The sequence below is a fragment of the Beta vulgaris genome, chromosome 9 (genome assembly GCF_026745355.1).
Source record: "Beta vulgaris subsp. vulgaris cultivar EL10 chromosome 9, EL10.2, whole genome shotgun sequence".
Lineage (NCBI taxonomy): Eukaryota > Viridiplantae > Streptophyta > Magnoliopsida > Caryophyllales > Amaranthaceae > Beta > Beta vulgaris.
Genome location: NC_079210.1, coordinates 49,334,957 through 49,397,671, shown reverse-complemented (window position 1 = coordinate 49,397,671; position 62,715 = coordinate 49,334,957). Strand labels below are relative to the sequence as shown.

Here is a 62,715-nt window from a genome sequence, read left to right as displayed (position 1 = left end):
AAGAAAAAAATACACACACGTATTATATGGGTATTTGTTAGGTCAATTTCGGTTATAGACTAATCACTCCTTTAACCTTCATTTGATTGGACGTGAAATATTTTTAGTAGAAAATTATATATATTGAAAAGATATTTTTTTTCTAGTGGAAAACATATATATAGTTTCTTTTTTTCGTTGTTAGGTTTTTTGCAAGAAAGTTCGGGAAAAAAGGAAGAAAATATTAAATATCTCTATTATATAAGCCAAGAGAGGAGGTGTGGTGTCCTCTTTTGAAGTGACTAAAATACCCTTAATGATCTAATTAATGGAAAGAAAAAAATTACAAAAACAAATCATTTAAAAATTCTCATTCCAACTTGCCATTTAAAACAAGTTTAAAATGGTATATACATCAAATACTTCAATCAAAAATTAAATGGACAAAATATTTATACCTTATAAAAAAGATGGCATACATAACGTGCACATGAAAAGTCTGAACATTCACTACCTTTGATATTCTTTAATTCAGTTAAACCAACTCATTATTTTTGTTTTTTATGTTCAATATTCATTCACAAAAAATTAATATTAACAATCACTCACAACCTTTTATTTTTTTACATTAGCGAATTAATATATCTAAATTCATCTAACTGTTGAATTTTTCACATTTAAGTTTAATCATAAATAAAGTACGAATGGAGTATCTAATAGAATAACAAATTTTGACATTAACGCACGCATCGCGTGCATATGAAGGCTAGTAGTACATGAGGGAGGATGGATAAGCTAGAAATATGGGAGGAATGTGAATAATAGAAAGGAAAATGTGTTTTCTATCCTTTGAAGAGAAAAATAGTGTCATCTTTGATAAACTATCTTCCACCAATTGAGAAACCAATTTTTACCTTTTACAAACTAAACAAAGATAGGAAAAACTTATCATTTCGGAAAATATTTTACGACCTATTGAAATACTCTAAATGGAAAGGGGAGGAATGGGAGAATGATAAGGCTAAGGATGAAAGGGAAAGGGGATGAGCATGAGATGGGTAAGGGGGTTAATGGTGTATACATGAATGAAATTGAAGAGTATTTAATTTGAATGATATTAGAGATATTTAGGCTCTGTTTTTTTTGGACTAAATTAGTCTGATCTGAATTGAACGAAAACTATGATCTAGACTGATCTGATCTAAATTGAACTGAAATGAATTTGTCTAAACTGAACTGAATTTTTATTAATTCAGTCCAAAAGAACAGAGCTTTAGAAAGAATCTCAGTAAAACCCTTTGAGATAGCCAACGGTTAGAAAGATTCCGTATCTACCTTTTCTCCATAACCTTACTTTAGGAAAAATGTTTCAACATTGTTTATAGTCAAGTTGCTTGAGCAGCTCGAATGAACAAGGAAAAAGAGATCAGAGAAGAAAAGTGCAGAATCTGAAGAATAATGCTTATAAATTGATTTGGTGATCCACTGATCCTGAATCCACTGAATCTTCTTAAGTTTATTTAACACGTATAAAATCCACCTAATTGCATAGTTAGTGAAAAACTGGCGTACGTATGATTCATATACAAGATAAGCTCTAATTTGTATTTTCTTTCTAAATTGTTTTTACATAATTACATGTATGGAAACCAAACTTGTTTGATGGAGGTGGTGGGAAACTCACCTTGTAACTTAAGTTCGAACCCTACTACCTACTTATGCTTGAAAGTAGAGATTCTCTTACATCCTCCCTATTCTCAAGCGTTGACCTGTGTAGCTGGACTAGCTGACATGAGCGAGGTGCTGGTCCAATAGGGTTCTTCTTCTTATCAGCGGATCTCCAGTGAAAAACCAAAAAAAAATTTGTATGGACCATGGAATCTCATTATAAACTATTTTTACTATAATATTTTACTTAAGTCTTCCATTAAAGTGATAATAAAGTTTATACCTAGTGGAAACAAGATGACCACATTCTTCATTCAAAATCAACGAATAATGATCATTGTGTCAAGTTGAATTTAATCTGAGTGTATCTGTTTATATCACGGGCATTTAAAAGTTATTCATTAACACTTTACAAGCATTTCTTATCTATATGCTCTTTTTATAATCTACAACTCTCTTTCATTCGGTCATTCCCAAGCAACTGGGGAAGGAAGATCGAAGCAGTTAGAAAGTTTTTTTTTTTTGACAGGAAGAAACATAATTTCATTGATAAGGGATAGCTAAACGGCACTTACAATCAATTCCTGAAAAATCGAAAATTCCAACATAGGTATATAACACCTTAGAACTAGATACATCGCAGATTTGATAAAAAATAGCCTTAATAAAAAACTTCATCTGAAGCAATACAATCTGTGAGTTCGCCTTGATTCGGCTTAACTTCCGCTGATGCATAATCGTTTGGGTGAAAATACTTCTGTGGTCTTCTAGATTCTTACAGAGAATAGTGATTGTTAGATCTTCCTTCTTCATTAGACGAACAAAAAAGAAATGGAACATCCAAAAATAAATATCATCTTAATGATGAAATATACTTATTGGAAGCAATTAAAAAGGTTTTTGGGGCTTACCACCGGTACGAACACCTGTGGAAGCCCCTACAAAGATTCACAATTGAGACCAGAAAAAAATGATGAAAAAACAAAGAGAAAGAAGAAAAAATGAAGGAAAAACCTTCAAAAAAGAAGAAAAACCTAGCGACGGAGGCTAGAAAAAACCCTCCCAAAGAGAAACCCTAGAGAGAAAAAACTCTCCCAAGGAGAAACCCTAGAGGGAACCAAGTAAAGCAGTTAGAAAGTTAGTAGAGTATACTATGTGGCAAATGGCAATCAAGGTTGTCGCATTTGAACTTAACACAACTATGAACTCAAATCGTACGGCTAAAAAAACCGGATAGAAATTTTTTTTTTTGTTAAATATCGTCCTAGTTTTTCTTGGTATCGTCTTATATTTTCACTTATAAATTAAATATTAGGTTTTTCTTCTCTTTCACACTTTGAACTTTTCTTTTTTTTCCATTTTTCCCATTCATTCTTCTCACTCTATATCATCTCTTTCCTCTTCTTTCATAATTCCCGATGATTAATGTCGACGTCTTTTTTCAACAACTTTTTCTTCTTCTTCTTCACCTATCGATTGAGAAATCAACTAAGCAATGGTGGATCTTCATTGGGGCAGGCCTGAGCTTGGCCCTTCGTAGGTTTTTTTTTAAAAAAAAATTAAGCCTTGTAGTTTAGAGCCCAAAATCCAGCATACAAAAATAAGTTATATGGCATCATAATATGTTATTTTGGAAAAATCTGGCCCTCTATAGCAAATCTTTCAAGATCCGACACTGCAACTAAGCATATAATTGCACCATAGGACGCTTAGACCTGTGGAGAGGCGTCTGTCACAGGCGACATACCACAGGTGTGAGGAGTCCTTGAGGTCACTGAAAAATGTGAACTTGACGCTAGATTTTTTGAGGTTGTTGTCTATTGTTGCTTATTGTCGGAGAATTTATATAAATAAGCGTCGGGAAAGGGTTGAGAGAGGGTGAGAGATGATAGGGAATGAAAGTGGTGATCGAGAAATATGGGGGACGACTTATATGTATTTAGGACGTTGGTAAATAATAACTAGCGCAGTGTGTTTAGTTATTCATTAGAATAATGGACTCAACTCTAGTGACTAATAACCTACTCGTATTTGAATATGGGGTGAAATTGATGATCCATAACCAACTCGTAGTTGACCCGAGATTAATGATAAACTAATTTGACATAATATTCTACGACTTGAATCCGATCAATGACTCGTCTAGATGAGCTTAAGTAATCTTGAAATTCTACTAGTTGAACTCAAGATTTAAATTGAGTACTCAAGAAAACTCCAACCCATTAACAACTCGACACAACTCATTATTGACAACACATAACCCCATTTTACATGACCCTTTGTTCACTCGACAAGTTTATTGTCTCGATTCGCTGTTCGTCAAACCTGTTAATTGACTCGACACATTGCTCAGTCGACCTAATAATTGCCTTAACCCGTGATAGATCTCATAATTTAATTTTAGCCACCATCCCACTCGTTCTTTTCTCACCTATACACTCTTGCATGATTACTAACAAGTATTGTGTGTCTTCCTTCTATTTTCATCTTTTCCTTTAACTTCTCTCCAACTTTTCGTTTAAGAAAATAGATAAAGGAAAATATATATTACAATTGCATATTCCATTTATTTTTTCCATAAACCAAAGAGAGTCTTGGACAAAAATTCTAATGTTAAAAATACTAATTCATATTCACAATATGCATATATTAGTTACTATTTTCTTGAAAATTTCCTAAAACGACACCCATTTATTTTCCTAGAAACTCACAAAAAATTCTATCAGTTTCTCCTATTTTTATAAAAAAAAACAATTATTATACGAAGAATCCAAATCAACATCTCTAATTGTCTCTAGAGATGGCTAACAGTGCGGGACAATCCAGCCCATCCAGCCAAGCCCGCCTCTTGGGCTGTTTGAGTTAAGCCTAGTCCAGCCCAACTCGAACCATGGAATTGGTGGTTGGACCGTGGGCTAGATTTTTTGAGCCCAACCCTCGAAAGCTTGCTACTAAAATCTCCCAACCCGGTCGACGAAACCGATCCGTGCCCAGCCCAAGTAATTATTTAACCAAACTGTGTATATATTAATCAAAATGTATATATTTTAATCAAATTGCATATATTATAATTCAATCAAATTCAAAAACAATGAAATTATTCATTAATATTAATACTTATGCTTCCTCCGTTTCAAAATAGATGCTACATTGTTGACTTTTTCACTATTCATGAATGAGGTTTGACCATGCATTATTTACTATTAGGTAAAATCAAATGTTATAATGTAATATGTTGTTGGTTTGCTTAATGTATATTTCAGAAAATCAAAATTTTATACTTTACTCTAATACATAATTAAAGATATTAGTAGTCAAAGTAGTGCCTCGACAATCGTTTTAGTCAACAATGTACCATCTATTTTGAAACGGAGGAAGTATATATTTTAGTTAATTTTCATAATTTTATGTAACTATAATAAATGATTATATAACTTTGAAAAAAAAAATCATGTCGTCCCGCTGGTCCCACGAACCGTCAGAACCGTTTTCTGAACCGTGAAAATGGTAACACACTGGTGTGGGCCAAGATTTTTCAGCCCATGGACCAGCCCACCCAAACCGTGAATTTCACGTTCCGATCCTGAGCGGTGAAATTCTCATCCCGACCTACTATAATCCATGAACCAGCCCGCCCAACCCGCACCAATAGCCATCTCTAATTGTCTCCTTCCATAGACCATGTAGATGTTCTAAATATTTCGAGTTTTAATCCATGAACCGAATATAACTTAGGATAATCCCCTACATTATTTTCATGTGCACAAGTTGGTGATAGCATTCCCCACCAACCTTGACCATATATGAAAAACACAAAAAGTCCAAATATACACCCTATTATACAACTACGTGTAACTATGTGCCCAAGTGCTGGGCCATAAGATATTTGTGATAGATTTGGATTCACCCAACAAACACTAAACTAATAATCATGCATGAGAGAAGAAAAAAAAAACTGGCTTTTCGAAACCAAAAGAGCCATATTAAAAATTTCATCCTTAGCCACAAAAAAAAAAAACGCCATCTTCACCACATCTACACACCACTATATAAACACACATTTTGTGCATTCATGAACATAAAAACATTTCTGGAAAAAAAACACTCCCTACTCTCAAAAAAGAAAAAAACACCCATAAAAGCGGTTGAACAAGGTCAAAAAGCTACTTAGGAAACGCGGCAACTCGAAGCATACATCAATATTTAGAAAGAAAAAACATACAAAAAATGGGAGGAATGATGCTTAAAGAAGTTGAGATGTGTGTAGGATTAATGAGATTAGGGTTAGAATTTATGGTTGTTTTTGCTGATGCTGTGAAGACTGTTGTACATCGAAATTTAGATGCAGATGATGTGCAATTACCAGCTCAAGAACGTATTAATCTTAATTACAATTACCAAATTCCTTTCCCTTACCCTGGTATTCTTCCTTGATTAATTAATTATACCATTGTATATAATGAGAAGTGTTGTTACTTTGTACAAAAACAAAAGAACACATAAAGATGTTTATGTTGTTCTTCTTTTTGTTTTAGTTTTTTTATTCATACAATTTTGAGTTTTGTTGTTGTTTTGAGGAAATATGATTAGTGTTGTTGATTACTACTTGTGATTTGTTTGATCACAGTTTTGATTAATTGATATTAATTTTCCAGGCTCTTTTGCTTAAACTTTTGTGTTGTTGTTGTCCATAATTAAGTTTTTCTTGTAGTCTTTAATTTCGATATTTTGTTGCACCTTTTGTTTTGTAACACTTCTACAAAAAGAAAACAATCGAGTAGTTTAGATTTAATCAGACTAGGACTAATCTGGATTCAAGAGAAAAACAAGTGTTGTTGCATTTCTAGGACTCAACTCGAGAATTCTAGTTAAGAACTTAAGATTGAACAACCGTCGTACCAATTGATTTAAACAACCATCTTAAGATGGACTCAACTCGAGTACGTTCTTTCTTGTTCGGCCCTAACATATCCACCTACGATCAGTTTGATTAGTAGTCATAAATGACGGTAGCAAGAAGTTATATTGTTAATGATTATGGTAATGAAACTTATCATAAAATATGAATTTTCCTTTATATATTTCCAAACATAATACCACATTTCCAAGTGGTACTGGGTGGTAATAAGATTTTAGGAAGAAATTGGATATTTTGGGATCAAGTAGCTTTACCAAGGTAATGATGCGATATTTCCTTTATAAATTTACACTATAATGCATTACTATTACCATAATTTATGACATCTAACCAAACAGATCATTAGTAGTGGTGATTAACCAATGGATCAACCTATTAATGACAAGTTTAATTACTACTACAAGAAATTGTTTGCAAAAATATACTTTCTCACTTTCATAATAAGTGAAACATATGGGCACAAGATTTAATGAACATCACCTTCAAAAGCCAAAAGTCATAAATACCTTTTTACATTATCAAAAGGATGAGAGAATAAAGCAAATCACACAAGTTTGTGATGAGTACTCTTGTCATTTTGTCACTTTCTTTTTTCCATGTAAGTATGTTTCACTTATTTTGAAACGTTCTAAAATAGTAAATCTTTCACTTATTATGAAAGGGAGGAAGTAGTTTAATTTGTTGCGACCACGGCGGTGGTCGAGACGGTGGTGGCCGGTGGTTGAGGCAGAGGAGGGGGAGGACGTGGCAGGTGGGTCCATTGATTGCCAATCCACAGCTTAAAAAGTGTGTACTTTTTGGTTAGGTGGGACAGTGCAAACTCATGCATCATAAGCTGAGTAGACATGGTAGTGGAATTCTAAATTTTGACGACGACTATTTCGTGGTCTTACCATTGTCTTTAAGAGAAGTTTTGAATATTTTTAGTTGTATTCGGATGCTAATCAATGTGCATTATTCAAATGCCACTAACGTAACGCGTATCTTATCTTAGCTTTACTAATCTAGATTTAGATGAATATATTATACCATGAGAATAATATTTTAAACAACATTATTGCAAACAATAATGTATGTTATTACTTTTTATTGAACAATAATTCTTAACGTTGGTCCCCCTAAAAGTTGATCAATATGTTTATTCTACTGGTTTGATTGAGACACAAAGGAATATTTAAACTATTGAATCAAATTGATTAGTGAGGTCAAAGGTTTATAAAATTATTAGTCTAAAATTGCAACCTCCGTAGCTTTGATGAAAAACGGTAGGACTTAGGGCCGAGCAAAAATTCTGGATTCTTGGACCTAGCCGGGTCTGGACCCGTTTCAATGAGTCCGGGTCTAACAAGGGAGACCCTATTGCATAAGGTTTCAAGTTTGGATAGTATTTTTCGGACCCGATACTTGATGGGTACCTAGTATATCCAGTTTTGGGTCTGGGTATCCGGTGGAACTGCTTTTATGACCAGGTATCCGGTACATTGAATTGGTTTTTGGCATATGTGAGGTGGTCATATGGCCCAAATATAATTAAGTAAAAAGTTAGTAGGCTTTTAGGCCCATTTAATTGTTTTTTGAATTTTATAGCTCAATCGGTTCATTTTATATGATGTTAAATTAACAATCGGGTACACAGTTGTAATTCTGGGTCCAAAAATTTAGTACCCGATTGGACCAGTTCCAATTTCGTATTTTGGGACCCGTCGGTTGAACATCGGGGTCTACGAAATTCCATCAGATACGCGATTATGCTCATACGTATATATATGAAATCTCGAAGTTTAAATAGCAATAGACATCATTCAAATAGTATTAAAGGTCAAAATATTTGAGTCAATATTAAGTTAAATATCTCCTTTTCTCTAAGAATAATTTAGATATGCACCATAATCTATTAACCATATAACCCAATTTCATGAACTTAGATACACAAGTCACAAGCCATCACTAAAGGTCCTAATGAGGGAACTTATCTTTCAGTATCTTAATCACAAAATAATTGAACTAACAGGCCTATATCAACATCATATAAGTATAAACTACACCATTAAGGCAACTTGTCCCTACATTTGTCAAAATGGACATAATTTTTGGCATATGATCTTATTAATTAGTCATTCCTCTTGAAAAGCTCTACAAGCTAAGCTTATGGGTTTCAACAGTGTCTGCTTTAATGTTACAATTAAGGAATCCTTAAATCATTATCAACGTCGTTATGAAATTACACAGGGTGGTCCTTTTTCTCCCTATTTATATGAATGTCTTGTTTCCTGTGTTGGTGATTGCAGAGAACATTCACGAAGGCCTAGCAATCTCACATCAGTTATTTGTTGACGTCTTGACAATATATTTTATAGGGCCACTTCTTGTTTACGCTACTTTTTAAGTAACTTTTTAACTCAAATAGTAACTGCGACTTTTTTTATAAATCAACTAGAGTCCAAATCCCCCCTCGAAAATTAATTTACGCTTTTTGTATCCCTGCCTATTTTAGTTTGACTCTTCATTTCACCTTAAGTATACATGTTGGATACTTGATACTCGGACACGGATGGAACACTTGGACACTTCGTTTTGGGCCCAAAAAATCGAAGAAGTTTCGAAAAATAACCGAGTCGGACACTTAAACAAATACCCATGTTACATATAGGTACCCGAGTCCGAGCAACATAGATCCCTTATATACTTACCGCTAACCTATAACTACTATTTTGTCAGCATTTGGGCAAATTTGACATATTCTAATGAGCTACAGTACTACGCGTAAAGGGAAATGTTCATATTAGCGCGAGGGCAGCCAGCCAGAGTCAGATCTTTAGTTAAGTTTTGCTTTCTCCCAACAAAGAAAACTTAAGTTGTACTACATTCACAAACAATTAGTAAATCTGAATACTTGTGCAAATTTTATTAACAAGACATTGTAAGGAACAATATTGCTGTCCCAATAAACATGAATAAAACATTGTAACTTGTAAACAACAAAATTTTAACTACAATCATGAACAAATAGACTGTATTCTTACTGATTGTTGAACATTCTTCAAGGAAGTTTGACATATTTTCTGCCGAATGTGTTGCAATTCTGAGGAAGGAAACAATCAGGAAAAGTCCCGGGCAATACTCAGCAAATGAGTGAAAAGTTGTATGGGCTGAGATAGCATGACCATGTGATCTGAAGAACTTATTTTGAAAATTCTGTTTGGGGGATTTTTCTCAACAGTCCAATTTACAACATCTTCTGTCAAAATCTTGTCTTCCTCAGCATAAATCAGAACTCTGGCCACTGATCCATATTTTGCTTTCGAAAGGATCAGTCCGTCTACACTGACCAGCCGTCTTGACCTTACCAACATTGTTGCCAGCGCTACATCCTGTCAATAGACAATATGTACACAAATGGCTCAGTATATCAATGCACACATCAGATAGGTGTGTGCTAAATAGGTCAGTTCAGTCCAGTTTCAGGTCGATCAATCTAACTTTTCGAGATGTGTTTTTAGGTACCAACTTTCAACAGCTTTCACAATTTTCTTTTTTTTGAAGGCCAACTGTATGTTAGCCAATTTTAGTATTTGGGTTCAAAGTGAATCTTTGAAATGAATTTCATGGATATGAAGAATTCAAGTCAATATTAGTCGAGTTTTTACTGAGTCGGATTTTCAGACAAGTCCATTTTTGGCAGGCTATATACATGGCAGAAGAAACCGCGCAATTATAGAGATGTTGCTGCATACCTCAGGAGGACTGTATTGGAAAACTACTTGTGAAATGAACTTAGGACCGAATATAAATGTTGTTGGAGGATTGTTGGGACCTTCATCATATGTAAATTTGTTGTCCAGTGCATGAGCCACTCTACCCATCACCTGCATTACATTATTGAAAAAGTTAAAGATTCAGTAATCTAAATTTCATGTCAATCATCATATTTGGATTTCACCACATACAAACCTTTTTAGCAATAACAGAATAATTGAGTGCAGGACCAGGCATTGCAGAACTTAAGAAAACACCGACAGAAACCTTCTCCGGAAAATGTTCCATTGCCTGAGATATGACAGCCCCACCTGAACTATGACCAACTAGAATTACCCTCTGATGTGAGGGAATGGATTCCATTATATCCATCAACGGCTTAGAATAATCTGAGAAAGACCGAACATCAGTAGCATGCAAAAGATTGATGCCAGAAGCAGCTAAATCAATAGGTGTGACCATATGTCCAGCAGATTTTAGTAGTGGTACTAGTTTGTACCAAGACCATGCTCCGAAACAAGACCCATGAACGAGCACAAAATGCTTCGAGACATCTTGGTTATGCTGAGGAGTTTGCTCTGTAGATGCAGAGATAGCAGCAAAGTAGAGAAACAGGATGAGGGTAGCTGCTGAAATTGCATCTAACTTTGTTTTCTCCATGGAATATCTGGAATTTTTTCTCAGGTTGTATTTGGTTAGCCCAACAATCTGGAGGATTATATGTGTAATATTTTTTTGATAAGTGTCTTCTTTGTGGCCAGTAATGTAAATGATTCCTGAGCAGAAAATTAGATTTTTATTTTTGGTTCTCTGGGAGTTTAGTAAACTATATCAACAGCCTCAAACATACGGCTTATACATGAGAACAAAAGAAAAGGTCCTTTTCGTATTAAACACAAAAAACCAATACAGAAATTTGTCAGCATAAACAAACCATGCTAGAATAGTAGAATCTAGATGATGAAGATTACAGACCCAACATCGAAATTCCAGGGAGCATAACATAACACAACAGAATATATTGATTATGAAAAGAGGCCAGATTTATGCATCCTAAATTCCATAACCTTGCATTGCTCTCAAATTCCGTTATGTTTCACAATTTGACTATTTATCTAATGTTACTACTTACCTAATTGACAGTTAAGCCCATTTCGCGGAGTTATACGATCTTCCAGGAGAATCTATGAACAAACTATCACCACAAGGAGAATATATAAACTACATTTTACATTGAAAATATTTTACATCCAACCAAACGGAACCTAAATCACAATTTATTTTCCGGGAGTTCAGAAGTTTTCAGCAAGACTGCTGAAGAACAATAGATCAACAAAGATGTTATTGAAAGTTATTTACTTCTTACTGATATTAGCAACCTCATTATTACAAGTTACTTTCTAGAGGTCTTCTTCAACTATTCTGAAATGAAAAATTTGGATATTTTCAACATCGAGCTTTTTGAAGTCACTGAGCCTTCTTGTAGTATAGAATTTCCCATAGTTATATTCCCTGTACTTAGCAGAGTTCTGCTCGTCAATCAGCTCGTCGAAAGGCTTAACCATAACATAGTGTGACGGATTAAAGAAGAATGGAATTGATAATCTCTCTTTCTCAGAATTCACTTTCACTCTATGTTCCACACTCTCGTACTTGTCATTGCTCCAAACCTGCGTTAAACACATTGCAGCATTACCATTGCATTTTGGAGGACTGAATGTGGAGCAATGAATCACTTCTTAAGTTCTTCTAACTCATTGAATTCGGGTAAGAAGAAAGAACTAACCTGAATTACATCTCCGACATTGATGATATAAGCATCTGGTATGGGTTTTACAAGGATCCATGCTCCATCAGTTTTTCGCTTGACTTCTAGTCCTCCGACATCATCTTGTGCAAGAACAGTTAAGGCACCAGAGTCCTTGTGAGGCCCAACTCCGAGAGCCAGGTCAGGGAAGGGACAAGGTGGATAGTAATTGATACGAACAAAGGACGTGTGGTCCTTGAAACAATCACTGAGACGATCTGCAGGGATGCTTAAGCTCAATGCAATAAGCTCCAACAACTTGAATGATAGTTTCATCATTTCTTGAGTGTATTCTTCACAGGCCTCCCTGGTTGAGTACCCAAATTCAGTAAAAATGCTGACCACTAAATTGAAAGCCAATGCAATATACAGAAGCAAGAAACGAACACAGACCGAAATGCAAACCTGAATAAGATCCAACATGGAAAGTAGCGAAAGAGAATTGATCATACTTAGATTTCAACCATATATATCCTGCTCAATCTCAATATGAGATGATGCTTATCAAATTTATAAAGTTACCAAATCTATCAAGTATCAACCACATAAATCATTGAGCAAAAAGTGCAACAAAGTCATTTTTTCGAGCCTGATACTCAATTTTAGGATATTTAGACATACAAAAATAAGTTCCCATCTCAAATCAATGTCACATAATTCCCTAATCCCCCTGCAAATCACGATCCAAAAAACACAAATCATGGTCGATTTTTTCACCTATTTTTGGCCCATTTTAGGCGAACAGCGAATTGAAAAAGCGGATCATATAGTGAATTATGTTAGACTGTCTCAAACAATCCCAACACATCCTGTCCCCAAAGGATTTCCCATTAGCTTTTCTTCAAAGTCAAAATTTATCAACTTTGAAGGTACAGGTGATTTCTTTTAGATACAAGGAAGAACAGAAATGAAGATACCAGTAAATATTTTTTTCTTTTTTTGAGTTAGGCCAGGTAATTATACTTATTCCAAGGTTTGATTACTTATTCATTATAACAAAAAACAATCTCAAAGTTGGATAGAGAGGTAGAAATTTCTCGAACGAAGTACCTGAAATCAGGAGGACAGTCAGGCCACTGATTCCTGAGTTCCTTAATCTCTTCATCTCCAATCACATGTGAAGCAGGAACCAAAGTTGGATCTTCAACAGTAAAATCAAAAATCTCTTTCCAATCCCTAACATTCTTAGTATGATCAGAATCATAATATCCCAAGGGATTTTCTTCATCTCTCCTCACTTTCTTCTTCTCTTCCAAGGGCAACCCAAAGAATTTCCTCGCCGCCAACTCCACTTTCTCTCTAATCTCCAAAGGCACACCATGATTTACCACTTGGAAAAAACCCCATTTCTCACATGCTTCCTTTATCTCTCCTATCACTGCATCACTTGCAGAAGAGATGTCAATCACTGGGATTTCGTTGGCTTCGACGATAGAGCTGGGATTTGATCTGTATTCACTGGGTTGAATGAAATCTGGATTTACATCCCCCATCACTACCAAAACCTTTAACCTTGTTGATTTTCACTAATTTTGGATGCTTAATACATATATTCTCATTAATAACGATGAGTAACAGTTAAATTTGAATGATTTTGGCTATTTCCCACTTACCCCTGTTTTTGGGTTATGTGGGTGTTTCATGTGCCATGAATTTGGAATTTTCTGGGTGCTGAACTGCTGATGTACCCTGATTCTGTCTGTCTTTAGATGTCAGCAATATTAGGCAGATTTGTCTTGTTTTGCTGCAGTGAAATAGATAAAATTTGGCCTGCAAAAAATGTAACTTTAACAAACAACTTATATTCGGAAAATGACAGCATATTAAACTAGAACGCAATAGTAATAATACTATACAACATTAAACGATCAGTAGAAGAAAAAAACTCAATAAATATGATTTTGTTCAATTTCATTCAGCAGTAAAGGAAACTACTTTTAACAATATATACTGAACCAAAGTTCAATTCATATTATTAAAACCAACTCCATGGATGGGAACTAGACCATACAACCAGCTTATCTTACACTGAGATAGGACAACGTTGCTCGATCACGGGGATAAACATACGAGTTTTTCCGAAAGATACTGCATTGAAGTAAATTCAGAATGCTGTCTTCCACATCCTAACCAACACTAATCAAATCAAATATTTCCAATTGCAAGACATTACATAGAAGTCTTTCAAGCAAACATTTCAGAAATGCACTCAAGAACACAAGTGCTAGCCCTACTTACACACAAAAGAACTACAGCTACTAAAAGAAAAATTAGCGAATCCTCTGATGCAACAGGTCCACTCTTCACAATTCTGAGATAAGAGGGTAATACTGCTATTGCTTGGTCGACATGCTGAACGAAGTCACCTTCATAGGGGTTGCCACCACAAGAGGAGCTTCAGGAGAGTCACTAACTGCAAACTTCTCATGCATGAAGCGACTGTCCACTATAGACTCGTCTTTCAGCACAATCTTGTAGCAATAGCAGCTCTTTAATCCCTGTTGATTACGGTAGCAGTCGTGCCCACTGTTCTTCACTTGCTCGAAGTTCCATATGACACTAAATTTACCAGCTGTTACAACTATGTGGCGTTCTTGTTTCCCTTCCTCTGTAACCTGCAAAGACATATATAATTAACAAGTCAGTAATCATTTTACTCTCTCCCACACCTTCAATAGCATAATAGAAATAAAAGAAGCCAAAAAAGATACCAAATCAGCCCAAACAGACATAACTAAAAAATACCTCAGGCCAGCTATGTATATTTAACTAATATAGGCTTCGTCAATTACATAGATCACGGAAGCTCCACGAAAAAACAAAATACAAGATATATCACAGAAAGAATCAAATTCGATATTAAAAAAAAGCAAAACAAAACAAGAGATTTTTTTTTTTTTTTTGGTGAAAAACAGCATCCCATAATTAATTAGCAGACATAAAAATATTGAAAAAAAAAAAAAAAACCAGAGATTAATACAGTTCATTGGTGAATCCAAATATCTGTCAAATGAACAAACAAGATGATACCCTTGTAACAGCTTCACAGATGAGCAAAAAACCAAAGTTGTATCAAACAGATTTTGATAAAACCATGTCCAGAGATGTTCCTTAATAAATCCATATTTGTCATGGCAGTATATACAGATCTATTAAAATGTGTATTGGTTGTGTGTGTTTTACCCTGCTCTTGTATTGTTTCATCATCTTAACTACTATTGAATAATGCATGCCAAAAGAGGAACGACATAGTACTGATAAACTAAACTCCAAATGTAATCCAAAATGAGCGGCGAGCGGGCATTGTAAGACAAGTGCTGTTTCATTCTGGCTTCTAGCTCATGCACACAGTATTCCATGAACATTGAGTATAGCCAATCATTACATTTGCAGCACATCAACATAAACGTCGTCAAACAAAGAAGCACATAAGAAGAGCATGATAATCATCTTCCTATTCATATAATGAACAACATGATCGATAAAATATAGCTAAGAGCAAAGCAAGCAATTAGAATTATGGCAACTTATCCAATCAGATAACATAACTATAAAGTGTAGAAGCATACAAAAAAAGATGTAATTGCCATCTTACCCATGAAAATTGACCACCATGGAATTTATTGTTTGCCCCAGCCATATGAGCATCCACAGGAGTTAACTTAAGCAGCCTAGGAGCCGAGACTTTATTACCCATACGACCACCAAAACCGGTCTTAGTCCTCCCATCTTTATCAGTAAACAAGGTGCATATGAGAATCAAATACGTATCTGTGGTACCCAACACCCATTTTCCATCATAAGTAACATCCACATGAGTAATTGGTGAACCAAGACCAGGGAATGCAGTTTTCGCCTGTCTCATAGACGTTTTCGAGTACAGTCTAATCTTCCCATCAAGTGATCCAACAACAATTGAACCATCCCCTGTTGATGCAAAGCACTGAAAGTTGGTACCCCTTGAGAACTGATGCCCCTGTGTCCAGTTCAACACAGGAGAGTTCCCATCAGCAAGATTCTGCACCATACCGCGGCGATCACGCATATCCCATTGACACAACCTGTTATCATCCAAACCCAAGAATGTAGAGCCTGATGGATCCAACTGAGAAGATTTGTTATCATTAGTAATATCTCTCATAGAGATATCAGTACCATCTTTCTCAAACTTCCATTCTGTAACAATCTTCCCAGTTTCAATATCCAACTGATGAAGCCCTGGAGCATGGGGTTTATTCTCCATAACTGGACTCATCAACATCATATTAGTTTCCCCTCTCATTAAAATTGCCTTCTTTGGAGTCGAATAACTCGAATTATTCGCATTCTTAGAGGCGCTACCACCACGATCAAACTTAACACAAACACCCTTCCCATGAATTCCATGCCTAAAATTCTTAACAACCTGAATTCCATCATTCCCAACAAGGAAACTATTATCAAGAGCACCTAATGCCAAACTCTGAATCCCAGAATTCGAAGCCTCCTCGAATTCCTCAAGCAAATCCTGCTTCACCCTGGAAGGAGTCGAAATCGGAGTCCGATTTCCAACCACCTCATCATCAACAGCATCCCACATTGTATCATCAGCAACTTCAGGATTAAGCCACCCCATAAAATCCTTCCCATATATCTTAAGCTTATTCGCCTCAGTAGCTTTGACTCCATGAACATTCTCAAAAAGACAATCCTGAAAATCAGAAACAAACATATCATAATAATTATTCTTCTCAAAGAATTTCATCGCCCAAACACCATTACACACAAAATCAACCCTCAATTGATCCGGAAACATCTTCAATTGCAAATCTGTAGAAACCCTAACCCTAACTTTCGACCCAACCCTAAGTTCCCAAAACAAACCCTCACTATTACTCCCCTTATCATCTTCATCCTCATCTTCATCATCATCCTCCTCATTCTCACCACCACGAGATTTAACAAACGAATACGACGTCGACGCTTCAACAGTCTTCCATTTAGAATCAGAAGTGTCACCCCCAAAATGACGGTAAAGTTTAACAGCATTTTTCCGACGCAAAGAAGAAGCAGAAACAGGAGTAGAATATTTAAGCTTAAGAGCTTTTAACCTAGATTCAACATCATCTAAAGAAGATGAAGAAGGAGTAGTACTATGTCCACCATGAAAATGCTTGTTTTCTTCATCTTGTTGTTCTTCAGAAGTGTCGTAATTTTCTTCTTCGTCGGATTCACGCTCGTCGTAATCATCGGAATCGGAAAGTTCTAGACCTTCACGACTGTTAGCTTGACCCATTGATTGATTTAGCTAGGTTTAGATCGGAATGAAATTGATTTTGTGTTTTGAGTTTTTTGAAATTTGAAAAGTAGATGAAGAAGAAGAGAAAAACCGCCACTACACGGAAAATACTTACTATATGTAGTTGAGAGGAGAGAGAATGAGAGTATAATGACTTGGTTAAGAAAGAAACCCAAAAGCTGAAAATAACACAAAATTTGAGTAAGCTAAATGTGGGGGCAAGGCAACCTGCTGATGTATTTATTGCCCAAGCCCAATGGCGGTTTGATTGCTTAATTGGGAATGTAGCTTATCTTTAACGCAATTTTTTTTTTTAGTACTTTGGTTAATATGACAAGATTATTATTGGACAAAATGTTATAATATTAATTTCTTAATATTTATAGATGTGAGTCATGAGAGTATTTTATAATATCGTGAAGGTTATCATGGATAGGGTCGTTTAGGTTTTGGGAAAAAAGTGGTCAGGTTAAAATAAAATTCATACCAAAATCCGCTATTTTGGATAGGCCAAACAGGCTCCCATACCATTTGGGGGGGGGGATTTAGGTCGATCGTGGCCAGGCTTTTTTTTCCTAAAAATTGGGTCGGTTTCGAATTGCGGGTCGAAATCATGCCTAAACTCCGTCCATTTTCGAGACGGGTCTATGTTGATCACATCTATAATGTTGTCTCAAGAATACAAAAATCTTAATATATGAGCTCCTTGAGCAAATTTTGTGAATGATGGTCATACTTTCAATTAGTTGAATTCAATATACTATAGTTAGAGCTGATCTTTTTGGCCCGGCACGACGTGTTTATTGGGTAGATCTTTTTGCTCGCGGTCGGACCCAGTCCCTTTTTTTTTGTTTGGACAAGTCAAAAATGACATTTTAGTTTATTTTTCGGCTCGGTCCGATTTTGGCCCGAATTAGCGGGTTTTGGGCACAAAGTTTTGGCCCGGCCCAACCAATGGGCAATTTTTTTTTAGGCGGCACGACCCATGATCACCTCTAACTATAATATACGTTACAAATAGTAATAGATAGTTTAATAGTTAGATATCTTTACAAATATATCTCGAAGTTAAACCGTTAGAAAAAAAGTTCTAACAAAAAAAATGTTAAAAGTTAAGTGGCATGGAGTAATTATAAACTTCTACATAAGACCATCTCCTTCTTTATCATTAAAAAGCTCTATAAGTTTTCCTAGATTCTACTTACTTATTATAGCTTCTAGAGATTAACCATTTGTCTTCTAGTTGCTTTTAAGGAGAAAAGAGAAGTGAGCTTCATGTTGTGGGATATTAAGGGGAAAATATAAAAAAGGTTTGCCAAATAAGGAATGAGGCAAAATAAGTGGAACTCAAATAAATGGATGTAAATGAAAAATGAGTATATTTAGGGGGAAAAAAAGTAAATACAAGTGATTTTGGAGTTGGAATAGTCGGCAAAAGAAGAAGAGAGAAAGCATATTTTTTAAGTAGGGATATCTTCTCGAAAGTTATTTTTCACATATAGAGTGAAACTAATACTCATTATATTGTATTCTCTTAAATTAGGTACATCATAATTAATCATTGATGATAAAGGTACTTCTTTAAAAGGAGATATGCACACTTTGTTTGAGAAAATAATTTTGTAGAAATAATTAAACTAGTTTTTCAAATATTTAATGATGTTGATTTATGGACACATGAGATAAATTAGAGCCATATTATAGGTGAGGAATTTGACATACCAATGCATTTGAGTATGAAATCAATTTCATACGAAACTGAAAAGAAACTTAACGGTCTGGCAATAACATTTAATAATTGCCAAGGTTTAACTCAAAACTTCAAGCAAGTAAAATTTAATCATGGTAATATAAATATTGCATATCGTAATGATATTTTTGTAGTTTTCTAAAAAAAGAAAAAGGAGTATTGTTATGAACCAAAATCCCTCCTAAATTTTCAAAAAATCTCTAAAGTACCCATATTTTTTCAAAAATTACACAAATTGTCATTGTGATATTATACTATTCACATATTATCATGATTATCTGAGACAACTTGCAAACCTTATATCACCACATCATTAATTTGCTTCAAACCTTTAACTCAACTATAAAATTAGGTTGTCTCACAAGATGGTGCCATCGCTTGAATTTTTTATAGATGAAATGATATATGCGGCCCTAAGAAAGCAGAAATGGAAATATGAAAGAATAAATAAGCATTAACGAGAATATTTATAGTACGCCTGGGTGTACCATGCTCATGGTACACCCAAGACTATTTTCTCCAAATGAGCAAAATGAGCGAATGAGCAAACACTTTAAAACGAGCAAAATGCCCACATGAGCAAATTTGGTGTCAAATAAGCACTTGAAGTTCTAATTTATTACAAAAATACCTCTGGGTGTACCATGCTCATGTTACACCCGGGTGTACCATGAGTGAACTCAGCATTAACTGTATCATTTGACATGTGATTGTGTCATAAATTCCTTAAATGATAGGGTTAATGGCTAAAACAGCGCGAACTATGCCTCAAGTGCACTGAGCACCACAACTTCTGACGGGTGCAGTGCGTAGCATGAACACGAGGTGCAAACAGTAGCATAAATGTGATCGGGATACGGACATTCCACCAGAGTTATGGATCTTCATATTTTATTTTATTTTTTCTTTTCTCTTGATACACTTTTTTTTTCCCTTTTTCTCAATTTTCTTCTTCTCTATCAACTTTCTCTCTATTCCTCCTCCTTCACCCACCTGAAAACTCTCTTCTACCCACCGCAAAATACCAAATTCCCCTTGCTCACCCTGACACCAATCCATTCCCTTCCTAGCCATGAACACCACCTCACCCGACAAATCCAACTCAAATTTCAGGTGATTGAGAGGTGAGATTATGATATGGGTAGTGTGGTGAGGATGATGGTGAGCAAGAGTGGGTGAAAATGGGTGAAAGGGTGGGGTATTTCTACTGGGCTATGGTTGGGGAGGAGAGAGAGAGAATCTTTAGATAGGGTATGTTGGGTGGGGATGGTTTTGGCCTTTCAGAGACTGGGGAAAGAAATGGGATTGTGTCGAGGGTGGGGAAGGAGATGGGATTGATGTCCGGGTGGGGAAGGGAAGTGATAGATTTCAGTGGGTGGGGTAGGGGAAGGGAGATTTCCGATGAATGGAGGAGGAGGAATACAAAGGATTGAGAGAGAAGAAGAAGGTGGAGGGGAAAAAAGGAAAAGAAACTAATATAATAATGAAGATTCTATAACTCTGGTGAAATTTTCATACTCCAGCCACATTTATGCTACTGGTTGCACCTCATATTAAATGTTTGTGCTATGCACACTGCATCTGTCAAATGTTGTGCTGCTCAATGCATTTGAGGCATAGTTCGTGCTATTTTAACTAATTAACTCTAAATGGTATTATTTCAAAAAATGTATTTAAATTATTTGCAACTTCAAAAATTGCATATGTCAAAATCCTTTTTTATATACTTCATAAAATATTGAAAAGTGTATCATTAAACTATTATTATGTGGTTGGTTTAGTTTGCCCTCTCAATTTTTAAAAAGAATTTGTAACATTTACTAGTTCAAATTATGTTTAGCCAATTTTCCGAAAAATTGCAATTCACCCCCATTCTATTCCCCGACCTCTTCTATTACGATTTTACAATTACGCACACTCTTGAGTCTTGACACTCCCTCGTCCCTCCATAGGAAGAACCCTAATCAGGCCAACTCCGTTCTTCATCCAGTAAGTACCATCCTTCTATCTTGCTCTCTAGTTCTTCTTTAATCACTTGTATTTCTGTGATTGATTGAATTTTTTCTAACATTTGAGATATCGGTGCAAAATCAGATCAAATTACCAGGTGTGAGAAAGAAATTAACAAGTTGCAGAAAATGGCTGCCAAAGAAGATGTAAAGCATCTTGAAGAATGCTCTGTTTCCAAGTTTGTCTCTTACCCTTCAATTCTCTTGGTTTTGCTACTCAGATTAGAATGCTGAATTTGGACATTATTCTCTATCTGTCAAATTTTTTTTTGGGATTTTTTGTGTGTCTCAATTTCATTGGTTTTCTGTATGATTGATTGAATTGCATAATAGTAAGGGTTTTCCACCTTCTCTTACCACAATTACATGCTTTTTTTTCTGTCATGGTTGAGACAATTTTGATCGTAGTTCTGAAAAAACAAAGAGAAATGTAGATTTGGATTGCAATGGATTATATCGATGCCTCAGTAAGTTATCTTACTAAAATAATTTTAAGTCGATGGCGAGGTTACCTTGAATTGAATGATCGACAGTTCCGCTTCTTGTAACTTCATGGTTACACCACCAACTTTAATTTTGAATTAAGATTTCAAATTGTGGGTAATGTTGATGGGAAAGAGTTGCCTTTATATTGTTACTTAGTGGGTGGGCGGTAGACATTTGTGATATTAGTAGAGTTTATAAGGAATGGTGGGTAATAAATGCCACCACATAAGCTATGTAATCAAAAACACTTTATTGTTTGTTGTTCTTCGTTTCTGTTATGGTTGAGAGTGATAACCGATGCGGAAAAGTGGTGCTAAAGGGTGTCGTGCCTTAGGTGGATTCATGGGTTGCAGTTTCATTGTAGGGTTTGTTTGTTAGGATGGAGAACATTTTGAATTTTCCAAGAGATGTTGGTTGTAAAGTAGTTTCTCTTTGTTTGGTTCCTTACAAAGTTAGAGAGGAAAAAAGTATGAAATTGGGAAGAGGATGGATGGGAGAAGAAGAGGAAGGTAAGGGAAAAAAACTGGCATTCCTTTTGCTAGAAAAGAAAAATGTAGTCTCTCCTTGGGAAACTAATTTCCATCCTTTACAAACCAAATAAAGGAAAGTGAAAATATTACTATTACGGAAAAATGTATTGGTGTAACCAAACGCTCTCGTAGTAAATGAATGACTCTGCTTGTTGCTATCTTCTTGGTAAAAATACAGGCTATGGTTTCATAACCTTAAAATCTGTCATATTCGCATCTGAATCATTGCTGTTGTTTTTTGTAGGCTAGATTATCAGCATTGTAGCCATCATTGACCACCCTTGGAGTTGTCATCTTAACTTCGAAATTCTGAATAGTATTATGGAGCTGAAATATTACTGGTCTTAAATACTTTTAATGGGTTTTGTTTGAGTGAATCTTTAATTAATCTTCTGTTGGTCAAGTTATGGTGTAAGGAGCTGTGTTTTGCTGTCACTTGCCTCATTTTATGCACATACTGAATAGATATGCTGGAACATCAAACTAGATATTGGGACCTAATTGGTTGTGGTGAGTATAGTTGTTGTTGTCATTAACTAAGTACTAGAAGACATGGTTGTTGGTAACTCGATTGTATCATCTAGATTTCTGTACCAACAGAAGATGATCATGACATGGTCTATATTTCCAGCTCCTAATATCATAGGATCAATGTTGTACAAGCAGATCTTGAGCTCTGATGAAAGTAGCTTTTCTGTGGATCTTAGTTACTTAGAATGTGAAATTGACCTTCTTGGTTTTCACATTTGGAAATGCATGCCTGCCATTTTTACTTAGCAATTTCTGTGTACTGTTGTTAAACTGCAATATTGATGATCAGTGATGTTGTCTTGACAGTGCATTAGGAACGTGGGTTTTCTCCGTACTGGGTGCTTTGGTTGCTATTCCTGTCGGAATAAAGAGGAAGTCTCTTGCACCACTTGTATTCTTCGGTACAACAGGCACGATGTTGGACATCATAATGGGAATTAGTGCTTGTGAAAGAGAACATGCAGAACGTCAAATGAAGCTATTGGAAGCACAAAATCCTGCCTCTGATGCTGATGCTAATGCCAATGCTGATGCTAATGCTAATGCTAATGCTGATGCTGTTGTACTAGAATGAAACTAACACTTCCCTTTTGTTCTTTTGATGACCCAACGGCCAAGAGGTAAACATTAATTGTATCTTGCTATCTTCTAACCAGCGAATGTTTAGTTGGGAGGAAAATATTTTCCAGGTCAATTGGTTTTCCAATCTCCTTTGTTTGATTTGTAAAGAGTGGATTATAGTTCTGCAAGGATTGAAATTAATTTCCATTTTTGAAGGATGGAATGTTAAACTTTCTTTAGTATAGTCAAAATATTTACTGCCCAGGGCTCCAAGACCTACATAGTGAAAGTCTTGCTTCCAAGCTAGTGTGCTTCATAGATCGTGTATATTGTTCTAAAGGTTTAACTCTTTTTTTTCCGTATCCCTATCCTCTATGAGATGCATTAGTTAAGAAAATTCAATCATGTATATTATCAATTTGAGATGAAATATTTGAAATTTTGTCTTCATTTTTCATGTCATGGAACATTTACGAGTTATTAACATAATTGGTATTACTAATGACGATGGGATATGTGTAGCTATCAACTACCACTGCAGTTAAGATAGTGAATATTGGCTTGGAAAACTCCCTATCCGAGCTAAAATTATCCTAAGATGCAACGAGGCCAAGCGAAAACAGAAGAAAGGCTAGTACAATCCATTATTCATCTATATTTAGTACTTAGTAGTGTATAACACAATATGCTCGTATAGTCGTATCGAAGATCTTGATGGTAGGAGATACCTCTTACCTTATTTCTAAAGACTACTTGGGTAGTTTTATGGTAGTATATCGATACTCGATAGTACTCCCTCTATACAGAACTGTTGGTGTAATTGCATTATTGCAATATAACTTGAACTAGATGAAGGCAGTTTATAGTTCAAATAATCTTAAAGTGAGAGATTTGAAGGTTCTCAACATTGAGCTTCTTGAAATTGCTTTTCCTTTTTGTTGCGAAAAAAACTCCCCAGTTATATTCTCTGTATTTGGGAGGGTTTTGGTCATCAACTATCTCTTCCAAGGGCTTGATCATAATATAGTGAGCTGGGTAGAAGAAAAATGGAATCGATAACCTCTCCTTCTCTGAGTTCACCATCACCCTATGCTCCACACTTTCATATCTGTCGTTGCTCCAAACCTGCAAAACGCCAACAAATTTGATAGACTCACGACTGTTACATACTACTCCATGTACCGATTAACATGTGAGATTTAGTTGTACAAGGTCGGAAACTCTAAATTCATAGACGTCATATGTTCTCGTACGCAAGGATGTTTTAGGTTGGCCCCTTGATTGAAGGATCTTCCTAAGTTTTCTCTCCTTATCAAAAATAAAATAAAAATAGACGTGAAATGCAACTTTATGTATTATTTAACGGTCACAAATAACCTAAAAGTTACACCTTATTGACCCTCAAAGTTTCCTAAATACCCCTATAAGTTACGACATAGCCGTGATATGCAGATACACGTATTAGTATTAGCATACACTTGTAGTTTTTGTACTTTTAAGTAGTGATCAGTTGGCATACTTGGCAGTTGGCAACCTTCTATAAGTTACATCATTAGGCTAAGTGCATGAGATTACTTGAATTATATTACCAACATTAATGCTTATTAAACAATTGCAAGAATTCTCTTACAATGTTGTACCACATGACAATACAACTCTCTCACAAGCGAGAAAAGAAAAGGTAACACCTTGTTTTTAATTCTTTTACTTTGTTTAAACATTAAAAGACTATAGCTCTTACCTGAATTATGTCACCAACGTTGATGGTAAAAGCACCGGGGTTGGGTCTTACACTGACCCATTCACCATCTGATTTCCGTCGGACTTGCAATCCACCAACATCATCTTCTGCTAGAATTGTCAAGGCACCTGCATCTTTGTGTCGAGTAACGCCGAGAACAAGCTCAGGAGCAGGGCAGGCTGGGTAGTAGTTGAGCCGCATGAAGCTTGCATGATCCTTGAAGTAGCCATTAAGCCTATCTGCTGCCAGCCCTAAGCTCAAGGCTATCAGCTCTAACAATTTAAACCCGAGTTTTTCCACTTCTCTTGCATATTCTCTGGTTACCTCCCTGTGTTCGTCAATTGGTTATGCAAAATACAAAGAAAAACCACACATAAGTTGAGTATACATTCGGTTAATTTTCATTTCTCTAGTATTAGTTGTTACATTGTTTCCCAACATCTCATAGATTTTAAAGATATATGGTTCATAATTGTTGTCATCTATCCTCTTCTCCATTACTTGAAGTTATAAGTTGGAAGATTATAGTAGTATATTCGATACAAACCATACTATTCTAGACAGGAGGTATATATAGCTATGTGAACTCAATGAGAGATTGAGGCAAGCAGTTTAGCCATGTATTTGTTACGTTGTCCTCTCATAGCTAGTTCAATATATGCCATTATGTCACATAAGTACCCTTCACGGTAGTTTTGTCATTTATCCCCTCTTCGTCACTCTAAGTAATAATGTATACTTCCTCCGTTCTGAAATAAATGAATTGCTTCTCTCTTTTATGTGAGAGTTTTTTAAGAGCAGTGTTTCATTTATTTCAGAACGTAGGAAGTATAACGAAATCCCATCATAAACCAATACTATTTTGGACAGAAGGGTTATACAGCTACCTGAACTCGGGGAGAGACTGAGGCCAGCGGTTTATCAGCTCCTTGGGTTGAAGATCACCAGGGTAAACAGGAATGATAGAGGGATCTCTGGCAGTAAAATCGAAAACTTGTTTCCAATCTCGAACATTCTTTGTATGTTCGGAGTCATAATACCCCATTGGATTATGTTCATCACGGCCAACCTTCCGCTTCTCCTCTTTAGATAAAGCAAAGAATTTCCTCCCTATAAGCTCTATTTCCTCGAGCTTTTCGAGTGGCACACCATGGTTGATCACTTGGAAGAATCCCCATTTCTCGCAGGCATTGCCTATCTCAGTTATAAGACTAGTTAGGTTGTTATTATTGCTATGATCATTTTCATTGGATAAATGGTTGTTTGTAATGGATGAAAGATCAATGATTGGAATACCCTCAGCTTCATGTATGAGGAGTATTGGCCTGTGTTCAATGGGTTGAATGTATGCAGGATCAAAATCTTCCATTGAACTTCTGGTGCAAATGTGGTAGTGCTTAAAAGATGGGAACTTATTAAGATATAGGGCGAATATATGTGAAATATTGGCTGATGTTTTTGAATTTATACTAGTAAATGTTCTTTTTATCAACTTGTAATGCTTTGAATATATTTGTACAGATAAGATAGTTAATAGTTTGCTCTGCTGCAATGGATTCTAAGGTTTTACTTGTCAAGAATAAATAATGCATTTGTGCCGTATGTGATGATGATTAGGGGTGAAAGTTATTCGGATAAAATCCAAAATCCAATCTAATCCAATCCGAATTAGTAATTCGGATTGGATTCGAACTGTGCTTGGATTGGATTCGGATTGAGATTTTTTGAAAAATTGGATTTTCGGATTGGATTGGATTGAGGGTAATTGGATCCAAAAATCCAATATAACCGAATAGTAATATGCCTTGTACTATGTATCTGAATGGACTTAAAGTGCTTAACTGATTTTTTTATATAAAAAAACCTACTCCATAGCCCAATACACATAGCACTTCAACCTTTCTCCTAAAGTACTTATTGCACTTAATTCCTCATTTTCTCAATCTACTAGGCGGTTGTTGTGCATAATTTATTTCATCGAAAAACTAGAATTGAAAAAAAAACGGATTTTCGGATCGGATCCAATCTAGAGTATGAAAATTCGGATTGGATTGGATCGGATTCAAACTCTAATTGGTTTGGATTCGGATTGAAAAATTGAAATCCAAATTTAATTCGGATCGGATTGGATTAGGCTCTAATCCAAACCGCACACCGAACTTTCACCCCTAATGATGATTGCTATATCAAATAAGTTCTCAACTGACTTTTCATTGATTCTATACATGCTTTTAATGTTCAACAATAAGACTAGTAAATATATATATAACCTCTAGTCTTATATGCATGTGATACATGCGAAATCATATAAAGTTTTGCGTAAAAACACAATTATTGGAAGGGAGAAGAGGAAAATATTGAAAACACAAAACACTACAAACTAAAATAAGATATAATGTGTGTAAATCGTTATTCATAAGAGTTGTGCCATTATATTAGGGTTTTTTAACTAAACAAAAATTATAGTTGATGATGTTGATTTTACAATTACTCACTTCTACATAAAGTATTCAGTGCTGTTGTTTATTTTTTTTTTTTTTTTTTTAATAAAGTAGTTAGTTTGCTGATAGCTTTTTGTTTTTTTGTTGGTCCCCCTCTTCTCTTATAGAATGTTCTTGACTATATAGGTGTACAAGCTATCCCTATGTATGCACGTTTAGCAAACTAGTTGGGTGTGAGCAAAAAGGTTGAGAATCCTAATTTACTAACTAGCTTTTATATGCGTGCTATGCAAGTGAATTTGAAGATTGAGTGGTAACTGTTTTGCAGTTTATTAGATGATTTTTTTTCTTTTTCTTTTTCTTTGTATTTTTATTTTTAGACTAATAGAGTAGAAGTTGTATTAATTTTCATTTGCACTTAGGGCATTAGGGGTATATTGGTCAAAAGAATGGATTAGTGGTATTAAATGTTAGTAATGATAATGCATTTTAGTGTAAATTTATTAAGACTTTCTCACATTAATATCTATGGTAATGAAACTTGATTTGAAAACATATGTTATCCTTCAAAAATTTCCATCACCGCCCAATACCACCTTCCCAAGTGGTAATGATATTTTAGGGAGAAAATAGGTTTTTTGGAATAAAGTAGCATCAGTGCATCAACATCGATGTTGACACCAGAATGCCTTCAAAAGTTTGTACTAGAAATCATTACCATTACTACCATCTAATACATCTAACCAAAAAGGTGGTAAATGTCGTGTTATAACGGATGTGAGGAAGAACAAATAATGAATGCAAAAAACCAATAAAATCAGACACCAGAATTACGTGGTTCACCAATTTGGCTACGTCCACGGCAGAGAGAGAGAATATTTTATTATGAGAAGAAACCAGATTACAGAGAGAGAGCAGAGTTTTTCGTAGTGTAAAAGATAGGTTAAAATATACCTATTTATACAAAGCAGTAAAAAACGCGTTTTCCGCGTTATTTCCCGATCCGCCCGACCCCCCGGGCGAAATCCGCCCGACCGGGCGGTCCCCAGCTCTCCTAAACGTATATGCGCGCCCGACCGGGCGAGACCTGCCCGACCGGGCGAAACAACGCTTCTCCAAACTTGCTCCCGCGCCCGCCCGGGCGAGGTTCGCCCGACCGCCCGGGCGAGACGCAGTTTTGCGTCTCTTGTGCATTTCGTCGAACACTTCTTGAGCACCACAATTCAAGGCATATTCTTACAAATCTCCACCTTGACTTGAATTCTCTCATAATCACCAGAAAACCAGATGCATTGATCACAACGCCCAGAATCTCCCAAACACCAGATTTGTCCCAAAAGACAACCAGACCAGATTAGTCCCTAAGGACTCCAGAATTGCCCCAAGAGGGCAACTAACAATCACGAATATTAAGTAAGTCCAAGCAATGTTGGAACTTACTCTGCGGAACCGGCTTGGTGAACATATCAGCAGGATTATCAGCAGTTCCTACCTTCTTCACCTTAATCCTTGTCTCACTCCTCAGAAAATGATATCTGACATCAATATGCTTAGTCCTCTCATGATGGACTTGATCCTTTGCTTGACATATTGCACTTAAACTGTCACAGAACACAGTTGCTTGATCATGATGTAGACCCAAATCACTGATTAACCCCTTTAACCAGATCCCCTCCTTAGCTGCTTCTGTCAAGGCCATGCACTCTGCCTCAGTAGTAGACAAAGTTACAGTAGGTTGTAAAGTTGCTTTCCAACTCACCACAGAACCACCAAGAGTAAACACATATCCAGTCATAGACCTTCTACCATCTAATCTCCAGCATAATCAGAATCAGAATATCCTGCAACTAAGCAAGCATATCACCTCCATAAATGAGACCAATATCTGACGTACCTCTAAGGTACCGAAAATCCTCTTGACTGCCTGCCAATGCTCCTTACCAGGATCACCCATGAACCTACTAACCACACTGACTGCATGTGCAAGATCCGGCCTAGTGCAAACCATAGCATACATCAGACTCCCTACTGCACTAGCATACGGAACCCGACTCATGTACTCCTTCTCCTCAGCCGACTTAGGTGCAAAAGCCACAGACAAATGACTATTGAAGCACTTGGAGTATCTATAGGTTTTGCTGTTGACATGCCAAACCTTGACAATATCTTCTCAATATAACCCTTCCGTGACAAGAAAAGTTTCTTCTGAGTCCTATTCCTATAAATTTCCATCCCCAAAATCTTCCTTGCTGCACCCAAATCCTTCATTTCAAATTCAGCACTAAGAAGTTCCTTCAATTTCTGAACATCTGACTTGTTCCTGGCAGCTATCAACATATCATCCACATATAGCACTAAGTAGATAAAAGACCCATCTGTCAGCTTGTTATGATACACACAACAATCATATGAGCTCCTGTTGTAGCCTAGCTTCATCATATAGCTATCAAACTTCTTGTACCATTGCCTTGGAGACTGCTTTAGCCCATATAAGGACTTCTTCAACTTGCAAACACTGTTTTCTTTTCCTGGAACCTGAAACCCATCTGGTTGAGCCATATATATCTCCTCCTCAATCTCCATGTAAGAAAGCTGTTTTTACATCTAGCTGCTCAAGCTCAAAATCCTGATGTGCAACTATCGCTAGTAGCACCCTGATGGAAGTATGTCTGACTACAGGCGAAAAAATCTCATTATAGTCTACACCCTCCCTTTGTGTGAACCCTCTTGCAACCAGTCGAGCCTTATACTTGACCCCTTCTTCAGATGTCATCCCCTCCTTTTTCTTGAAAACCCATTTACAAGTAACAATTTTTCTCCCTGAAGGCTTAGACACAAGCTCCCAAGTCTCGTTCTTATGAAGTGACTCCATCTCTTCCCCCATTGCAGCAAGCCAATGGGTAGACTCCGTACATGTAACTGCCTCCCTATAGGTTGATGGCTCATAGACATCCACCTCTTCAGCGACCTGCAGTGCATAAGCTACCATATCTTCAAACCCATATCTAGTTGGAGTTTACCAAAATTGTCCTTATAGGACGTTCCCGTGCCAGGCTAGGCGCCTCCTCACTAGGCGTCGAAGATGATGGTTCTTCAGAACCAATGTGTTGATCATCACTCTCATCATGAGTGTCTTGCTGCTCCACCTGTTTATCAACACTACTACTATCTGACACTTCAATGGACATCACATTAGGATTAAACATAGAATTTTCATCAAAGACTACATTTCTACTAAGTATAACCCTTTTTCAGATGGAGACCAGATTCTATAACCCTTAACTCCATCCCCATAACCCACAAACACTCCCTTTTAGCCCTTGGTTCTAGTTTTCCTTCATTACATGATAGTAGACATTACAACCAAAAACTCGCAAATCTGAGTAATCTGCAGGCTTACCTGACCACATCTCATATGGTGTTTTGAGATTGATCCCAGAATGAGGTCCACGATTTATCAAATAACATGCTGTATTGACAGCTTCTCCCCAGAATCTTCTAGTCATACCAGCATTAGAGAGCATGCACCGAGCTCTCTCCAGAAGTGTCTGATTCATCCTTTCTGCTACACCATTCTGCTGTGGTGTATCTCTGACAGTGTGATGCCTAGCAATCCCTTCAATTTTACAGAACTCATTGAACTCAGACAAACAAAATTCCAGACCATTATCAGTTCGTAGCCTTTTGATCTTCTTCCCAGTTTGATTTTCCACTAATGCCTTCCACTGCTTAAATTCTTGAAAGCTTCACCTTTTGACTTCATAATAATCAACCAAGTCATTCTTGAATAATCATCTATGAAAGAAAAAAATACCTGTGACCTGCCAAAGACTCCACGCGTGAAGGACCCCAACAATCAGAGTGGATATAATCCAGAGTACCTTTTGTTCTATGAATGCCCTTGAAAACTTGCTACGATGTAATTTCCAAAACACAATGCTCACAAAACTCCAGGTTTGTGACCTTATGGCCACAAGAAGATCTGCCTTGGAGAGGATTTGCATTCCTCTCTCACTCATATGACCAAGTCTCATGTGCCATAGCTTGGTCATATCTCCTTCTGAACCTCAGACGATGCAATAGAAGCTGAACCTGAGATAGTAGAACCCTGCAGAACATACAAAGTACACGCTTGACCCCCTTCAAAACCTCCTTTGAACCCTTGCAGACATACACAATTCCACCACTCCTCTGAAACTGAAACCCTTACTGTCTAGTAGACTAAGTGAAATCAGATTGTTGGTCATCTGTGGAACATGCTTAACATTTTTCAAAGTATAGATAATATCATCATGAGTCCGGATCTTGATAGAGCCTATTCCAACTATCTTACAGACTGCACTGTTAGCCATCGAAATATTTCCCCCATCTACCTGCTCATAAGTAGTAAACCACTCCCTATGAGGACTCATATGATATGACGCTCCAGAATCAAGAACCCACACATCACTATATGTTTTCTCATTTGCCACTAGAGCAAGGTCATCCTCAGAATTCGAATTTTCTGCTGCAACAGCAGCAGAACCAGACCCAGATTTATTTTCCTGATGCTTCTTTTTAGGACATTCCTTCTTCCAATGCCCCTTTTCCTTACATAGTTACAGATATCATTAGGTTTAGGACCCCCTTTAGAATTTCCAGTTTCTTAAAATTCTTTTTACCATGTCCTTTACCACCACACTACTGGCCACTAACCCAGAAGACTGACTTTCTGTACTACTACCAGATGCCTTATGGCGCAATTCCCTAGTATTGCAAAGATGATCTAACTTCTTCTAGGGACACAGAATCTTTACCAACAATGAAAGATTGCACAAAATTTTCATACGATATAGGTAAAGAAACAAGCAGAATTAAAGCGGCATCCTCATCCTCCACCTTCACATCAATATTACGCAATTCTAATAAAATTGTATTTAATTGATCAAGATGATCTCTAAGAGGCATACCTTCCTGCATTCGCAGACTGAACAGACGTTGCTTCAAAAGCAACTTGTTGGTTAGAGATTTTGTCATGTACAAACTCTCTAATTTCAACCACAGACCAGATGCGGTTTCCTCCTCCGCGACTTCAGTGATTATGTCATCTGCCAGACACAACATAATCGTTGAATGAGCTTTCTCCTCCAGAACGGCCATCTCAGCGGTGACTAAATCCGTTGCTTTCTTTGCCAACGGTGCCCACAACCCCTGTTGCTTCAGTAACGCCCGCATCTTGATCTGCCACAGACTAAAACTATTCCTCCCAGTAAATTTATCGATTTTGACATTCACCCCAGACATCTTTCTCACAGATCGAAAACCAAAGCTCTGATACCAGTTTGTTATAACGGATGTGAGAAGAACAAATAATGAATGCAAAAACTAAAATCAGACACCAGAATTACGTGGTTCACCAATTTGGCTACGTCCACGGCAGAGAGAGAGAGAATATTTTATTATGAGAAGAAACCAGATTACAGAGAGAGAGCAGAGTTTTTCGTAGTGTAAAAGATAGGTTAAAATAACCTATTTATACAAAGCAGCAAAAAACGCGTTTTCCGCGTTATTTCCCGATCCGCCCGACCGGACGGTCCCCAGCTCTCCTAAACGTATATGCGCGCCCGACCGGGCGAGACCTGCCCGACCGGGCGAAACAACGCTTCTCCAAACTTGCTCCCGCGCCCGACCGGGCGAGGTTCGCCCGACCGCCCGGGCAAGACGCAGTTTTGCGTCTCTTGTGCATTTCGTCGAACACTTCTTGAGCACCACAATTCAAGGCATATTCTTACATGTCGAAACTTTGAATAGCTCTTACAATACAAATGGACATCATGACACATGTAACAAAGAATATTGTTTTAATTTGGATACCATTATACTATTCCATCTTAATGTAATGCTTCAAACTAAGCTTGATGTAACTACTAGATTATGTTTCAGTACTAGGAAAGGTAGCATATGTGTTTATGTATACTTAGATTTTTCTTCTTCTTATGTTGAGAGGTAAAACTCTATACTTTGATGGGGCATATATTCTTATATGATATGATTACTTTTCACCAAAAAAAAAAAAATGATATGATTACTTATCTTGTTGTATGAGAATCGAATGTTCTTAACACTTATGTTTTTCACAAATTGCTACTTTCATTTTTAATAGAATATAATATTACTCTTGTGTTGAACTTGATATTATGATATATTCCCACCAAGTTGATTTGTATATATGATTCATGTCCTCACTAAGTTTAGTCAATTTCTCATGTCTTATTCAATAGAATCGAGTCTTAGATGAAAATATTTCATTAAGAGTTGAACGATAAGAAATTTGCATCCTAAAATATAAAGCTTGTTTAGAGGTGATCATGGGCCGGACCGGGTTCGGGCCGGGCCGGGTTCGGGCCGGGCCGCTGCCAAAAAAATTGTCCAATGGTCGAGCCGGGCCGGGCCTAAATTGCGGGCCGAATTTTTGTGTCCAAAGCCCGCTATTTCGGGCCTCAAAAAACGGGCTTTTGCGGGCCAAAACGGGCCGGGCCAAAAAAATAGACTAAAAAGTCGTTTTTGGCTTGCCCAAAGCCCGCCAAAGCAAAAAAAAATACGACCGGGCCGGGGCCGGCCCGCGGGCCGAAAAATTCAGCCCAAAACCCGGGCCAAAATGATCACCTCTAAGCTTTTTACATAGCATATCGCAATTTAATATAGATAAGCTTCTATAAACCTTATTTTTCGTATTTTATTCATTTTAATAGTTGTAAAATTTTTACTTTTACAATATTTAAATTTATATATTACTTCTGGTAATACTTTTTTTTTCTTCTGCTAACAAATAAATCATAATACTCGCTACACTTTTCATTGTGGGAAGTTTCACATTACTAGCTATACTTTCTTTTTGAGGAATAAACTCTCTCTATCTCTCTCTTTTCACATGGGTCCCTTTTCTTTTTAGTCTCTACCTCTCTCTTCTCCAAAAATTGACTAGAATTCGTGAATTGAGAAGTGTAGCGAGTAATATGAAACGGAGGAAGTATATGTAAAATGTTTTGGATTTATCAAGTTTTTATAACTTTTACTAATTAATAACTAAATGGTCAAAGCTATGTGTTGAAAAACGTCAAAGTTAGAGTGTTCCAATATCAAAAGGATTGTAATAAGCATGTCAATGAGATTAATTGCATACAAAATGTGATTTGAGATGCTTCTTACTGTGTAATTATTGCAGTGGTAAGTTTCTGATGGACTTTTATCTAATTTGAATGACATTCATATGTTTGGTGTGACTTTTTAGAGCTTTAGAGGTGTTACAAATGTGTATGGATATAATAATAGTGTCTGATCGATAAATGATCTTTCAAACATGAATTATATCTATACACATTCCTAACAACCAAGCATAGTGATAAAAAAAGAATCTTTTAATCTCAAGGTTGGGAGTTCAATCCCCACTAGGGGAACTTTGAGAGAGGGGATCTCCTTACTATTCCCCTATACTCTCAAAGTATCTACCCGCTTATTCGGATCGGATTAACCTGCAAAAGGTTCCGATTTGATCTCACCATTCTAAAAAAAATACACATATCTAACACCTTTGGATTTGTATAGATAATGAGGTGCGGCCGTGCGGGAACATCTACTTAAAGTCCAGTAACTTTAATATCAATCCTCTTAATTCATATTATACTTATTTTCTACAACACCCATTATATAATAAACATCACGCATACAATCAAATACATTTAACTATAAATGTTCTCGTAGCGAAAGAGTGGTTGGTAGTTTGGTACAACTTACAACAATATAATTTTAATCATGGAAGTAGAGACGTAAACAAGTAGCAAACTCATCACTCATCACAATAAGAAAACTTGATCACAAGCAAAACCTACTCGAACAAAGATGAAAAACAAATTATATCATAAAAAAAATAGTATGATTATAGGCTAAATTTTGTAATGTGAGATTTGAAGGTTCTCAACATTAAGCTTCTTGAAATTAGTGTTCTTCCTTGTCATAAGAAAAGCTCCCCAGTTGAATTCTTTGTATTTAGCCACATTTTGGTCATTAATCAACTCTTCCAAGGGTTTCACCGTGACATAATGTGCTGGATTGTAGAAGAATACGATGGATAGCCTATCCTTTTCAGAATTCACTATCACTCTATGCTCCACACTTTCATATTTGTCATTACTCCAAACCTGCTCATATAGTCATATAAGAAACTTAGAGTCCGTTCGATATTACGGTAAATTTCCAGTTTTTGATTTTATGAATATAAAAGTTATTCTAAGTGAAACTTTCCGTATTCGATCAAACAAATTTTATCACTTTTTACGTTTTAGAAAATGACCACTTGAGAAGTGATATTTACTACGTTTTAGAAACTGACCACTTAATATCATATAAATCATCGACAACGGCGAAGTGTTCGAATCAGCTGCTTCGTAGTTGTTCTATCTTATATGACAATTTTAATGCATAGTCTTCAAATTAAAATAGACTTTTTTAAGAGCTTGTTTAGTTAACCTTCAAATGCATGGAAAATTAGAATTCCTACGAAGTGGATATATAACCTACTTGGACTCCTCTAGGTAAGTGAAAATTTCCATGGAAATAGAATTTCTCATGTTCAACCAAACAAAAAAATGTACTTCTTATAGAATAAAATTTCACGGGCAATGCAAATTGATGTGAAGTTATACTTACCAACTTCAACCAAACAAGCATTGATTGTGTTATCTTTGGGAAGTAAAAATGATAAATAAGTTACACTTGGGCATATACCTGAATAAGATCACCAACATTGATAATCAAAGCACCATGAATTGGCTTCACCCTGATCCATTCCCCATCAGTTTTTCTTCTGACTTCAAGCCCTTCAACATCATCATCTTGCGCTAGTATGGTTAAGCCACCAGCATCCTTGTGGCGGCCGACGCCGAGAGCAAGATGAGGAGAAGGGCATGGAGGGTAGTAATTCAGTCGAATGAAGCTTGTTGTCTGATCTTTGAACAACTCACTAAACCTGTTTCCTGCCAATCCTAAGCTCCGTGCTATCAACTCCAACATAATAGAAGCCAGTTTCTCCACCTCTTTTGCATATTCTTCAGCAACCTCTCTGATTAAATTATAACCATTGTTGAAATACATTTAACAAATCAGATTGACATACAGAATATCCAAACAATTATTATCATTTTGGAATGATCCCAACTTTTAAGGCGCTTCTCAAAATAATACAGTTTGAGCTATCTAGAGAAGGTTGGTTGCTAACTTAGGGCTTATTCTCCTCGGCATAAAATAATTGAACTGAATTGAATTGAATAGTGATATGTGAGAGTAAAAGTATTGTCCAGAGTTGAATTGAACTGAACTAAACTGAAAATAATCTGGAGAGAACAAACCCTTATGATGCGTTCTCTTCACCTTATTTTTCGACCAAATATATAGCAGCTTATATGAAGTGTTGAAATTTATTAGAACTTATTTTTTGAGATGTTAGGACTTATTAGAGCTCATCTACACTAATTAGAACTTATAGGAATTCACTGATCCTCATTACTTTTCCTAAAAGACCTGAAATTTATAAATTGAAAAGTACGCCCTTAGTGGAGTATCATCACATAATAATGCAAAACCTGAATTATTTTGACCAGTTAAAAGTCGGGATTATTTATGTCAATATTTTCAAAACGATTCGGAAAAATGTTTACCTAAACTCAGGAGGATGTTGTGGCCAACGGTTTGTCACAGGTTTGACAGCTTGAAGATCATCAGGTGAAACAGGGATAGGAGTACAACCATCTTTGGTAGTATAATCAAAAACTTGCTTCCAATCTCTTACATTCTTGGTTAGCTCAGTATCATGGTAACCCATTGGATTATCTTCATCTTTTGCTACATTCTTCTTCTCTTCAACAGCTAAAGAGAAGAATTTTCGGGCTGCAAGCTTCATATTTTCGAGTTTTTCGTGTCGAATTCCATGGTTAATCACTTGGAAGAATCCCCATTTCTCACTGGCATTGCCAATGTTGGTTATTATATCATCAATAATATTGTTGTTGGACAAGTGATCAAGAGATGTGATTGAAGAAATATCAATAACTGGGATTTCTTCAGCTTCAATTATGGTAGGATTTTTAGGCCTATGTTCTATGGATTGAATGAAGGCTGGATTAACTTCTGCCATAATTGGAATTATAAACCAATACGCTTCTACAAAATTGCTGGATGAAGAAGAAAGTTATATGTGACAAAGTATGATAGCAATGTTTACAACTTTATATTACATCTGACATCAATGTTGTAAGTTCGATTTGAGTATTTGACTATGAATAGCAACAACGTTTTTCACGTTATAATCGAGGGAATCCAAATCCCAACTGTTAGGAACAAATTTTAATATGACGTATTTTGGAAATTATAAGGGAAAATATACAAATTTTATCATACATCAAGGTTTATTGTGAGCATGGTACACTCAACACTGTTTTTTTGCTCATTGCTCATTTGAAATAATCCAAATGAGCAAAATTAGTCTTGGGTCTACTTTACACATGGTACACCTCGGGTATGATGAATGAACTAGAGGAAAATAAGGGGTTCGGAAAAAAAAATTTACTACAAGGTACTTTAGGATGTTTACTTAGTTTTCTATTAGAGGAGTTTGTTAAAAAGTTGGGAGCTTTGAATTCCTCCTTTGTAACCCATGGAACCGTGAATTATATCGTGGTTTCATACCATGTTTTTATGAGCATCATGGTATTATGCCACAATTTTGAACATGTAGCTAAAAATTCTAAATACAAAGGTAACAATTAGCACACTACAACAAATGTATTCTGGGTAAAACACTTGAACTTTGAAAAAGTTTTATTCACTATGTTCAATCATAGATTCCTATCTACCTAAGTAGAACTACCATATTCAAAACAGACCTTTTTTCACCTCAATGTTATATGGATTGATAACCGGCCAAGTAAATGTAATATGGTTCTCTGCACATTGAATGTAGACACTAGACAGTGTTTTGAATTGCTATCCTTTCACTTGATAGATCCACTTCAACTAAACCATAAACCGCGAGTCCGTGGCACATCATGGGGCAATAGCCACCACCAACCGTCACCACTAACACTTTTCGCTTCTCAGTGCTATATCTTATTAGTCTTGAGCTAATTTATGGCATGAAGATCTTCTCCAGTAACTAGAATAATAACGATAAACATACATACACAAATTAGCTCTCCAACAAAATTCTAATTACGGGATACGAAGGCATGAGGGCGATCACAGAGTTCACAACTATTCTTGACCAAGGTTTCATCCCATTTTGGAAATTCAAATAAACATGGATACCCTAATAACATTACAAATATAGTAACATCTAACGAAATCTCTAATTCTCGTTTTCTATATTTCTATGCAACTGATCCTAGTTCGAGTGCAATCAAAAACTAGCACAAGATGTCTCGATGATTTAGACATGGTACTTTCTCCTTAATGGAATGAATTAGAGGAAAATAGAGAAGAGAATTCTTGTTACGTGACTATTTACAGATGAAGTTCTGCTTCTTCAGGGAGCAGGAGGCATGGAAGTTGACACAATGACAAAGCACAAGTATTGAAGGCCGTCCTGAATTTTATCCACAGCAATAGTCTGATCTGCACGGAGATGTTCTGAAAATGAATTGGCTTTATCTTGAATTGACTTGTCTGGAGGAGCTTCATGAGAATCAGTTGTCGTAACAACTTTCATGGCAGCCAGGTAAGCTTCGGTCACATCAGATATACCTGAAGAGTGAAAAGCAACTTTACAAACAGTCTAGCTACTGAACCATGTTATGGCAAGTGAGGGAATGGCTAATCAAACTTGTGGCTATTCATCAACATAAGTACTTTCTAAACAAAGGATCATTCAATTCACAAGGTTTACGTTCACATGTTGAGAAAGAGTTTACCAGTAATGAAGCTGTTAGAAATAGCTTCCAAGCTCTCCTTCATTGCTTGAGCCTTGGATCTAATAACTATAGCCTTTTCAAGGGAATCCTCTGGCCACTCGATTCTGATCATATTCTGATCAGCCTTTTCCTCCTGATTCTTGCTTACGTTAGATATCATGGACTTCCCCAACATCAACAATTGAGACACAGCAAAACAACAAATCTCTGACAGTCTCTGCAAGATTTAAAAAAAAAAAAAAAAATTCAGCTGAAATAAAGTATTACAAAGATTCGAAAACAAATGAAAACTGCATAGTAACTACTAACGTGAACCCCTTCAGAGTGCAAGGATTCCAGTCTGCCAACAGTTCTTTGGCTAATGTCACTCGGAGATTGCCCAGCTAGGGCACTAGTAAACCTGAGAACAAAGGAAACACAAGATATCAGGTTTGGCAAATATATATCCTCCAGAAAAAATGTTCATAATGTTAACTTACCCCTTCATTTCCTTAAAAGAATGACAATTAAAAAAAGATACGGAAAAAAAGAGCATTGGTGTTCATGTAACTAGCATCTTCACACCAGAATCCAGATATCACATTCAAGCTACAAATAACAATATGCAAGACTGGCCGTCAAAAAAAAACAATATGCAAGACTGGCCGTCAATAAAAAAAAAAAAATATGCAAGACTGAAAATTCCAGCTATAACACAACAAAGATGCTTTACAGTGATAAGTTGTCAAAAAATAAATTAAATCCATCAATTCTAGCTCTCAAAAAGCTCTTGGGATTTGCTTAGATGTTTATCTTGTAGTTTGCCAGACTAGGCTTCAGAGAGACTATTCATCATCATATTTCTACCAAAAAATCCATCAGTAGACAAGTCTACAACACTGTTTAATGCACTGATTTCCATCAAGATGGAATGCAAGCGCATAAAAAGAAGCATAGGTTAATTCAACCGACGCTTAAGTAAAGAGCATCAGAAAATAGATCTACTAGATGATATCTATATATGTTTAATAAGACTAAAGGACAACTGGTACTTACCCTGCAGCCATGTCAGCAGCCTTACTGAGACTTGAATCATGCAAGCCCTTGAGTTCAATGTCACTTCCTTCAGTCCCAACTTCTATTTTCTTTCCTTTGTCTGATTGCACAATAGGTGTCTCAGTTTCTGTACTCAAATTAAGAATTTGCTGAACCTGTTTCACCTTTCCCTCATAATTTGATTTATCCTCTGATGACAACTTAGCTTTTCTTCTGTTAAAAAGTAAGGCATAATGGCTAGACAGCGCCTCTAATTCCTATTAGAAGAATTTAAAACATTATGAGGCAATCAATATATTGTCTAACTGCAAAAAAGAATATGTATCATAGGAAAACAAACCTCCAAGTGCTCAGGACCTCCATATATGTAGAAACATCGATCAAATGTCATTTCCTCATACAGCTGGTTGTCATAACTTTCATCAGACTTCTTTTCAACTTCAATACCAGTCTCGGAGATCAACAAATCCATAGTCTCCTTCCCTACATTCTCAAGAGCTTGCATTCCCTTGAAAGTGATAGCTTTACCAGTCTAACATAATAATGAAAAAACATAAAACTCGTATTCCAAACAATTAAAAAAAGAGAAAAGGAGGTTAAAGTCACAATAAGCAGATGATCCAAACCTCTAGAAGAGATGGAGCGATAGAATTTGAATCAGCTATGCCAACAGCAGAATGCTCAAGCCTGCAGAAAAAGCAGTGCCATATATTACTATTCTGATTACAGTTTCATTTATCTTTAAAAACATCTGGCATACCCAAAAGAAAGGGAAGAGAAAGGAAGCTCGAACCATCAATAAGAAAAGCATAGAAGGCTCCAACTTCAGAAACGCTGTACTTGGTAACAGCACAGGCAAAGTTACATGTGTGTAATGCTAGCATCTCATTAGTATAAAATGCCTCTTTTTTCCCAAGATACAATAAATCGATCAACTTGTACACTAAATGAATCTATTCAAAATTCAACCTAACAAGATCTAGTCATCTACTCCCTCCCTCCATGATAGAGTTGTTACAGTGCCCCCAACCTCTCATTAATCATTAATAGAAAATATAACACGATTTTACACAAACCCATTGTTATAGTTCTATCCTCTCACAAGTCACAACCATAAAATTTAAGTAGTGGCCTATTAGAAAATCTAAACATAAACCATCACCATTTTGAAAATGTGATGACTTTTTCAACATTCCTAAAATTTAAATGTGACTATCGATTCCACAAGGAAAGGAGCACATTACAGAATTCAAGTCTTGAGTGTTACCAAAAACACATATCATATGTTTATATTATCTTGAACCATACATATTGACAATGACAATGAAGATTGCAATCTTTCCCCTTGAAGACTTAAAAAAATCATTTAGATAATGGGAAAAAGAAGACGCGGGCATAAAAATTCTAGCCACTTTCAAGTTCTAGCCACATTTAATATGTAAACTGCGCAGGGTAAAATATGGGATTGCTATATGAGAATAGGGGCCAGCCATATGCTTTGTGAGGAAACACAGTAATGGCAATACATGGATTTGCATTTGGTAGAGAAACCATAAATATCAGCTAAATGAATCGGAAACCCAATGTAAAAAAATGTTGTTTCTTAACAGGCACAACCGCACAAGGACCAGGGAGGCAGATTATTCAATAGTTTCGAAAGGCCACTAAAATATTCCATAGTGTGAGGCTTATCAACGGAACTCCGCATTCCGCATCAGGTGGTGCTAGGAATCAACTAAGAAACCAATACTTCGATCAAGAAAACGACAGAATTCTAGTAAGCAACCCAGTTATCTATTTGTATCGATGCTCAGTGAGATACAAATCATTACAACTCTCACTATTCAAGAAGTGAGCTTCTCCCTCTACTGCGTTTAGTGTTTACCTTACAATTTCCTAGATGCCGTTCTCTCTCTCAATTCATATATTCATAGTCCCCTATTGACGAGCTCACCACCCATAATTAACTTCTGGAAGATTCCCACCCAATCTCACAATAAACTGCCAACTGATTCTTGCCTTCTTGCACAAGGAAACCAGATGACAGGTGGATTTGGGTTCCTTGCAGGTGGACTTTGAAAACCCTAACTATCTGAACTGGTGAAAGAGACTAAGTTAATTGCCTTTTATATTATACAGCATCCTCAAAGAGCCTATGCACAATTGTTACTCATTTAAAGATCTTCATAGGGACCAAATTGGAGTATCAGAAAACCCCAAAAGAGTCCAAGAGGTTTCCCTACAATTTTTATTGAGATCCTCCACTAGCCTCCAAAAGGGTCGCAGATCCATGCTGTCCAATGTGGTTTTAGCAACTGCAACTCTTCCAACATATGAGGTGGGTAATATAACATGGCCTTAGTTGATGATGGGCCTGGAGTGGGAGCCTAGAGCATATATGCATGAGCACTTGCATGACGGATTTGGAGTGTTAAAAGCCATTAGAATTTACTAGGGCTCATCGAATCTATCTTGTCCTACAGTTCGTGTTAAAGTAACATTATCAGGACAGCTAGTAGCACTTTTAAGTGAGCTTTCGTGTCAGATTTCTACTTACACCCTCTCACATTCTCCTCAATCATGTGCTCTATATGAGCGATGGAGTGGAGAACGTAAGATGGTGTAAAATTACACCCCCATCCTGCTTATGAAATACACCTTCTATCTCACCAGTGCTTATTTAATTTACAGAAATGCACATACTAAGAAAAGTTAGAAGGGAAAACAAGAGCTGATTTTAATGGATGTGCATTATGTGCACTTAGTGATAGTGAGTTAATGACCGATTAGGACAATCAATTTGGATAAAGCCTGAGGAGCAAAACACAATGTAGGACAGTCAACGAGAAAAAGATGGCACTACTTTTTTTACCACATTTTGCAGATTGCAAACACCATGAACGAAATTTAGTAAGTTTCAACAAAATAATGTAAACTTCCACAATATTACAAGAGACCATATCTAAGAACAACTTCAATCTTAGATTCAAACCTACTTTTGGATAAGGGTTGAACCGCCCTTGAATGCATTTCCTAATGCCTTCCAAGCTCCTGAAGCAAAATTTTCCACTGAATCATCTATCACTTTCAAACCCTGCCAATATGAGAATAAGTAATTACATATTAACTCAATTATCCCAACAAAAACCAGAACAACACAACAAAAAAATCAATTATATTAGGATATGGGAAATTCTTCTTGCAAAAGTAAGATGAACGTGTAAGATGTTTTCCCAAGCTTTTGCCTTTAACAAAATGTACATCTTGTTACGAGCAAGGAAGAAACACAAAGTAGAGTACGCCAGATAAAAGCAAATCTTACAGTACTCCAGAGGACTCAAAGAAACTACATTCAGTTTTTATTCTGTAAAGGTTTTCCCTAAGAAAATTACCCAAAAAAAAGAGAGCTTGAGGAGATCAACTTAGTCATATTTTTGTATTAGACTATGAAGTTGCATCACTTTTTTTCATCCTATAAAATGACTTGCCTGGCTAAGAAATGTATCTTCACTAGCATTCTCCAACTTATCCAGAGCAGACATCAGCTTTTCCTTCTCATGTCCATCTTCCCCTTCTTTGACAGAATCTTCAGCATCATTTGCCCCTTTAGAAGGCTCCTCTTCAGCATCCTCTTGTATGTTATTGAAGCTCTCAGCAGCAGCAGCAGCCTGTACTCAGTAAAAAATATATCTTCAATCAAAAATAAATCAAGATCTAGATCCAAAAGAAAAAAAAAAAAAAAAGAGTATGTGTAAGCATTTAATTACACTTCGTTTACAAGGAACAAAAATCTATGACTGAAATTAGAAATTACGAGGAAAAGGACAAGCACTGAACTGCAAACTGTGAATAGGAAAACAAGAGTCAGGTCTTCCAAGAAACTAAGTAGATACAACAATGTTTCCCATGAAGTAATGTTACACCTGATTCTGAAGAACTTTATTAATTCCTCCCAACTAAACAGCCTACACAGGAAAGGCAAAAAAGATCTTGCAGTAATTCTGACCACTAGTCTTCAGAGGTCACATAAGAAATTCGCAAGTGATCTGAAGGGTAAACTCACCAAACTGTAACCACACCATAGGACTGGTGTCATAGAACAGATGCCTAGTTGTTACATGCAAACTTCAAAATTTCTAAAGTTAACCCCTTAAGTAATTGATGTCCAGAAGCTCAGATATTTATGAATGAGAAGGTGACCCCTCTCCGGCAAGCTCACTCAAGTAACCCGGCTAGACTGAGTTGGGCTCCTAGCTCCTTTGTTTACTTGATACTTACTTATGCCGAATGAGACTCAACATAAGCATGCCCTTCAAGTTTACACTACTACACAGTCTACACTAGGTATAACATTGCAGAATTAAATTCTCCTCTTTTCTAAAAAAACTCGCATACGAGAGTTCTCTACAGCATTAGACAAGCCCAATACACATTACAATCAACTTACTATAACTGACTTTTGAGGTAACAAAAGATGATTGTCATTGCCACACAAGGCCAAAGTGAAATAAGGGAGGAGATGAGGATCTAACAGAAGGAAAAGAGAACGGAAACTGCCAAAGGACCGAGTGATATTTCTACTACACAAAGAAAATATCATTCATACATACCAGAAACATTTGATTTAAATGAGGTCATACAAATATTGACTCAATTATAACAGGATTCGCCACAAAACGAATATCCCTAACAAGCTAATAACACATTACTAAAACAACATTCCACAGGTAACAATCAACCTTCTTAGATAAGAAAAGATCATTCCCATTGTGAATAGTTGACACTCTACTAATTCTCCTAACTAATTTAATTTTCCATAACATCAGCCAATATTAACCAACTAAACCTAAATTGTATCATTCGTAGAATTTCATAGATTACATCAGAACTTAACAACAGGAAACAAACTTTAACAATGCAAACATACCAGAATCAAAGTAGACTGAGATTGAACAAATTCATTGCACATTTTCAAAATTTTCAACATAGATTGTACAATTGAAGTGCAAATTCCATACAACACTAAAATTACCGTAGTTGAAACTATTTTCTCCTTTTTTCGTCATCGATTTTAGGTCAAATGAAAATTAGGGCAAAATCAATGAAACTTCACAATAGAAAGAGATAAGAGTGAGAGAGTACACTGCGAGAGATCTCATCAGCGGCAAACGCAGCAGCTTTTTGAAGATCTGAGAGGTACGACAATGGAGAAAACCCCCATCCTCCCCATCCTCCTCCACCTCCTCCATTGTTGTCGTCTTTCTTGGTTTCTGGTGCAGTTTTCGTTTCAATTTCTCTCTCCTCATCCGCCATTGATGAATTCTTGTTAGCTTCCTCCATTAATCAGAAACTAAGAATTCGATGTTTCGAAGAAAAATTTGCAGAAATTAAATTTGAATTTTATTTATTTGTTAGGGCTACTACGCGTTTACGCCATTAACAAAGACTTGAGATCTGCTTTCGTTGGTTGGTAACTTGGTGGTATAATCTTGTAAATGCGAATTTACATAATATACCCTCTCACGTGCTTAGCGCACACACGTGTGTCAAGCGCTAAACGACGTCGTTGACTTTCTCTTCATCATGATAGATTTTGTTGCAATTGCAAATTTAGCAAGTTCACATTTTGGCTCAATCATCTGATGAGTTAGATTAATGTTTTACACATAGTTAAGAAACGTTGAGGAATTGCATAAATACAATTGTTTATAGGTTAGATTTTAATATTAAGTTCCTCCCATGATGGATATGAAAATTGGTGGAACTTCAAATTTTCCGCATGTGTAAAGGATACATACGCAACAAAAAAAAAAATATATATTCGCAACTCGTCATAAATATCTTTATAGTTCATGATTATGGGTATTTATGTCATTTTTTAGGTTGTTATATACTATATACATAACATTTAGTTATGAAAAGTTAGTTTAGTTATGGAGTTGTAATAAAACAAAGTTTTCATCTGGGACTTTTTTTTCATGTCTATGATTGAAAGAAGAAAGTCTAATTGTGCTATGGCCTTGGTATTGGTAAATGTTATGTTTAAATTATACTTCTTAATATTTTATAGTATTACTAAATATATCATCCTATGTTTCTTAGGAATCATTACCAAAACATATTCATGCTTTACTGTGGAGTAGGATCAGTGAGAATCTTAAACACCATCCTGTAGATGGTTGGACCTTTCCATGATGCAACACTCCAAATAATAGTTAGGTTTTTAGGTAGGGATGCAAATAGATGATGAATCATCCATCATCGGGTTATCATCCATCATTGCTTAACCTGGTTTTATTAAGCGAGTGAAAACTCAAAATAAACGTATAAAAAGCGGGTGATGGATGCGAGCAAGATTTTTTTTCATCTTTCACCCGACCCATCCTTCGCTTAATACCCACCGTACCCATCATCCATACTTTCAAACACATGTTTCTTTTACTTACTTTGTTAATTTTTTTAGTTCAAAATTTTGATAAATATGTATCTTATGTCATAATTTTTTGTAAAAATTGTTATATATCTTCTCACTCGTTAATCACCCGACTCACCCGTTCACCCGGAAGATGATGGATGGATGGATGCGGGTGGAGCGCATGGATGCAAGTGACGGTTGCGGTTGAAGCTCCACCCGACCCAGACCGATCTATTTCCATCCCTACTTTTAAGGAGCACAAGAATTTCGATCATTATGTACATACTTTAACCCCAATTAATGTATTATCATTATCCTTATTTAATGTTTTAGTGATGTCATTTTTTTACCAATATGACGGAATCTCCTAGCAAGAAGGATCCTAATTTCTTTCCCTTCTTACAAAGGAATTCTCCTTATATTTTTAAAAAAATTGATGAACCTACTTCATATAATATTTGGCTTACCTCCACAATTAGCACAGCTAAGAGTAACCAACTTCCCAATATCAAACATTTATAATGTTATTTGTTGATCATCTATAAACATTATTTGCGTATATGTACAAATATATATCTATGTAAAAAAGTAATCTTAACACATTATTATAGATTTTCAACTAAGCAAGGCTTTGCCTAATGGTAAAGATTTGACCTTATGATTTTAAGATCATAAGATGAAACAGCATTGTATGGGGGGCTGACTAAGTTCCATACCGGTTTAATCGATACCGGTCTAATAGCTTTTGGGCTTACGAGCCTGGGCTTAGATCCAGTTTATATCTCCAGCGCCTACGGGCCTAAAAGATATACTTTTAGTAAAAGATAAGAATATATCCTAAGGGAATATTCCTCGGGATCTCTCCCGTAAATACCGGGCCCAATAAAGATATGGGCTTAATCGAGTCCCTATAAATACTCCGTTGATCTGAGTCATAAGGTACGTACACGAATCCCAATACATTATACTTGAGAGCTACCGGCTTTTAACCTAATACTGACTTAGGCATCGGAGGGGAGTTCCTCGGATCCACCCCCGAGGCTAGTTTACTTACTCTCTTTTGCAGGGATCCAAACCGGCTAAAATACAAGGACTTAACGGTTCAAGACCCTGTAATTTGTCCCATACCGGAACAAGCATTATAAGCTCTAAGGTACCAATTCGGTAGGTTTTTTCATCTTACCAACTTTTAGAAAAAATCATCATAGATTTTCAACTTCTTATATACGTCTGATGAGATGTGTTTTCCTATGTATAAATGCTAGATGAAGAATTCCATACAGTGAAAGAAATTAAACAGAATTGTGTGGTTTGATCCTGCCATTTGGTGATTACATCATTACATGCATCTCTTTCTCTTTCGTTTACTGTATGTGTGAGCATATATTAAAAAAAGAAGAGCAAATATATATACATAACAGAGAAACCAAACATTGGATGCAGTTAAAAAAATATTTGGAAATACAAGCTATTAACTACATAAACGGTAATAATACAAACTTTTGGCTCCATGGACAATATTTTTCCTTGTAGTAACTGTAATGAAAATGAAGAATTTGAGCAGTACAATAATGTGAGGATGAATTGAATACTACTTAATACCCAGGGAACATAGGTGGTGGCGGTGACATGTACTGGAAACCCAAGTTTGGTGGAAGATTAACATCAGGATAACTTGGCATGGGTGGTGGAGAAGGAGTTGGAGGCGGTGGAGAAGGAGTTGGAGGTGGCGGCGAACGTACAGGCGGTGGAGGAGAGAAAACAGGTGGTGGAGGTGATGGTTTTGGAGCTGGTGGTGGAGGTGGTGATTGCACCGGAGGTGGTGGTGGAGAATAAATTGGTGGTGGTGGTGAGTGGACAGGAGGTGGCGGTGAAGGCGATGGAGGTGGTGGAGGAGGAGAATAGACAGGTGCTGGTGGTGGCGGCGATGGTGTAGGTGGTGGTGGAGGAGAATAGACTGGTGGTGGGGGTGCATGTACTGGTGGTGGAGGTGAGTACACTGGTGTTGGGGGTGGAGTGATTTCAGGTGAAGGTGTTGTAGGCTTGACTGGTGATCTTTTACGATCATCTTCTGGTGAAGGAGGTATTACTATTGGTGTTTGGTTAGATGGTGGTGGTGCAGATGGTCTTACTGGTGATCTTTTATGATCATCCTCTTCTGGTGTTGGTGCAAAGGTTTTAGGTTGATCTTCATGATTAGGTGTAGGTGCTTTAGGTTCCTCTTCATGATCATCCTTGTTATGATCATTATCGCCGCCGCCGCCGCCACCGTGACTTGGTGTAGACTTAGAAGGTTGTCCACAATTAAACTTATCACAATCAATTGTACTTGAAACCATTTGAAAACATTCTTTAGGTGATCTTTGATTTGGCCTACTAGGTAAACAATTCTTCTTATCTTCAAATTCAACATTCTTTCTTACTTCCGGATCACAACTTTTCCCCTCGCCTTTAAAATAGTTGCTGGAGAATAAAAATTGATTTAACGATGGCAACTTGCAAAGATCATCAGAAACAAATCCAGTGAATTTGTTTCCCGACAAATCCAAAGATTCCATCTTTCCAAGACTAGAGAAACACGAAGGAATAGAACCCACAAAATCGTTCTTCGATAAATCAAGAACAGTCACATTATGAAGCAACCCAATTTCAGTTGGCATACAACCCGTTAATTTATTCCCCTGAAATACAATTTGTTCAACTTTACCTGCCATATTACCAATACTCTTAGGAATGCACCCAGTAAACTTATTATTTGCCAATACCATAAGAGAAACCGTCGAGTTACCAATAGTCTCGGGTATACCACACTTAAACCTATTATCATTAAGTAAAAGTGCATCAAAAGGCCTATTGAAAACCTCTGGTGGCAAACAACCCTCAAAGTTATTGAACCTAAGATCAAGATACTTAAGCTCTTTTAACTTAAGAACAACCTCAGGAAAAACTCCTACAAAACGATTATTACTTACATCAAGTTCATACAAAACTTTAAGTTTAGAGAAACTTCTAGGAATAATCCCACAAAACCTGTTAGAGTTAATGTGAAACAGAGCTAAGTCTGTAAGAAGGCCTAACTCTACAGGAAGGTACCCTGCAATATCCTCATGATTTAAGTCTACACCAGAAACTACTGTCACCTTTTCATCATCAAGAGCTGGTGAACAAAAAATTCCTTTGTAGTCACAAACATTAGGACCAACCCAGTTTTTCGTGGCGTCGTTCGGGTCCGAATATATGGCCAATTTCCATGCTTGGAGTGCTATATAAGCTCTTCTAAGCCTCGAGTTTTGGAAGAAGAATGGTACCTTCAATTTTTGGTCGAAATCGTCAGGAAGATCATGACCATTTTCGTCAAGAATGGTCTGCTGACGAACTGTAAGGAATGCAGCCTCCTCATGTGTTAATGATAATGCAGGAGAAGAAAATAAGGAGGTTAAGATTAGGAGCAATAAACAACAGCCTAAAGGCTGAAGTAAGGAAGGAAAATATTTCCCCATTGATGGCAAATTAGCAAGGCAAGTTAGAGGGTAAATGAGGTTAATATGGAGGTAGAAAAATTTGTTCATTTTGAGACAACTAATACTATTCAATTTTATTGCCGTAAATTATGTTAGTTCTCTCATAATCCTTGAATATTTGTGGCAAATATAGTTAATGTTAGGATGGGTACAACAAATAAATTTACTAAATTTGATCATTATCCCTGTTTCCATGTGTTTTTTTTTTCTTATGGTTGTTATTTATAGCATTGTGTCATTTGTGTGTTGTGTTCAAGTCATGTATGATATGGCTTTCTTTTTAACCATGCATGATTATCTAAGAAAGAAAATTCATGGGCTTGTATGATAATGTTAAGATTAAAAAATTATATAATTTTTTCGCTTTAAGATATGTATTGAATTTGTTAAAGTTTGTCTTTTTTTGCACAAAAATAGCTAAGCAGGTTTTTCGTGGTTTGTAGCGTGATAATTGATAACTAATGGTTAGTTTTATTATTATTGTGAGATGCCCAAAAGTACATAAAAGTAATGTAGAAAGGAATTTTTTCAATCTACAATTTGTTCACTTAAAACAAAATGGTCAACATGAAAATCCAATATGATCACCCATATTATATATACGTTGTAACGTTGATAATTTGTATGATTGAGCCGAGCAATGTGGTGTTTCGGTTCAACTTCTTTACCCATGAAATTTGAAAATTTCGTTTGTGTGTATCTAAGAAATAAGGTTATTTAGTAGATTTTAGAATTAAGACTTAAAATTATAATGTCCCAAAGTTCTAATTAACACTAGCATTTTAGGTGGCGGGTAGAGGTTGGACGTGGTTAAACCGCTACTTAATAATTGCGCGAGTGTTTAGTAAAGTAACGGTTACAATAACGGATGGAGATTGGACTAGAGGTTGAATTGCATTTATCGAACAATCAATTTGTGGAAAGGCGAGTGTTTGTGAACCATTTCCCAAAGGTTGTTATTCTTTGCCTGTTAGTTTTCCCATAACCCTAAATTTGCTTAGTTTTCATGCTTTTTATTAAATTGGGTTGATTTTATAATTTGAGTTATGTTAAGACTGGGGATCCAATGAGATGGCGGTTGGGAAACAAAGGATGACAATTTTAGAGCAAGGGAGGGGGTGGCAAGGTAGGGGAGGATATTTGGAGGGAGGGGGAAGGGTGGCAAGTGTTGTAGTAGGTTAGATGACCTGTAGGGATCTTTTTGTAAAATTCTCTTTATTGCGAGGATCGCTGTGGATTATTCAAAAATTGGATCTATTATGGAAGGGGACCATAGTTGGACATGCTCTTGTCAATTTTTTCTAAAAAATTAGTTTAAGGTTTTAATTTGCAAACAAATCTATAAAATATTTTTTCTCACAAAAATGGCATTGTAAAAGTTTTTTTTCTTGTAAATTTTTTGAATCATTAACAGAGACAATGCTGGAATATATAGGTCAACGTCGGAATGACATCATTAGGTTTCTTCTGACAAAGCTTTTTAAGTTTAAGGTTTCTCTTGACAATTTTTTTAAAAAGGTTGTTTATGATTAAAAGTCACTTATAAAAGTTGTTTCTAACAAATTTTCCAATTTTTTTTTTATATATTTCTTTTAGCAAAACAACCAACGATATAAATACGAAAAAGGAAAATAAAAAAATATATTTTTCCGTCATTCTTACACGAAAATACCAATAACCAATAAACAATCGACTCAAAAGCCATTTATCAGACACTCACAAATGCAATCATAAAATTATCCCAATTCAATCCACGTAACTAAAATTTAGTCAACAAAAATTATTAAAAAAAACGGTCTAATTTTAATATAAAAGTAGACCTAGTCACTAAATGAGTTAATGGATTAAACTAGTCACTGAAAGAAATTAACTTAATTACTATTAGGCTAATTCTCTTTTTAATATTGACCTTACCATTGTATAATTATAATTTAAAAGTAGACAATCTCTTATAAGCTAAACTCTTTAGTCAAATAGCCCTATCGTTTTTAACATAATATCTCAAAATCCTACCTTCTCCGTTTCTTTTTACATGTTATACTTTCAAAATTACGGACTCCTAGATAATGTTTGGAAAGGAGAGAGATTAGAGACAAAGAAAACAAAAAAGTCCCATGTGAACATGTAATAGGAGAGAGATAGAGAGAAATTATTATCCAAAATAAAAGTGTAACATCTAATCTAAAACTTCTTAAAATAGAAAATGTAACATGTAAGAAAAAACGGAGGAAGTATTTTAATTTTTTTTATGACATAATCACATAATATTCCCATTCCAACATAATGACACAATATACCCTTGGATAACCGTTGACTCTACCTTATAACACAAGGGTATTATAGGAAACCACAAAAACATATCTCCACCATTATATAACTCTCAGAAACACTATAAGTTCTCCAGATCCTTCTGAGTTCGGACCTCTCATTCACAACAAACACCCCCATTTCTCTCTCTTCTTTCTCTCTCTATTGTAAGAGTCTCAATCCTTCAAATTCATTACCTCCACACTTATAAAAGACTACCAATTTCAAATTCTTCGCGCTAGATTTCTCAACCCTAAAAAATAATTTAAAGTTACCAACTTTTTTTATCTTTCTAAACCCTAACTTTGATTCATTTCATCAGGTAGATTTTGTCATTCTTCTTTGCTTAAATCGTTAGATCTTGTATGATTTCTATGTAAATTTTCTACCGTCTACCTATTACCGAAAGTTTTGAAATTTCTGTCTTGTTTAACCATTTCTTGAATCGTGGATTTTGTTCTTCGTTGTTACCTTTGGATCTTGCTTCGTTGCTGGAGATTTTGATTATGAGTTGAAGATGATCGTGTTTACTTGAACAATTGTTTGATTTTATTGAGGGGATTTGGTTTTTTGTGTTGTTCAATTTTTGGGATTCTAGGGTTTCGTTATTTTCCCGTGCAATTTTTGTAGCTTGTTCGTGATTGAAGAGTGTAGCTATGGAGTTGGAGGAGTTTGATTGTCGAGGCGTTAAAATGAAAGATGATATGTTGTTTTTGTTACCTAAAGTTTATCTTTTAAATCCAGATTTTAGACAATTAATTCTCTAGACCGAGGCAAAATTTTGGGGTTTTTTTTTTGTAATTTTTGGAATGTAGTCTGATTTGACATTTATGTTGTAAATTCTCTTTCTTTTGATTGATACGAACTACATTTATTCTGAAATGGAAAAAAAAAGGAAAGTCAGTTGTTATTGATTTTATTTATGTGGTGGTGTGAATGGTGGGTTGATGAGGCATTGATCATACTGAATATGGGTGTTGAATGGAAGTTTCCAGGAGTAAAATCCATGACATTTTTATTTATGTTGCTTAGTTTTCCTCTCCAGTTTGATACCTTGAGCCGGAACGCCGTATTGTGTTTTGGAAGAGTGGGGGACAGAAGTGATTGTAAATGGCAGAGCAGGGCTTGGAAGGTAGCCAGCCGGTCGATTTGTCAAAGCATCCTTCTGGGATTGTCCCTACTCTCCAGTAAGTCTCTATGAGCTATGGTTTGTTTTGAGATCGTTGAAAGTGTATATGGTTGTAACTTGTAACAGAGATTCTTATTTGCGAAGATATTGCAGTTTTGTTTTGTTAAGCTACAGTCTTATACACGATTGACAATGGCGTTAACTGGGATGGTGCTGTGATCATGAACGCAACGATCTAGAATTCATAGCTTCAATTACTCGTTTCAAGTGTTATTATAGCTTTGTACATTTCATAAATGTATCTATTAAGTCTTCTGAATATCACATTTCAAAGCATATTGTATTTATGTTTTATCATGAATTGATTTATTTTAATTGTGTATGAGGGTTGATGGTATGTAAATCTAGGGATATGGTAGTAAACTTATAACTAGATGTTACTGATATGGGAGGTGTATGGAAAGATGAGGTGTAGGATGAATCATTGAGATTTTGTAGATCGCTTTTGTTGTTGGGAATGTATGAGAGATAGTGAAAAAATAATATTTGTTCCTCTCTAGTTTTGCTTGTGTGTCACAAGCTGGTATTATCTCGGCGTAGATATTGGTAATTGACTAATTTCAAGCTTATCTATCTCATTGATTATGGTAAATTATAAGTAACTAGTTTCTGTGTTCTGTGTGGTACTCATTTTGCTTGATTTTCTATTTAAGTGGTCATGGAACTTTAAGGGGAATTTAAAGCCTATTGGCTAGATTTCTTTGAGTATATGAATAGGTATCGTGTTCTGCCTTGATGTTTATTTTTCAGCTGTTTTGTTGCGAGCTTATTGATTTTGATATGGATCTTAATCTAAGGGGATGTACATGTTTTACCGACTCCCATTAAATCAGATAGTCATTACTTTCCTTTCTATTCATTTTCTAAGATGAGATGAGTTGGAATTAGTGTGTCGCCTTACTAACATCTGCTGGTGTCCATTGTTTTACAAAACCTTAGCAAATTTCAATCGAGATTATGATAATCCTGCTTCATGAGAGCGTGAATCCTTTGAATAGAGGCTGTTGTCTTTTGTCTGCAGCTAATTTAGCTTTGATGCGCTTATTCATGGATTAGTCTAATGTTGCTAATCTAAGATAAATGTAGATTGGTGCTCACCAAACTATCTTCAATATTGCGAAAATTAGATATTGCATGGTGTCAAAACAAGGCAGCATCGTATCGTATCGTCCATATTAAAGGTTTTCAAATCTGCCCAACCGATATTACTCGCATCGTTAAGATGTACAAAAACCGCGTTTTAGGTGGGTTCAAGGGATATTTCATGGTTTGCGCCGATATTTGGCGGTACGACAAACACCTCATCCCCGTTCCTGCATCACCGTGACCATTACCGCGATTGTGACCAACACCGCATTTTCGAACTATTAGATATTGTGGATTAGATACTAAATCTCCAAATAATTCCAGTAGCTGGTTGTGCTGGATTTCTTATACTAAGAGGGCTTTACGCTTATTCCATTTGGCTCTTTCTTGTCATTTGTTCTTCTTTATCTCTTTTACACTTGAACCAAGAAAGGTAGAAAGTGTTAGCATGCAGCAATGTTCATTTATATTTTGTTGTCACATTGATGTCTTTATAATCTGAATACTGCTATCTTATTGATGTGTTTTTGGCTGTAGGAATATTGTCTCAACTGTCAATCTGGACTGCAAGTTAGATCTTAAAGCAATCGCGTTGCAAGCTCGTAATGCAGAATATAACCCGAAGGTATAGTTATTAGAAAGATGCCATCTTATTCTTACAGTCTCCTCTTTTGTTAGTTCCTAAAGTACTTGCTTTCTTATTTTGTGCTACTCTCAGCGTTTTGCTGCAGTGATTATGAGGATTAGAGAACCAAAGACCACTGCCTTAATATTTGCTTCTGGCAAAATGGTAAGGTTGATTTACTTGTGATTATCGGTAATGTATTTTGAGGAGGTATTGATTTTTACTATTAGATAGTTGAAGTGTTAAAGATATCAATAGTTGAAGTTGTATGTTAGCTAGTGTGAAAAAGTGTTGCAATTGATAAGAAATAGATGAGTAATATGTAATTTTACATAAAACCCTAATTCTGAAACCCTAATTATTCTCACCGAAAGCTACATAATGTTTTATACCTCTGAAAAGTATGTAGAAAGTATACGGTCAAAGAGGCAATCTATATGCTACAATCTGTATCAAGTACATGTTTGTAGATATATAATCAACTCATGCAATTTTAACCACTATAAATCTTTGTATTGTTGTTTTTTGACATTGCATGCGCTGGATTGTTATATAGATTAGCTACTCACTGCCAAACGTGTATCTTTCTATTCTTTGAGCATTGAGTTTTAAATTCAACTAGTGCTGTTTGAACTTCTTACTCTTTAGTATTGCTCATTGTTGCTGTGTTTCTATGGCTTTATTTGCATTGATGCTTGCTCATTGTTTGTGGTTACCTGATCATAGGTTTGCACTGGAGCTAAGAGTGAAAATCAGTCAAAATTAGCAGCTCGTAAGGTACGTTTTTAGGCATTGCGGTGTTTGTTTCTGTTGTTTGTGCATGTGAGCATTTTGGTTTCCAATGTAAGTTACAATTTCTCCTTGCTCTCTCTTTCAGTATGCTCGAATTATTCAGAAGCTGGGATTTCCAGCAAAATTTAAGGTATTGTTTACATTATCTTATGCTTCTTTTTTTTACCTTAGTCATCATTTTTCTGGCATTTAGTTTTATCTTAATTGAACTGAGTTCGTAGGTTTCAACTTACTGGTCTTGTTATAAATTATTAAGTAAACCTAACAACTCCCATCTACTTCTGCAGGATTTCAAGATCCAAAATATTGTTGGATCATGTGATGTTAAGTTCCCTATCAGACTGGAGGGGCTTGCATATTCTCATGGTGCTTTCTCTAGTGTAAGTATCGTTAGATTATCTATCTGCATCTCCCTCTCATTCTCGATTCTATGCTATCTTGCTTATGTGGGTTAGTTGCTGTGGCCGATCTTGGTTGCAGCGAATCACACCTTTTTTTGGCCATAGGCCCATAGCTATGGGATTGTCAATCATTACCTCCTTTTTCTATATTGCTTCATGTGAGTGATATCTGCGGGGTTGTGACAAGAGATAGTAGTTTTTATGATGCTGATTAATCTTCGTATCTCATTGATGAATAGTTGGTAACTTGGTACTAAGCATATTTTGCACTTCCTTAGTTGTTGATTACATTCAGGATTGGATTAGTTGGTAATTGTTTTCAGGATGGATTAAATATTTGTACTTACACGAGTCATGACAACTACTTGTGGGATTTTAGGCTTATCTGTGACATATTTTAGGTTTGTCCCTCCTATTATTTCATAATAGAGCTTGCCTTGAGCAGTCTGACTTTCCCATGAGTAATCTTGATGCTCTTCGCTGCTCCTCTTCTTTTCGGTCTCTTGGTCGGAATTTTGGTGGAAACCTAGAAGTGCTGGGTATTTCTTCTTTTGCATACAAATTTGTGACTGTTGAATTTACCTTGTTGACCATTTTACAATGGTGAGAACATAGTTGTGATGTTTGCTCTTTTTGGTTTTTATACAGTATGAACCAGAACTATTTCCTGGCTTGATCTACCGAATGAAGCAACCGAAGATAGTGTTGCTTATATTTGTGTCAGGGAAGATCGTTCTCACAGGAGCGAAGGTATTATTTAACAGTTTGTTCTCGCTATGTTCTCCTTGGCATCTATATTTGATGAGGGGATTCAGCATCTTGAGTCTTGGCATACATAATTATTTTGATGTGCAATTAAACTTCTACTCCCTCCGTCTATTTTTACTTGCTACATTGTCGTGACAAGTATTCAGGATGTGAGAAAAGATGTGCTAGGACCATAACTTTAAGGGAAAATGACAAGTATATTGGTACATTTTGGTAGGTCATGGTTACCAAATAAGAAATATAGCAAGTAAAAAGAGACATCCATTCATGAAAAAATATAGCAAGTAAAAAAAGATGGAGGGAGTATTATACTATGGATTGACCATTGATATACAACCAAGTACCCAACCATAGAATATATAAGATAATTGTTTTGGGCTGATGAATCTCCTTATCGTAACCCTTGAATCATTCTTGTATAATCAGATGATTCTGTGGTGAAAGAAATTATGTTGCATTTCCCCCTTGGCTTGACTGCTTGAGTATCTTTTTCAAGTCTTGTACTGACATGAGGGATTAAAATTTATCTCATTTCAACCCTCAACCCCCCCCCCCCCCCCTTCTCAAATTAAAAGGGCTGAACCTAGAAGTATAAAAGTTTGGGTAAATAGCTGTTTGTCTTGTGATGTGCAGGTAAGAGAGGAGACTTACACCGCATTTGAGAACATATATCCAGTGCTTACTGAGTTCAGGAAGAGCCAGCAATGGTACATAGAATTGCTTTTATCTCAATATCATTACTACAGATCTTTGGATTTTGTTGTATGTTGGTACCAGCCGCTCGTAAGCTGACTGTATCACATTATGGGACACATGCACACTCGAAAAAAAAGAGAGGCTGTCATTAACTTATACTTCTTCTATCTCCGGACAATAGGCTACATTCGATTAGAAATTTAGAAGTCATTAACAAAGAATTGGGTTAAAATACTATTTATATCCTCCAATCTCTTGCATGTTCCAAGTGTTTTTGCAATGTACAAAAAAGTCTTATTGGAAATTTACCTATCAAAGATATCATAAAGTTTAACTCTCAAAATCCCCTAAGATTAAAATTTAATCTATTATCGAGTTATGGATGGAGTGTATGTTGTACTACTCTTTCCTACCAGACGAACAAACCAAACAAACGAACTGGAGAGAATGTGTCAGGGTGGATGGCCCGTTATCCATGATCTTCTTTTCTGTTTTGTGGTGTTCACTATATATTTTTTTTCATGACAGATGTAAAGCCAAGGAGATGCTGAGAATTTCTGCTCTAGCAGTTCTTAATTCCTCCATCAGGTCAATTGTACATAGATGAAAAGAGTTGCTGGCACCTGCTTCTTGTGGTCTAATTTACAAGTTCTAATATGATGTGCTGCTGTGAGTGCTCAGAAACAGTTTTTCCCTGTATTTCTCTCCCCTAGATGATGATGATGTATAAGCAGATAAGCTTCGCAAACTATGAGTGTCAAAACAGTTTTTATAATGAGAATTATATAAATTTTGGATAAACTTTCTGCTCAATGGTTGCAATACTTTTTCTCTGTTTTACCTTCTGCTTATGAAGACTGATCTAAACAACCAAGTAATCCTTTCTATGCCATTATCTTTTCTTTGTCATAAACATTCTTTTGGATGCAAAGGATTTGAACATGCTTCATCACACGAAGCGAAAAAATTTACCGGTGCTCAAAAGAGGCGAATTTTTTTTGCGTCTAGCCCTTGACAAGGGTATGAATTTTTCACATTTTGCAAGCTCTGAAAAGTTCCAAGACCAAATGCAACATTTTTTTTTCTTGCTACACACTAGCAAGAACAAGAACACCTAAAGAGTGTATTTATAAGAAAGTGCTTCTTAGTATAAGAAAATCCAGAATTACAAGAATGTCTATATATAATATACACACAGACAGGAAAACCTAACAACAGCTAATGAGGAGTAACAAACTAACAATATACTTGAGCCATACAAAAAAAAACATACCATTTCCCTCAAAACCTTAATTTCATCCATAATACAATGATTAAACTTATTAAGTACACCATGAATTACTCTGATGATCTTGATTCTTAGTAGTAGATTCAGTCGGTTTCGTGGTCTGGGACAGGAGAGTACCAAGCAGGGTGTTTACCCCTATGCCTTAGCATCCTGGTAAAGGGAGAATCAGGCATCCTTCCTTTCTCTTCTTCCTCTAATTCCTCCGCAGTCTTTGGCAGTCCATCTGGTATATGCGTTGGTATCTTTCTCTCTTCTCCATTCTTCACCTTGTTATCTTCCTTTTCCGGGTTCTCAGACGCTTCCTTGTGTGCTTTGTGAATGGCTGTTACTCCATGGATACATCCTATCAGAGACTTCACTCCTCCTGCTTCTATTATCAGCCTCTCCACTTCTTGTTTTGGGGACTCTTTCTGTACAAATTCATCAATAAATTTATCAATAATAAGTATGTCACTCAAACTCCGATACTCTGTCTACGACTGCAAACACATGTTGAAGTATAAACTCAGCTACTTTCGTAAACAAAGTTTTAAGATTTTGATTCTCAAATCTCAACCATAGTACTCGTATTCGACACAAGTATATGTCCAAAATCATGAAGGGAATACGGTTTCTTGTCCGAAATTTACCCCCAAGTTATACATGGAATGGAGTGACAATCGTATAACAATAATATTGAAATACAACACTGTGGAATCTAGATATTCAGCCTGGAACTTGCTTCTGTTTGAAAAAAAAAAACACAACAGTTTTTAAAAATATTCTACCTCCTCCATTCTAATTCTTTAAAAAAAACTCACATATAAACCGAAACTGTCACAGAATCTTTAATATATGCTACTTTCTCCGTTTTAATTTAATTTAGTTGCGACACTTTTTATTTTAGCAAGTTTCAATTTAGTTATGACACTTTCATTTTGGATAATAACTTTCTTCTATCTTTCTCCTATCACATGTGATTCTTTTATTTTCTTTCTATCTCTCCTCTCCAAAAATTGCTTAGAAATTCGTAATCTTAGGAGTATCACGACTAAATTGAAACGAAGTACTATTTTCCTAGACGTGTAGTAGTTGAATACACAAAGATTTGAGATAATTTTTATTAGATAAATCTCACAAATGAACCGGAGCTCACCCCATACCATTTAGTTTTTAAATTAAATGAACTGTTAAAGTTTTTACATTTGTGTAAAAACTCGAGGATTTGACACGGGTACTTGACGTGAACTGAATAGTCTCATAAACAAAAACTTTACCTCAAGATCTTTGAGCTCAAAATATGCTTGCCAACAACTGTAAGAATCTTCACCTTCAAGCGCTGAACAATAATCTGCAAAAAAACATAATACATAAACATAAACTTCTAAGTTCTAATTAAAAAACATTACAGTAAGAAAAATTCATTTGGGTAACTTCTATTAAAAGAAAGAACAATTTACCAGCAAGTTGATTTTCAGATTTCTCAATCAAAGGAGGATCTTTTACACCTCTTTCAAACTTACTTCTGCTAAAAGGCTCTAACTTTGGTATCTTATTATTATTTGAAGAAGAAGAAACATTGCAAGTTATAGTTGAACTAAATCTTTTTGAAGAAGATGAAGAAAATCTAAGATTAATATCATTTGATTCTAAAAATTTAGCAGATGAACAACAATGAGATGCAGGAATTGCTAATGACCCACTTATCATTTTTCTTTTTTTTTTTCTCTTACTTGAATGATTGGATTGAAATTGGGGGTTTTTTTTTTGGAAGTTTTGGATTAGATTATGTGTATGGGTTTGTAAAGTAAAGTATAGATCTAAATAAAGAAAATTAGGGATTTTTTATTTTATTTTTTTTATAAGAAAAGTTAAAGAGTTGTGTTTGTATGAATAAAAAAAGTGCAAGACTTTTTATGGATAAGGTTGATATTTTTTTTGATATTTTAAAAAGATCTTTATAAGGTGATATTAGGGTAACATGTCGGTGTTGAGTTAGGTGGGTGACAGACCAATCATTCCTTAGAAAAACCGAGAACGTTGAATTTTTTTGGTTTGGCATTTTGTTTGTGTATTCCTCTCTATATTTTATGGGTAATGTTATATGTAGCCCTAAGGGCTACATATAAGCATTAAATACATTTCTTTAAATGGAAACAATTTGAGAATCTAAGGCACATTTTCACATCAACTGAGGTCATAAATGCTTGATTTAATATTTTATTTCCATTTTAAGCCCCTTATACATAGCCCTAAGGGCTATGTATGTCATTTTCCATATTTTATTAGTTTACCTCTTCCTTTGGAGCAAATTTATCGAAATAGTCATTTGAATCTTAATATTTCTAATTTTCGATAAGCAAAAAGTTACAAAAAGTTAATATTTTGATATTACTTATTGAGACGAATCTAAAAAGATCTCATATGATTATATTTTCCTTAAATACAAATTACAAGAGATTGTCAAAGTCATGTATTTGAATAATTCAAAAGTCAAAACTGATGAACTAATAAACATAAGAGGGAGTAAAAACGTAAACTTAAAGGTCTCAGGTTCGAGTCTTCAGTAAGAAAAAAAATCCAACTTAGAGGGATGTTGCCCTTTAAAGTATTCATGCAAGTTCTTACAAGAGATTAATCTACTTGTCTCGTAATAAGACAAAGGAAAAATACCGTAAAGGTTCAATTGTTCAAAGGAACTGTGGGTGGCAAATTTATTCCTTGGGCTGTGCTTGTCCCCAGTTTTGGCAGTTGTTATATCATATCCTATTGTATGGGCTGGGCCGCGACATTATTGGGTATCTTAAGTTTTGGGTTTGGACTTTGGAGTAACCATGGTCTAAACTCTAAAGTTCTTTTCTTCTATCATGTTTAAAATAATTTTCAAAAGGAAAAATTGATTTAAATAAGTTACTTTTGCACCATCTTTTCATTTTAAGTTTACCTTTTGATTATCCCTGATTGATTTAGACTTGCATGTTTATTTTCTTTTATTGAGTTATAACATGTTTATGACTTGTTTAGTGGGCTTGTATGTCTTTTATTTAGAATTAGGCAAACCCGATATTTGAAATTCTGGTTCGTTGAATAAATACTCTATGCCAGAAATTCAGTTAAAATTGAATTCGTAATTCAAACATCATAAACGAAATTTGAAAATTCGTAGGAAAAGCTCTTTAATGTGTTGTAGCCTTGACCTACTTAACTTTCTGAACTTAT

The 62,715-nt window shown here is 35.8% G+C and overlaps 10 protein-coding genes across 13 annotated transcripts; 2 read left to right on the top strand and 8 right to left on the bottom strand.

Moving 5' to 3' along the window:
* Positions 1–9,445: 9,445 nt before the first annotated feature.
* Positions 9,446–11,378, bottom strand: LOC104904450 (methyl jasmonate esterase 1). Its single transcript, XM_010692698.4, has 3 exons — positions 10,517–11,378; positions 10,300–10,431; positions 9,446–9,936 (listed from the first exon to the last, which is right to left on the bottom strand). Exons 1-3 carry the CDS (start codon positions 10,979–10,981, stop codon positions 9,664–9,666), a joined length of 870 nt encoding a protein of 289 aa, XP_010691000.1. The 5' UTR covers positions 10,982–11,378; the 3' UTR covers positions 9,446–9,663.
* Positions 11,379–11,519: 141 nt separating this feature from the next.
* Positions 11,520–13,884, bottom strand: LOC104904449 (jasmonate-induced oxygenase 2). The gene is made up of 3 exons (XM_010692697.4): positions 13,179–13,884; positions 12,108–12,435; positions 11,520–11,991 (listed from the first exon to the last, which is right to left on the bottom strand). The coding sequence occupies exons 1-3, from the start codon at positions 13,619–13,621 to the stop codon at positions 11,722–11,724; spliced, it is 1,041 nt and encodes a 346-aa protein (XP_010690999.1). The 5' UTR covers positions 13,622–13,884; the 3' UTR covers positions 11,520–11,721.
* A 371-nt stretch (positions 13,885–14,255) lies between these two features.
* LOC104904448 (protein CYPRO4) lies at positions 14,256–17,620 on the bottom strand. Its single transcript, XM_010692695.4, has 2 exons — positions 15,724–17,620; positions 14,256–14,743 (listed from the first exon to the last, which is right to left on the bottom strand). Exons 1-2 carry the CDS (start codon positions 17,401–17,403, stop codon positions 14,462–14,464), a joined length of 1,962 nt encoding a protein of 653 aa, XP_010690997.1. The 5' UTR covers positions 17,404–17,620; the 3' UTR covers positions 14,256–14,461.
* Positions 17,621–20,987: 3,367 nt separating this feature from the next.
* LOC104904447 (hypothetical protein) lies at positions 20,988–23,507 on the top strand. Of its 2 annotated transcripts, none has more exons than XM_010692694.3 (3): positions 20,988–21,145; positions 21,251–21,344; positions 23,019–23,507. In XM_010692694.3, the coding sequence occupies exons 2-3, from the start codon at positions 21,295–21,297 to the stop codon at positions 23,284–23,286; spliced, it is 318 nt and encodes a 105-aa protein (XP_010690996.1). In that variant the 5' UTR covers positions 20,988–21,145; positions 21,251–21,294; the 3' UTR covers positions 23,287–23,507. The 2 variants fall into 2 exon arrangements, with proteins under 2 accessions (XP_010690996.1, XP_048492354.1); XM_048636397.1 differs by having other exon boundaries at positions 21,018–21,145; positions 21,233–21,344.
* A 381-nt stretch (positions 23,508–23,888) lies between these two features.
* Positions 23,889–26,511, bottom strand: LOC125493241 (protein DMR6-LIKE OXYGENASE 2-like). Its single transcript, XM_048636396.2, has 3 exons — positions 25,902–26,511; positions 25,015–25,342; positions 23,889–24,398 (listed from the first exon to the last, which is right to left on the bottom strand). The coding sequence occupies exons 1-3, from the start codon at positions 26,381–26,383 to the stop codon at positions 24,141–24,143; spliced, it is 1,068 nt and encodes a 355-aa protein (XP_048492353.1). The 5' UTR covers positions 26,384–26,511; the 3' UTR covers positions 23,889–24,140.
* Positions 26,512–35,216: 8,705 nt separating this feature from the next.
* On the bottom strand, positions 35,217–37,676 carry LOC104904444 (jasmonate-induced oxygenase 2). The gene is made up of 3 exons (XM_048636190.2): positions 37,148–37,676; positions 36,219–36,552; positions 35,217–35,632 (listed from the first exon to the last, which is right to left on the bottom strand). Exons 1-3 carry the CDS (start codon positions 37,621–37,623, stop codon positions 35,378–35,380), a joined length of 1,065 nt encoding a protein of 354 aa, XP_048492147.1. The 5' UTR covers positions 37,624–37,676; the 3' UTR covers positions 35,217–35,377.
* A 997-nt stretch (positions 37,677–38,673) lies between these two features.
* Positions 38,674–45,922, bottom strand: LOC104904443 (hypothetical protein). Its single transcript, XM_010692691.3, has 9 exons — positions 45,572–45,922; positions 43,918–44,097; positions 43,426–43,523; positions 41,056–41,116; positions 40,770–40,961; positions 40,430–40,686; positions 39,704–39,794; positions 39,395–39,611; positions 38,674–39,227 (listed from the first exon to the last, which is right to left on the bottom strand). The coding sequence occupies exons 1-9, from the start codon at positions 45,767–45,769 to the stop codon at positions 39,010–39,012; spliced, it is 1,512 nt and encodes a 503-aa protein (XP_010690993.2). The 5' UTR covers positions 45,770–45,922; the 3' UTR covers positions 38,674–39,009.
* A 2,437-nt stretch (positions 45,923–48,359) lies between these two features.
* On the bottom strand, positions 48,360–50,344 carry LOC104904442 (pollen-specific leucine-rich repeat extensin-like protein 1). Its single transcript, XM_010692690.4, has one exon. It carries the CDS (start codon positions 50,342–50,344, stop codon positions 48,440–48,442), a length of 1,905 nt encoding a protein of 634 aa, XP_010690992.2. The 3' UTR covers positions 48,360–48,439.
* Positions 50,345–52,763: 2,419 nt separating this feature from the next.
* LOC104904441 (TATA-box-binding protein 2) lies at positions 52,764–59,069 on the top strand. 3 transcript variants are annotated; one of them, XM_010692688.4, is made up of 10 exons: positions 52,764–52,994; positions 53,718–53,859; positions 55,485–55,572; positions 55,666–55,737; positions 56,299–56,349; positions 56,450–56,494; positions 56,652–56,744; positions 57,414–57,515; positions 58,167–58,240; positions 58,758–59,069. In XM_010692688.4, coding segments are annotated over exons 2-10 (603 nt in total). In that variant the 5' UTR covers positions 52,764–52,994; positions 53,718–53,782; the 3' UTR covers positions 58,759–59,069. The 3 variants fall into 3 exon arrangements, with proteins under 3 accessions (XP_010690990.1, XP_010690991.1, XP_057247740.1); XM_010692689.4 differs by having other exon boundaries at positions 53,705–53,859; XM_057391757.1 differs by having other exon boundaries at positions 52,786–52,839.
* Positions 59,070–59,332: 263 nt separating this feature from the next.
* Positions 59,333–61,283, bottom strand: LOC104904440 (hypothetical protein). The gene is made up of 3 exons (XM_010692687.4): positions 60,957–61,283; positions 60,774–60,847; positions 59,333–59,927 (listed from the first exon to the last, which is right to left on the bottom strand). The coding sequence occupies exons 1-3, from the start codon at positions 61,204–61,206 to the stop codon at positions 59,601–59,603; spliced, it is 651 nt and encodes a 216-aa protein (XP_010690989.2). The 5' UTR covers positions 61,207–61,283; the 3' UTR covers positions 59,333–59,600.
* Between the last annotated feature and the right edge of the window lie 1,432 nt (positions 61,284–62,715).

Coding starts and splice junctions, on each gene's coding strand:
- LOC104904450 (XM_010692698.4), bottom strand. CDS start 10,981: ATGGAGAAAACAAAGTTAGATGCAATTTCAGCAGCTACCCTCATCCTG. Junction 10,432..10,516: donor ATTCTGTTATTGCTAAAAAG/GTTTGTATGTGG, acceptor AATGTAATGCAG/GTGATGGGTAGAGTGGCTCA. Junction 9,937..10,299: donor TCCAATACAGTCCTCCTGAG/GTATGCAGCAAC, acceptor GTCTATTGACAG/GATGTAGCGCTGGCAACAAT.
- LOC104904449 (XM_010692697.4), bottom strand. CDS start 13,621: ATGGGGGATGTAAATCCAGATTTCATTCAACCCAGTGAATACAGATCA. Junction 12,436..13,178: donor GACTGTCCTCCTGATTTCAG/GTACTTCGTTCG, acceptor GTACTCAACCAG/GGAGGCCTGTGAAGAATACA. Junction 11,992..12,107: donor ATGTCGGAGATGTAATTCAG/GTTAGTTCTTTC, acceptor TGTTTAACGCAG/GTTTGGAGCAATGACAAGTA.
- LOC104904448 (XM_010692695.4), bottom strand. CDS start 17,403: ATGGGTCAAGCTAACAGTCGTGAAGGTCTAGAACTTTCCGATTCCGAT. Junction 14,744..15,723: donor ATGGTGGTCAATTTTCATGG/GTAAGATGGCAA, acceptor ATGTCTTTGCAG/GTTACAGAGGAAGGGAAACA.
- LOC104904447 (XM_010692694.3), top strand. CDS start 21,295: ATGGCTGCCAAAGAAGATGTAAAGCATCTTGAAGAATGCTCTGTTTCC. Junction 21,345..23,018: donor GAAGAATGCTCTGTTTCCAA/GTTTGTCTCTTA, acceptor TTGTCTTGACAG/TGCATTAGGAACGTGGGTTT.
- LOC125493241 (XM_048636396.2), bottom strand. CDS start 26,383: ATGGAAGATTTTGATCCTGCATACATTCAACCCATTGAACACAGGCCA. Junction 25,343..25,901: donor CAGTCTCTCCCCGAGTTCAG/GTAGCTGTATAA, acceptor TGACGAACACAG/GGAGGTAACCAGAGAATATG. Junction 24,399..25,014: donor ACGTTGGTGACATAATTCAG/GTAAGAGCTATA, acceptor GGCGTTTTGCAG/GTTTGGAGCAACGACAGATA.
- LOC104904444 (XM_048636190.2), bottom strand. CDS start 37,623: ATGGCAGAAGTTAATCCAGCCTTCATTCAATCCATAGAACATAGGCCT. Junction 36,553..37,147: donor CAACATCCTCCTGAGTTTAG/GTAAACATTTTT, acceptor TAATTTAATCAG/AGAGGTTGCTGAAGAATATG. Junction 35,633..36,218: donor ATGTTGGTGATCTTATTCAG/GTATATGCCCAA, acceptor CTATATGAGCAG/GTTTGGAGTAATGACAAATA.
- LOC104904443 (XM_010692691.3), bottom strand. CDS start 45,769: ATGGAGGAAGCTAACAAGAATTCATCAATGGCGGATGAGGAGAGAGAA. Junction 40,687..40,769: donor GAGGTCCTGAGCACTTGGAG/GTTTGTTTTCCT, acceptor TTCTTCTAATAG/GAATTAGAGGCGCTGTCTAG. Junction 39,612..39,703: donor TGCACTCTGAAGGGGTTCAC/GTTAGTAGTTAC, acceptor TAAATCTTGCAG/AGACTGTCAGAGATTTGTTG.
- LOC104904442 (XM_010692690.4), bottom strand. CDS start 50,344: ATGGGGAAATATTTTCCTTCCTTACTTCAGCCTTTAGGCTGTTGTTTA.
- LOC104904441 (XM_010692688.4), top strand. CDS start 53,783: ATGGCAGAGCAGGGCTTGGAAGGTAGCCAGCCGGTCGATTTGTCAAAG. Junction 56,350..56,449: donor CAAAATTAGCAGCTCGTAAG/GTACGTTTTTAG, acceptor TCTCTCTTTCAG/TATGCTCGAATTATTCAGAA. Junction 56,495..56,651: donor GATTTCCAGCAAAATTTAAG/GTATTGTTTACA, acceptor CTACTTCTGCAG/GATTTCAAGATCCAAAATAT.
- LOC104904440 (XM_010692687.4), bottom strand. CDS start 61,206: ATGATAAGTGGGTCATTAGCAATTCCTGCATCTCATTGTTGTTCATCT. Junction 60,848..60,956: donor ATCTGAAAATCAACTTGCTG/GTAAATTGTTCT, acceptor GTTTTTTTGCAG/ATTATTGTTCAGCGCTTGAA. Junction 59,928..60,773: donor TTGAGCTCAAAGATCTTGAG/GTAAAGTTTTTG, acceptor GAATTTGTACAG/AAAGAGTCCCCAAAACAAGA.